The following is a 72,089-nucleotide window of genomic DNA, read 5'->3' on the forward strand; positions in this document are numbered from 1 at the left end:
TAAATTGAAAGCTCATTGGATAGCGATGGATACAATCTGAACGAAAGATTATGCAAGAATATATTTCAAATAAATAATACAATGTTATGATATATGATAAGAATGTTATATGCTGCGTGAAGAAGGTAATACTTATTGCTAGATACTTAAATGTTTGAGTTAAAGTCTGCTATTTATTGATAAAATTAATAAGAATATCAAGTTGGTTCTTTCCCTTGGATGATCTCACAGAAAACATGTAATCGTTAGTTCTTTAATTATAAATATCTTATTGTGTGCTATTTTTTTAGACTTAGCATTTATATCTAATCTAATTTAATGCAACAAGTAATGAATCTACAGTGTGCACTTTAGAATTATTCTATTCATGTAGCTCATTTAAAAACACATTTACACAGATATTTATGACGAGTAGAAATTTACAGCTAAGGAGTTTACCATCTTACGTATTCAATGCATGAATAACCTCTGTATTATATAGCAGAGATAGATTTAATAAGAAATTTGTTTACATATTTATATTCAAAATAAGGTGTATTTAATCAGGTTTGAATATATCCTTACAATTGCACAGCTACATTTGCATTATGGCAGGCGTACACTCTTTACTACTATGTATTAATTTATTTTTTCTCCAACAGGTTATAAAGAAAGTACTGACTTGATAGATGACATATTTATGGACATATTTTGAAATATATATATATACATATATATCTACACATATATTGAGCTTGGTTGATGACACTTTTAGTTAGCAGAATTCGACAGTCAACTTTCCAATGTATTAATTTAACTAAATCCTTGCACATGTAATTTCTCTACGTGTCTGTTATTTTATTGTTTGTTACCATCTTATTGTAATAACTGATACGAATAAGCTAGTGAAAACAGAATTCAGTCATTGTGGAGAAGCGGAAGGTATGCTGTATTAGTTTAAATGACTTAGTAAGTGCAATGTTAACAAATTCATTTACATTATTTATACAGCAATTTGTCTAATTTTCTACAAAAATTGTAATTAAACATTAACGCAACAAATATTTCATAATATACTCATTACTTTAGTGGCTTTTACTGGAAATATATGAAAATAATTCTATGAAACAATAGTCTATTTGTAAAATGCAAATAATATAATATTTGTGTCAATATGCACGTAGAATAAAGATTATATGCTTCTTACAATTATTGTGAACTTATGGTTATAACTGATTTTTTGTGTAATATATTTTTAAAATTCTAATTTATATAAGCTAACTATTGTTTTTGTCATACATTGGTAGATTTAATTTAAATCTCTAATATCATTTTTATACGTTTTACTCAACATGTTTTATTATTCTTGCAATTACTGTTAACTCTACACAATCAACATTTTGTACTTCAGATTTAAAGCATTGTGTAAGTATGATCGTTTCACAAAGCCATATTATAGGAAAAGGAAACTATAGAAAATCAATTATATTTAATATATAGTTATTGAAGGTAAAAAACTTAAAAAAAACATTAAAATTGATGTCAATTTTAATAATAATATTTTGTAGTAACCATGTAGGGGAACACGCACACCCGAATAGCGAATTGCTGGCTAGCTGCACATATTAAAAAAATATGATCTACAAATTTGTTTATTTACCAGTGTTATATTTATGTTAAATGTCTGTTATTAAAACTTATATTTAAAATATTGTTAAATATAAAGCAGAAATATAATATATATAAAGTTATATTTTATTATAAGACACTGTATTACTCTATATTATATTCTATTCTCTTTACGAAAAAAGTGGAACGACCAGATCACGTAAATTATAAGAATTTTTTATTCACTACTATTTTCAGTTAGAACACACGAAAATAACTTTTAGTCTACTATATTAGAGTAGAAAAGTCGAGTTTTTCTGGAATTATTATGCCTTCAAAAATGTCTCAGAAATCTTACAGGATTTAAAACAGAATTTTTTTACTATCATAAAATAAATGGAGCACCAAACTGTTTGAGAGAATCCTTTGCACTATAAGGATACCTACAACTACATTTTCATTTTTATACAGTAAATTCACAAACACTTGTTTCAAAGGTTTATTTATATGTAAATAAACTAAGACGAATTCACACACACACAATTCATGAATAACTCTTAATTAAAATAAAGATTGTATTTAATAAGTAAATAATTGTTTAATATAAATAAATTAACCCAATAAATTTCCTATTTTTACACATACCAACTGAATCCAAACATTAAAATCGTTAAAAATGGTAAGAAAGGAGTTATATATTAATGTTAATTTATAGAAATAAATGTCATTAAAATAATGAGTTATCATGAAGTATACAATTTTTATAGAAAATTATACAAATTGCTGTATAAATAATGTAAATGAATTTGTTAACATTGCACTTACTAAGTCATTTAAACTAATACAGCATACCTTCCGCTTCTCCACAATGACTGAATTCTGTTTTCACTAGCTTATTCGTATCAGTTATTACAATAAGATGTAACAAACAATAAAATAACAGACACGTAGAGAAATTACATGTGCAAGGATTTACTTAAATTAATACATTGGAAAGTTGACTGTCGAATTCTGCTAACTAAAAGTGTCATCAACCAAGCTCAATATATGTGTAGATATATATGTATGGGTTGTTTTCTACCAGCGAGACATAGGAGAATTCGTGTTATTTGACTGTAGCACTCGGTGGAATGGAATCTGAGCGCCCTGATTGGCGAATCTTTCTTAATGCCAACTTAAAATTGCTCGTTGCCAATAGAAAAATGACAACTGTAAGATCTTTCCGCCATTATCGACGCGTTTGACAGTTTACATGCTATTCGTAAACAGAAAGTGACAGTAAGAAAAGAAAGATGAAAAGGATATTGAGGTTAAAAGGGAGAATGACAACGTAATGAAAGAAAAGTGATGAAGATATTCAGTGAAAGATAAACCGAATATATAATTAAAATAATAATAATTTTTAATGTTCTAAATAATTATTCTCAGTATTATTAATGCTCAATTATACGTTTTAGCCTCTTTAAAAAGGATGGAAATTATCATGGTTACACGGTGGATACCAATGAAATAAGAAATTCTGGAAAATGACATTAACCTGTATAATATATTCAATATAAATGCAAAGCAACATATAGAATATATAGAATGAAACTGCAGAAATGATTTTTATCTTGTCCTATGAGAAGCGGTGAGCTGAATTTCATTTGAAGTTATTATAATTGTTATAAAATACTACATATTTTAATAACAAATAGGTAGTCCTTTAAATATTTTTCCAAATTTCATTTATCTACATCAAGAAAGGTTGATTATGATGAAAATGTACGAGAACATGGATTTACAATTCCTTCTGATATACTGCGCACCCATTTGCAGAAGGCAAAATATAAATGTTAGCATTATAGAGCTTTAATGAAGCAGTCAAAAATGTATGCATTTACTAGTACCAAACTGCGATGGAAATGTTGGTTGGGGTGTGTATATTATTCATCATGATGAAGCTTTACAAATAAATTTTGATAAATTTATATGCTTTATGAGACTTTTTTAATCTTTTAGGGAGGTGCTTATTTAGCCTGACAAACTCATCCAAAATGTAGTTTCTATTTGTTGATATATATTATGTTTTTCAGAGCCACATAAATGAAAATGAGTATACTGTTGATGGTTCAAGAGCCAAATGCCGTATGGTGATTCTGTGTGAAAGAAGTTTATACCCTAGATGTGCGAAGAGAAGATTCGTTAAGTTCTGAATGGTCCAGTTTGTGATCAGATAAGTATTGCATGAATGACAGTCCGATATGTGTTAGAATAATAAACACTTTTAAATCATTTTTACATGATTGGATTAATCTTTGTTTTTTATTTGCAGTCTCTTTGAAATGTTAGTAAATCTATTATGCATGAGGTAACTCACTTAATGTGTATACCTAACATAATACTACTATTGAAGTTTCAACACAATATTTGATCAAATATTAAATATACTCTATAATTACAAAATCTGAAGCATGAACAATCATAGAGGAACATTTTGGTACATTAATTATATTCATGCAAAATTGTTCAAATATTTGAATGCCTCATTTCAATTCACTGGAAAGAAATATTGTATGGAAAGTCTAAATGTTAACACAATTGCATTCCAAGCTGTTGGTTAATATGCGTTACGCACACAATTCAGCAGGATATTATTCAATGTTTCATAGTCATTAGTACCATTACTATAATTAACAGCAAACATGTCTGTATATACCTACTTCGAAGGTCTTCGATGCAAAATTTTCTTCTACAAGACAAAAATTTATGCTGCAGTATATCTCGAAAGTTAATAAAAGTGCTTTATAAAATAGCTTTGGTTTTTAAAATCTAGAAGACATGATTACCGTATACTTTTTCCGTCAAAATGATTCATGCCACGACCAACTCAACACAAAATTTCCTTTTTACTTTACGGATAGATTTACAAACGAAACCGCATGTACTTACTGCAATTACTTTAGAACTAGGAATGTCTTTAGAATTTGTATTATTCACTAAATGATTCGTTAATTGTGTATATATTGGTTTAAGAAATCTGACATGTAAATAGAAAAATTATATTTCCATTATAAAATATACTTTAATAAATCAACATTATTATAATAATATTAACAAATAATTCACAAATATATAATAGTTGCACTATTCCACTACAAATATTGCTCGAATAGACCACCAGCAACTGCAGAACAGTATTCTATTCTTTTTTCGAAACATTCTAATATGTTCTGCAGTATCTGGGATGTTATTATTGTTTCACATGCTACAATAATTTTTTCCTTCAATTCCTCGAGGCTCTCTATCTCAATTCCATTATAAACGGAATTTTTTAATATTCCCCAAACTCCAAAATCTAAGGGCGCGAGGTCGGGCGATCTTGGGGGCCATTCGATTGGACCGTGCTTCCCTATCCATCTTCCTGTATATTTGGCATTTAAATATTCCAAGATGATTTTTGCCGTATGGGCTGGAGCCCCATCTTGTTGGAATGTAACGTTCCTCTGTGCAAAAAGAAATTTAACATTAATTCTAAAGTTTGTATTATAGTAATTTGAATGTATACTCAAATATTTAATTAAATTTACATTTTGCACCACCCTTCGGACTCTTGGGTCCACCTCGTCTTTCAATAATTGCAGATACTTATCGGCATTTAGATTGCCATCGATAAATATCGGGCCAATGATGCTATCTCCTATTATACCAAGCCATACATTGAGCTTCTGTTGGTATTGAGTATGACATTCAAAATTCTCGTGCGAATTTTCTTGAGCCCAAACTCTTGTGTTCTGCTTATTGGGCGGGTGGACTAATACGAAAGTTGATTCGTCCGAAAACAGAATATCTTTTAATGAAATATCATTATTTTCTAGTTTATCTATCATAATCTTGCAAAAATTATGTCGTTTTACATAATCCGTTTCTTTTAACACTTGACAGTGAAAAAGTTTATAGGCTCGAAATTTGTTCGCTTTTAAAGTTTTCCGCACAGACAATACGGAAACTCCGACCTCCCTGCTAATTTTAATGAGCGATTGATGGGGATTATTTATAGCAGAAGTCCTAATATTCTCCTTTACTATTTCGGACAAAGCCCTTGAAGGTCGTCTTTCCTTATGATGGCTACGATCTAAACATCCTGTCTCTTCAAATTTTTTAATAATTCGCTCAACTGCATATCTACTTGGGGTCGGGCGATTATCAAATTCCCTTTGGAATAATCGTGATATAAACCTAACTAATATTTATTAATATGGATATTGCTGAATAGCAACCGATGCATGGTCCCCCCGACTTATAAAAGAAGTAGAAAAAGTAAAAGGATTTTTACGTGAGTATTGCGTTGCTTATTTATAAATAATTCCAATTTTAAAAAACGCTGCAGTAGCAAATTATTAATGTAATTTTTCAGGGTTAAAACATGATGAATTTAAAAGAAAAAATCCAAATTATAAAATGGTATTATGGCGGAATTTCCATAAGAGAAATATCACGATTATTCCAAAGGGAATTTGATAATCGCCCGACCCCAAGTAGATATGCAGTTGAGCGAATTATTAAAAAATTTGAAGAGACAGGATGTTTAGATCGTAGCCATCATAAGGAAAGACGACCTTCAAGGGCTTTGTCCGAAATAGTAAAGGAGAATATTAGGACTTCTGCTATAAATAATCCCCATCAATCGCTCATTAAAATTAGCAGGGAGGTCGGAGTTTCCGTATTGTCTGTGCGGAAAACTTTAAAAGCGAACAAATTTCGAGCCTATAAACTTTTTCACTGTCAAGTGTTAAAAGAAACGGATTATGTAAAACGACATAATTTTTGCAAGATTATGATAGATAAACTAGAAAATAATGATATTTCATTAAAAGATATTCTGTTTTCGGACGAATCAACTTTCGTATTAGTCCACCCGCCCAATAAGCAGAACACAAGAGTTTGGGCTCAAGAAAATTCGCACGAGAATTTTGAATGTCATACTCAATACCAACAGAAGCTCAATGTATGGCTTGGTATAATAGGAGATAGCATCATTGGCCCGATATTTATCGATGGCAATCTAAATGCCGATAAGTATCTGCAATTATTGAAAGACGAGGTGGACCCAAGAGTCCGAAGGGTGGTGCAAAATGTAAATTTAATTAAATATTTGAGTATACATTCAAATTACTATAATACAAACTTTAGAATTAATGTTAAATTTCTTTTTGCACAGAGGAACGTTACATTCCAACAAGATGGGGCTCCAGCCCATACGGCAAAAATCATCTTGGAATATTTAAATGCCAAATATACAGGAAGATGGATAGGGAAGCACGGTCCAATCGAATGGCCCCCAAGATCGCCCGACCTCGCGCCCTTAGATTTTGGAGTTTGGGGAATATTAAAAAATTCCGTTTATAATGGAATTGAGATAGAGAGCCTCGAGGAATTGAAGGAAAAAATTATTGTAGCATGTGAAACAATAATAACATCCCAGATACTGCAGAACATATTAGAATGTTTCGAAAAAAGAATAGAATACTGTTCTGCAGTTGCTGGTGGTCTATTCGAGCAATATTTGTAGTGGAATAGTGCAACTATTATATATTTGTGAATTATTTGTTAATATTATTATAATAATGTTGATTTATTAAAGTATATTTTATAATGGAAATATAATTTTTCTATTTACATGTCAGATTTCTTAAACCAATATATACACAATTAACGAATCATTTAGTGAATAATACAAATTCTAAAGACATTCCTAGTTCCAAAGTAATTGCAGTAAGTACATGCGGTTTCGTTTGTAAATCTATCCGTAAAGTAAAAAGGAAATTTTGTGTTGAGTTGGTCGTGGCATGAATCATTTTGACGGAAAAAGTATACGGTAATCATGTCTTCTAGATTTTAAAAACCAAAGCTATTTTATAAAGCACTTTTATTAACTTTCGAGATATACTGCAGCATAAATTTTTGTCTTGTAGAAGAAAATTTTGCATCGAAGACCTTCGAAGTAGGTATATACAGACATGTTTGCTGTTAATTATAGTAATGGTACTAATGACTGTGAAACATTGAATAATATCCTGCTGAATTGTGTGCGTAACGCATATTAACCAACAGCTTGGAATGCAATTGTGTTAACATTTAGACTTTCCATACAATATTTCTTTCCAGTGAATTGAAATGAGGCATTCAAATATTTGAACAATTTTGCATGAATATAATTAATGTACCAAAATGTTCCTCTATGATTGTTCATGCTGCAGATTTTGTAATTATAGAGTATATTTAATATTTGATCAAATATTGTGTTGAAACTTCAATAGTAGTATTATGTTAGGTATACACATTAAGTGAGTTACCTCATGCATAATAGATTTACTAACATTTCAAAGAGACTGCAAATAAAAAACAAAGATTAATCCAATCATGTAAAAATGATTTAAAAGTGTTTATTATTCTAACACATATCGGACTGTCAATCATGCAATACTTATCTGATCACAAACTGGACCATTCAGAACTTAACGAATCTTCTCTTCGCACATCTAGGGTATAAACTTCTTTCACACAGAATCACCATACGGCATTTGGCTCTTGAACCATCAACAGTATACTCATTTTCATTTATGTGGCTCTGAAAAACATAATATATATCAACAAATAGAAACTACATTTTGGATGAGTTTGTCAGGCTAAATAAGCACCTCCCTGAAAGATTAAAAAAGTCTCATAAAGCATATAAATTTATCAAAATTTATTTGTAAAGCTTCATCATGATGAATAATATACACACCCCAACCAACATTTCCATCGCAGTTTGGTACTAGTAAATGCATACATTTTTGACTGCTTCATTAAAGCTCTATAATGCTAACATTTATATTTTGCCTTCTGCAAATGGGTGCGCAGTATATCAGAAGGAATTGTAAATCCATGTTCTCGTACATTTTCATCATAATCAACCTTTCTTGATGTAGATAAATGAAATTTGGAAAAATATTTAAAGGACTACCTATTTGTTATTAAAATATGTAGTATTTTATAACAATTATAATAACTTCAAATGAAATTCAGCTCACCGCTTCTCATAGGACAAGATAAAAATCATTTCTGCAGTTTCATTCTATATATTCTATATGTTGCTTTGCATTTATATTGAATATATTATACCGGTTAATGTCATTTTCCAGAATTTCTTATTTCATTGGTATCCACCGTGTAACCATGATAATTTCTATCCTTTTTAAAGAGGCTAAAACGTATAATTGAGCATTAATAATACTGAGAATAATTATTTAGAACATTAAAAATTATTATTATTTTAATTATATATTCGGTTTATCTTTCACTGAATATCTTTATCACTTTTCTTTCATTACGTTGTCATTCTCCCTTTTAACCTCAATATCCTTTTCATCTTTCTTTTCTTACTGTCACTTTCTGTTTACGAATAGCATGTAAACTGTCAAACGCGTCGATAATGGCGGAAGGATCTTACAGTTGTCATTTTTCTATTGGCAACGAGCAATTTTAAGTTGGCATTAAGAAAGATTCGCCAATCAGGGCGCTCAGATTCCATTCCACCGAGTGCTACAGTCAAATAACACGAATTCTCCTATGTCTCGCTGGTAGAAAACAACCCTGTATATATATTTCAAAATATGTCCATAAATATGTCATCTATCAAGTCAGTACTTTCTTTATAACCTGTTGGAGAAAAAATAAATTAATACATAGTAGTAAAGAGTGTACGCCTGCCATAATGCAAATGTAGCTGTGCAATTGTAAGGATATATTCAAACCTGATTAAATACACCTTATTTTGAATATAAATATGTAAACAAATTTCTTATTAAATTTATCTCTGCTATATAATACAGAGGTTATTCATGCATTGAATACGTAAGATGGTAAACTCCTTAGCTGTAAATTTCTACTCGTCATAAATATCTGTGTAAATGTGTTTTTAAATGAGCTACATGAATAGAATAATTCTAAAGTGCACACTGTAGATTCATTACTTGTTGCATTAAATTAGATTAGATATAAATGCTAAGTCTAAAAAAATAGCACACAATAAGATATTTATAATTAAAGAACTAACGATTACATGTTTTCTGTGAGATCATCCAAGGGAAAGAACCAACTTGATATTCTTATTAATTTTATCAATAAATAGCAGACTTTAACTCAAACATTTAAGTATCTAGCAATAAGTATTACCTTCTTCACACAGCATATAACATTCTTATCATATATCATAACATTGTATTATTTATTTGAAATATATTCTTGCATAATCTTTCGTTCAGATTGTATCCATCGCTATCCAATGAGCTTTCAATTTATTGGACACTTTCTGTGTGAGTCATCTAAAGAGGAGCGTAAGGATCATGTTTCCTACAATTTCCTCAATCCTTAGCTGCTTTAAGAATGGAAAGCAATCTTAATATCCTGCAACAACAATTAGATTTTTCACAAAGTATACGTCATTATTACATCAAAATATAAGCTGTATTTTACTAAAATTGCACTTATCTGAAATTTTTCCTGCCAATTGTCTTTTCAATTTATATCCAAACTTTGTTTAAACATATAAAGTATGTAGAAGAAATGATTATTTAATATTTTCAAGTTTTGACAACTCCAACAAAACATAAACATAACCACAATCCGTGACATACATTTAATTATGGACTACATCTTATAGAGTATTAGCATCAGCAGTTGCTTCTTTATGCGCATGCGTAGATCTGGTAACTTATCTACTGTCAACTCCTCCAAAGTTCCACCTAAAAGTAACTAGAAAAATTTATGGAACTTTACCCCCTACCGAGGCTAAACCACCAGCCTAAACTAACTATAATGTCCTGGAGGACATTGAGCATATAATCAGTCTATTTAAGCTCTTAGTATAGAATTTTATAATTTAGACTCATGTATATTAGGCCTCTAGAGTAATTATATGAATGTTAAGGATCTATTAGTGATCCATAAAATGGGAAGTTGTAAGATGTTAAAATGTATATAATGATTATAATTAGTCTTATTAGTGTAAAGTAGTATGCTTGAGAGGGGACTGTAATTTGAATATAAAGGAACTGAATAATAGATAGTAAAAGTTGGAATTTAATATTTACTCTAATAGAATTGTACTTGTTAGATTCGTGGGCAGGACTCAAATCTAAGAGAACTCAAGCCGGGAAGGCCGCGGACTGGTCTATAATAAAATAGGCCTGGCGCCCAAAACTTTAAAAGTATTAAATCATAAAGTCCGTGTGCATTGTGCCTGTCTGGCGTTCACTCGCCTTTCCCTTACTGAATATCCGCGATAGGTTATAATATGTTTAACGTATGATAAAAAAATAAATTGCATTTATAATACTTGAAACGATAGTATAGACTTTGCTAATACTATGTGTCAAATAAAAAATTACCCACTTTATACATTTTAGTAATGATTTAAAATTTTTCATTATTTGGAAAGCTTATAATATTTCTTTCTGAAGTCATATTTGAGCAGTGTCTCCTCTTCACAAGTGCCTTATCAAGAATAAGCATAATTAGTGGAACCAATTGTTGAAGGCATATTACACATGTAAAGGACTACGCATGGGGTAAAACCTTTTACGAAGAGGTGATATGGCTATATGAGCTACCAGAAATAAGAAAATGTACTATTATGTCTTTGTAAAAGGTTTTACCTCAGGCGTATTCCCTTTACATGTATAATATGCCTTCAACAATTGATTCCACTAATTATACAGGGAGGTTCTCTAACGGTGGCATATAGGAGATTCGTGTTAGTTGACTATAGGGCTCAGGATGATGGTATCTGAGAGCGCTGATTGGTCAATATCATGTAGTGCCAACATGAAATGGTCCGTTACCAATAGATGAATACGAAAAATGAGACCCATCCGCCATTTTGGAGTAGAGAAGTGTTTACATGCTAGTTGTAGAAGAAAGAGGTGTGAAATGGAAAAATGTCAAATAGTGAGGTTACTAAAGTAAAAATGGAAAATAATGAATGGAAAGTTCGAATATTCTTACTTTCCATTCATTATTTTCCATTTTTACTTTAGTAACCTCACTATTTGACATTTTTCCATTTCACACCTCTTTCTTCTACAACTAGCATGTAAACACTTCTCTACTCCAAAATGGCGAATGGGTCTCATTTTTCGTATTCATCTATTGGTAACGGACCATTTCATGTTGGCACTACATGATATTGACCAATCAGCGCTCTCAGATACCATCATCCTGAGCCCTATAGTCAACTAACACGAATCTCCTATATGCCACCGTTAGAGAACCTCCCTATATATGCTTATTCTTGATAAGGCAATTGTGAAGAGGAGACACTGCTCAAATATGACTTCAGAAAGAAATTTTATAAGCTTTCCAAATAATAATAAATTTGTAATTATTACTAAAATGTATAAAGTGGGTAATTTTTTATTTGACACATAGTATTAGCAAAGCTTATACTGTCGTTTCAAGTATTATAAATGCTATTTACTTTTTTATCATACATTAAACATATATGTAGAATTAAGTTATTATTATAACAAGTAGAATCTACACTTTTACATGGATCTGGTATGTGTTACATATAAATAGCAATTAAAAAAACAAATATTTTCAGATATTATTTATTCTATATCATTAATATACCTATGCTATATTGTCAACTTCTATTCATTATTCTATTTCATAAATCTAAAGAAAAAAATCAATATTAATTCTATCACTTTGTACAATATCCATATCAAAGAATTTTCAAAAATATGCCGAAAGCTTATGTCATTTTAAATATAATTGCTTTCTATAATATTAGCTTATCTTTTTTATATATTTTTAAATTAAAATTATTTCGGATAATAGTTATTGTCACTTCAATTACACCAATGCCTTTCGCTGTTGGTACATCAGTGGTAGCATTCAGCAGAGGTAGCAGCTCAGTAACGTTACCAGATTTCTTTTTAAACTTCTACTTCTATTGGATAAAATTATAGGATCTAAGAGTAATAGCCAATAACATACACCCCTCCCTCAACATTTGTCTCTGCTGAATGCTACCAGTAATACCCCAATGCAGTAGCCAAATCTGTCTGATCAGTCTGATCACCAACCCTCTGAATTTCCTGATCGGATCGGATCGGCTCACGTGGAAGCCTCTGATCCATCTAGTAATTTTTTTTTCCGACGTTGCATTCCTGCGGCTAGGTTGGATCGTGATCTGGATCGGATCACGAACGTAAACGTCCTATAGACGGAAGTTACAAGTTGAGTTCGGAATTAAACTCTTTTCACTCCGACGGAGCTTTCCCTAGAATTCCCTATTCACTCCGTCTAGTAATTCTGTGTCTGGGAGCAAGTTAGAGAGTGAATAGGGAATATGGAAGAGCTGTGATAGCTAATTGCTATTCTATCCCCACTTCTAAAAGGAAAATAGGGGTAAGGATAAATAAGAAATATTGGCACTAATTGGGAGCTCCGTCTGACTAGTTTAAGCGGGAAAGAAGCAAAATTGACAAATGTTGGTTTCATTATTTTGGAATTAAATTTCAAACGTTTGTTTATATAAATCTAAGGGCCTGATAAAGTAAGTGAAGTAAAATTTAAAATAATACAATATCGTGTATAGTTAAAAAATTAATCTTTTATTTCTTTTTAACAGTTGTTATGAATAATGAATTTAGTTGTGTACACTCTACCAATTTTAATTTAATTTATTTTGATAAAATAAAAATGGATGTCCTACTGCAAGAAAAAAGTAGTGAGTAGTTTATAAAATTATATTAAAAATATATGGAGGGATAAAGTTGCTACTGGAATTTTTCATTTTTGCTGTACTACTAAATTATTGCAATTAATTGAAAGAAGACAGTTATCAAAATAAATTAAATTAAAATTGGTAGAGTCTACACGAACTATATTCATTATTCATAACAACTGTTAAAAAGAAATAAAAGATTAATTTTTTAACTATACACGATATTGTATTATTTTAAATTTTATTTCACTTACTTTATCAGGCCCTTAGATTTATATGAACAAACGTTTGAAATTTAATTCCAAAATAATGAAACCAACATTTGTCAATTTTGCTTCTTTCCCGCTTAAACTAGTCAGACGGAGCTCCCAATTAGTGCCAATATTTCTTATTTATCCTTACCCCTATTTTCCTTTTGGGCCATTCCACGTCAAAACAGACAGATTTCGGAGTACAACACCGATTTTTTTTTAAAAAATATGTGTTAATATATAAGAAAATACAAGTCTTTTGGCGCTAGTTTGAGTCAAAAATCTTTTTTCGTTTCGGAGATACGAGCTGTCAAAGTTTGCAGTTTTACTGTTTTTGGTAAAAACACGTAATCTTTGAAAATTTATATCTCCTAAACGAATAAAGATAGAAGACTCTGGCTGGAACGAGTGTACTCAGAAAGAATCATACTTTATTAGAAAAATATAAAAAAAGACAGTTTGTTTTAATTGGTTAAAACTATTAACAATTAAAATAAACATTTGAATTAACAAATGTGTTGTCATGCTCTGACAATTATAAAAAAATATCAGGAATGTTCCTTGGAATGTCCTCTACAAAGAAAAAAATTAAAACGCGTATACTCTCTTGGTGTTCATAGTGAAAAAAAATATTTTATCACGACGCGCTCGGCCAGAAGCGTCGTTCGAGCGGCGTAAACCGGTGAAGCGCATGCGTAACTGAGCGCGACTAGTCTCTACATGTCGGAATCCATCAATCTATGAATAATGCGAGCTAATAACATGTTTTAATTGTTTGTTTATGCTTTTATAAATATTATAAATTAACAATATATTTATTATTATTCTGCTTTATAAGCAGTCGTTATTTATTTACAAAATAATTAGCAATAAGACATTTGAACATGGCATTGAATATACAAATTATATACTAATTTATATTTACATATTTTATTAAATTAAGGCAGAAGAAAATATTAGGAATATGAAATTTCTGTACTGAAAATATTTAACAAACTTTAACATTTGTATAATTATCTGATTGAGGAAAAGCTTTAGTTTGTAATTGTGTCTTTGAATCTATCGTTAAAAATGCACGATAATTTCAAGTTCCTTTAACTATTTTCACTTTTCAAAAAATCTCGTACGAAGTGTTTTAATAAGCATTAAAATAATTTAAACGAGATTTTTTTGAAAAGTAAAAATAGTTAAAGGAACTAGAAATTATCGTGCATTTTTAACGATAGATTCAAAGACACAATTACAAACTAAAGCTTTTCCTCAATCAGATAATTATACAATTGTTAAAGTTTGTTAAATATTTTCAGTACAGAAATTTCATATTCATAATATTTTCTTCTGCCATAATTTAATAAAATATGTAAATATAAATTAGTATATAATTTGTATATTCAATGCCATGTTCAAATGTCTTATTGCTAATTATTTTGTAAATAAATAACGACTGCTTATAAAGCAGAATAATAATAAATATATTGTTAATTTATAATATTTATAAAAACATAAACAAACAATTAAAACATGTTATTAGCTCGCATTATTCATAGATTGATGGATTCCGACATGTAGAGACTAGTCGCTCTCAGTTACGCATGCGCTTCACCGGTTTACGCCGCTCGAACGACGCTTCTGGCCGAGCGCGTCGTGATAAAATATTTTTTTTCACTATGAACACCAAGAGAGTATACGCGTTTTAATTTTCTTCTTTGTAGAGGACATTCCAAGGAACATTCCTGATATTTTTTTATAATTGTCAGAGCATGACAACACATTTGTTAATTCAAATGTTTATTTTAATTGTTAATAGTTTTAACCAATTAAAACAAACTGTCTTTTTTTATATTTTTCTAATAAAGTATGATTCTTTCTGAGTACACTCGTTCCAGCCAGAGTCTTCTATCTTTATTCGTTTAGGAGATATAAATTTTCAAAGATTACGTGTTTTTACCAAAAACAGTAAAACTGCAAACTTTGACAGCTCGTATCTCCGAAACGAAAAAAGATTTTTGACTCAAACTAGCGCCAAAAGTCTTGTATTTTCTTATATATTAACACATATTTTAAAAAAAAAAATCGGTGTTGTACTCCGAAATCTGTCTGTTTTGACGTGGAATGGCCCCTCTCTAACTTGCTCCCGGACACAGAATTACTAGACGGAGTGAATAGGGAATTCTAGGGAAAGCTCCGTCGGAGTGAAAAGAGTTTAATTCCGAACTCAACTAGAATCGCTCTTTTCGTTACTTGCAAGCGACAACTATTGGTAGCAGCGTTGCCAAGTGTAGTATAATTATACTACCGTAGTATAATTTTCCTATAGCGTAGTATCCTTAGGATACTACGCTACAGTTTCTGTTCCCTGCGGGATCCTACGCTATAGTTTCTGTTCACTGCGGGATCCTACGCTACAGTTTCTGTCCTTGCGGGATACTACGTTTTGGCCATTAATCTTGAGTTTTGGCGAGGGGAAGTTAGAATCAGAGGGGCGAGGGGATTTCTAGGGAGTTTGTCCGTAGCTGTCAAATGGCGCGATTAACCCTCAATTTTATATCATCAACTAAAAAAATATTTTCGGAAAACGATTGTGGAAAAGAAGGAAGGATTTTAATAAATAACAGAGAAGACAAAATATATCAGATGAGTATAAATTAATAAAAAAAAATGAAAATTATTGTGAATTTTTAAGAAAATATACTTTGCGGTTGTTTTATTTTTGTTACAGTTGAAATTCGGTTATGATGACTTTCAATTAAGGAAAGAAGTAATTATAGACTAATAAATGAAAAAGTATTAAAACATGAAGCACTTCTCTGTATGGCCCAGTCATTTCAATAATTGTGACTTAATGTTATAATAGTGAATGTGTAAGCGATTAGTGCATATACAACAAACTCTTATTGTAAATTTAATAATCTTGTATGACAATGTTTTAATTGCTATTATTTTAAATTAAAGCTAGTTTAATTAACATATTTTTATTTCATCCCTTTCTCAAAATTCTAAACACACATGGTAATTACCTATTCTTGTAGTAGTCATATATTCGTTAAATTACATACAAAATTACAACTGTTTTATATTTGGAAAGCATAGCTGTTTGTTGCAATGATTTTTATTATTCAATGTGAGAAAAATCGCATTTTGGTTTAGGCAAATGTCTTATTTATCCGCCACATCCTTCTATATCTTATGCGACATTTATTTGGCTCCGTTGCACTATTTTCTTCCAGTCTATATCATATAACATTAATTTTCTAATCATTTATACATACACACAGATCTAATAATACTGCTGATCTGCAATTATTTTTGTAATTGTTGAAATGATTGTTAAACCATTATCTTGTTTAATTTGTAAAATGGACATTTGAATGATGCTATTAAAATTTGGCAACTTTTCTGCGAGATATGTTCTGATAATATTTGTGAAGATAAAGTTCTTTAAAAGGTATATGTATACTGCTGAGTTCATCTTGTTTTCAGCTTTAAATAGTTTTCCAACTACACGCATGGATATCTATTTTGAATATAGAATACATATTTCATTACATCTATTATGATATTGTTAAGATTGATAGAAAGATATCAATTCTTTGAAAATGATATATTATATATCTAGTAACTGGATTAATTAAGGTTTTAGAACAGATAAATTTCACAAACAAATAGGACTAACAAAATATGTATTATATATTGAGGAAGGATATCCAAATGTGAATTATTTGAAGCTAAAAGCAAGATAAATTCAGCAGTATCCTTAAATATATTGGAGAACAACATCCTCTCAAATTTAAAGAGAAGATATCCTATGGAAGAGATGCCAAACATTATAAGTAAAATAATTCAAGTGTCCATTCTTCAACTTTAATAGAACAATGGTTTACCAATCATCTTGACATTTATAAGATTAATTAGTCAATAGAATAGCTATATCTGAGTGTATATAAAAATAGCAAAAAATTAGTCGTATATTTTGAAAACTAAAAGAAAGAACAAGGCAAATAAATGTTACATAAGATATGGAAGGATGTGGCGGATAAATAAGACATTTGCCTAAACAAAATGCGATTTGTCTCACATTGAATAATAAAAATCATTGCAACAAACAGCTATGCTTTACAAATATAAAACAGTTGTAATTTTGTATGTAATTTAACGAATATATGACTACTACAAGAATAGGTAATTACCATGTGTGTTTAGAATTTTGAGAAAGGGATGAAATAAAAATATGTTAATTAAACTAGCTTTAATTTAAAATAATAGCAATTAAAACATTGTCATACAAGATTATTAAATTTACAATAAGAGTTTGTTGTATATGCACTAATCGCTTACACATTCACTATTATAACATTAAGTCACAATTATTGAAATGACTGGGCCGTACAGAAATGCTTAATGTATTAATACTTTTTCATTTATTGGTCTGTAATTACTTTTTTCCTTAATTGAAAGTCATCATAACCGGATTTAAACTGTAACAAAAAAAAAATAACCACAAAGTATATTTTCTTAAAAATTCACAATAATTTTCATTTTTTTTATTAATTTATACTCATCTGATATATTTTGTCTTCTCTGTTATTTATTAAAATCCTTCCTTCTTTTCCACAATCGTTTTCCGAAAATATTATTTTTGTTGATGATATAAAATTGAGGGTTAATCGCGCCATTTGACAGCTACGGACAAACTCCCTAGAAATTCCCTCGCCCCTCTGATTCTAACTACACAACTAACACAACACAACGCCCGACGCAAGATTAATGGCCAAAACCAGAGATGAAACGGGAGATTGCTCATGCGAGGTCCCGAGGCAATCCCTACCGGTAGGCGGCGCTGGTGTTGGCAAACGCGTGTCTCAGGTCCATCTAACCCCTAGCGCCATCTATCGGAAGAGACCACGAAGCACGAGCGTTAAGCTTAGAATAGGGTAAAACATATATGCATTGTTGCCAGAAAGCGGAATAAAGAGAGAGCGGAGATATTTTCTCGGACCTCTCTGTCTTTCTCGCTGTTAGCTTCTAGCAGAAGAGTCGAGGCAAAATCTTTCCGTTTCGCTTTGCCGAAAATCTACCAATATTCGATGTCATTTATATTTGCAGGCCAATGCCTTTATACATGATTTTTTCAGCATATTTATTTATCAGCATTGACTTATTTAAATCAATAATAAATTAAGGAAATGCGTATTTGATATATAATAATTATTTTAACTATAATTTCATCGTTATATTTCGCTTATTTCCGTAAAATCTGAATTTCTTTAGTTTATTATTGATTATTGTAAGTCAATGGCCATTAAAAAAAATTTAATCTTAAAAAAAAAAAGAAAAGTACCGTTCAGGAATCGAACCCGGACCCACAAATCGCCACGCTATTACCTTACCGCCTAGACCACGAGGCTTCTTCAGTGCACCGTAAACAGATAGTCTTTTTAGGGGCTTGAAATCTTCTTTTAAACCATATAAATAAACGAGCAACCGACAGCTTTATTCATTATTATTCTGTCATAATGGTACATAAATTAAGGAATAATTATATTTTGAATAGTTTTCAAAAGCTTTTCCAATAGCCAAAAACGAAGATAAATAATCAACGCTCGCAGTTTCCGTTCTTGGTTATTGGAAAAGCTTTTGAAAATCTACATTATATAATTATTCTTTAATTTGTGTACCATTATGATAGAATAATAATGAATAAAGATGTCGGTTCTTCGTTTATTTATATGGTTCAATAGAAGATTTCAAGCCCTTAAAAAGACTATCTGTTTACGGTGCACTGAAGAAGCCTCGTGGTCTAAGAGGTAAGGTAATCGCGTGGCGATTCGTGGGTCCGGGTTCGATTCCTGATCGGTACTTTTCTTTTTTTTTTAAGATTAAATTTTTTTAAATTGCCATTGACTTACAATAATCAATAATAAACTAAAGAAATGCAGATTTTACGGAAATAGGCGAAATATAACGATGAAATTATAGTTAAAATAATTATTATATATCAAATACGCATTTCCTTAATTTATTATTGATTTAAATAAGTCAATGCTGATAAATAAATATGCTGAAAAAATCATGTATAAAGGCATTGGCCTGCAAATATAAATGACATCGAATATTGGTAGATTTTCGGCAAAGCGAAACGGAAAGATTTTGCCTCGACTCTTCTGCTAGAAGCTAACAGCGAGAAAGACAGAGAGGTCCGAGAAAATATCTCCGCTCTCTCTTTATTCCGCTTTCTGGCAACAATGCATATATGTTTTACCCTATTCTAAGCTTAACGCTCGTGCTTCGTGGTCTCTTCCGATAGATGGCGTTAGGGGTTAGATGGACCTGAGACACGCGTTTGCCAACACCAGCGCCGCCTACCGGTAGGGATTGCCTCGGGACCTCGCATCAAGGTTGCCAAGTGTAGTACTTTCGGTACTACCGTAGTACCCAAAAGCGACATATCCTATAGCGTAGTACTATTTTGGGTACTACGCTATAGTCGCTGCTGATACTACTGGTTGGCGGAAATACGTCAGAGGGTAGAGACTGTAGAGGGACCGCAATATAGATATTTCTAATTACTAATTTCAAAATACATAATGCATGGTCCGTGATCCAAGACAAATGTTAGTATATACATACCACAAGTTATAAAGTAATATAAAGAAATAAAGTGGCAGTTTTAATCTTACTGACAGCTGATATACTGATGGTATAAGTGAATAAATAAAGTGACGAAATTTGTAAAATGTACATAAAAATAATTTTTAAAAATATATAAAGGACTGAACATTTTAGATAAGTATAACAATAAATTTTATAATATAAAATGTAAGATATAAACATTTTGTGGTACTTTGTGGGATTTTATTTCAGATTAAATTATAGTAATGTGTTTACAATGTCACTGTGCTGAGGATGGAGCTATGCGGATTTTCAAAATTAAAATAAAGGAATAGACTAAACATAATGTGGTTATTGTGTCATCGTTGAGATTCAAACTATGTTAATTGAGACGGATAATAAAATAAACGAGTGAAAAAACTGGGTAAATACAATAATAAATAAAGAAGCTGACAAATTAGATATATAATATAAAATGTAAGATATTTTATAGTACTTTCTGGGATTTTATTTCAGATTAAATTATAGTAATGTGTTTACTATGTCACTACTGAGGATGGAGCTATGTGGATTGAACATTAAAATGAAAGGAATAGATTCACCATATTATGGTTACTGTGTCATCGCTGAAGATCAAACTGTGTTAATTGAGATGAATATTAAAATAAACAAGTCAACACATTGGGTAAATACGATACAAATAAAGAAGCTGACAGATTACATTTGTAATTTCAAATGTAAGATTTTATATAGTACTTTTTGGGATTTTGTTTCAGATTAAATTATTGTAAAGTGTTTACTATGTCAATGCTGAGAATGGAGCTATGTGGATTGAACATTAAAACAAAAGGAATAGATTCACCATAATGTTGTTTCTGTGTCATCGCTGATGAGGATCAAACTGTGTTAATTGAGACAGACATTAAAATAAATGAGTCAGCATTTTGGGTAAATACAATAATAAATAAAGAAAATGACAGAATAGATATATAATATAAAATGTAAGATGTTTTATAGTACTTTGTGGGATTTTGTTTCAGATTAAATTATAGTAATGTACGTGTGTTTACTGTATCACTGCTGAGGATGAAGCTATGTGGATCGAACATTAAAAAAAAAGAATAGGTTCACCATAATGTGGTTACTGTGTCATCGCTGAGGATCAAACTGTGATAATTGAGATGAATATTAAAATAAAGAAGCTGACAGATTAGATATATAATATAACATGTTAGATATTTTACAGTACTTTGTGGGATTTTATTTAAAGTTAATATATGTAAAATAAAATTTTTGTTTTCTTTTTACAATTGTATCTATATTAATTACTATATGTTGCAATCTCTTAAAATTAAGCCTCTGCTTTTATTAGCAAACTAATAGTTCCACACGGCAGTGATGCCAGAATCAAGCTTTTAGCAACAAAAATGAAGATAAGCGCTAGCCAGCAGGAGTATAGAAAATTTAAAGGGAAGCGGTACAAACACAACTATGCCTGGAGAGCATAGGTGTGATTTGGACTTCAGGCAACATTGGCTTTAGAAGAAGAGCGACTACCGCTAACCGTGACATTTTTACGTGTTATCCGTGTGAAGTGGTGCTGCGTTTACCTAAAAACTCAAAGCAAATAAAAATGCTTTTCCTAAATTGATTTGTAATATTGATAAAATGGTCAAATGTAGCCATTAATTAATTAGATTTGGTAATAAATACAGAAAATGCGTTTTATTATAACAAATGAGTTGAGGTAAAATAAACTCAATGTTTTTATATTAATCTGTTAACAAATGCATTTTTTTATTTATTATTGAGTCCAATAAATTAATGGTTATTAAAAAAAAAATTCCTTGTAATGAAAAAAAAAATGAAAAAATTTTAAACTTCACCAAGACTCGAACACGAGCCCACCACATGACAAACGACAACCTTACCACCTGCGCTACAGCGCTCACTTGATGTACCAAGAGCAAAACAGCCTTTTAAAGACTGACTACAATTCTTTCACTAACTCGTCATAAACGATCAAGAATTAGCTGCAATAATAAATACATTTATCTCCACAGCATTATTGCACTAAATTTATTATGTTTTTAATTTGAAGCATACATTTTACATGAAGATACGATACTTTAAGGATGTTCATGCAATACTTTAAATACAAAACTATTCATATGCTGGTTTATCATAGTTATTCGACTACATATAACAAATATTATAATATTACTTAATTAATTTATGATAGTTGAGCATATGAATAGTTTTGTATATAGAGTACTGAATGGTTTTAAATTATCATATCTTCATGCAAAATGTATGCTTCAAATTAAAAACAATAAATTTAGTACAATAATGCTATGTAGATAAATGTATTTATTATTACAGCTAATTCTTAATCGTTTATGACGAGTTAGTGAAAGAATTGTAGTCAGTCTTTAAAAGGCTGTTTTGCTCTTGACATCAAGTGAGCGCTGTAGCGCAGGCGGTAAGGTTGCCGTTTGTCATGCGGTGGGCTCGTGTTCGAGTCTTGGTGAAGTTTAAAATTTTTTCATTTTTTTTTCATTACAAGGAATTTTTTTTTTAATAACCATTAATTTATTGGACTCCATAATAAATAAAAAAATGCATTTATTAACAGATTAATATAAAAACATTGAGTTTATTTTACCTCAACTCATTTGTTATAATAAAACGCATTTTTTGTATTTATTACCAAATCTAATTTATTAATGGCTACATTTGACCATTTTATCAAAATTAAAAATCAATTTAGGAAAAGCATTTTTATTTTATTTATTCACTTATACCATAAGTACATCAGCTGTCAGATAGATCAAATATTTCTTTATTACACTTTATTTTTCCGTATACTAACATTTGTCTTCGTTCACGCCGTTCACGGTGACAGGCTGTGAATATAATATATATAATTTTTGATATATTACGTTCTGCATTTAAGATGGCTACTGACGTATTTCCGCTGGCAGTACACTTTGTGCAGTCTGCATTCCTTATATCAAAATTCACTTACTATAGAGCGTAGTACTATTCAAGATGGCGGACTTGGCAACCTTGCCTCGCATGAGCAATCTCCCGTTTCATCTCTGCCAAAACACGTCCGAAAGCACTGAGAGCTTATTATACCTAAAACACTATACTTCGTTTCTTCTCTGTGAATCACACTTACTATACATTTTGCGTGGTATATTCAATTCTCGCCAACAAACTATACAGCGTAGTATCTTCCAACATGGCGGACTTGGCAACGCTGATTGGTAGTTAGCGATACCGACAATCATCGCTGGGAAGCTACAGAATCCCAACACTGTTCAACTGTTTCTGTTGCAAAAAAGCCCATTTTTGGCTACTCTGTTTCACCCCCCTGGTATCCGGTAAAGCAAAGTTTGTTTTATTTTAAACTGAAAATGGTATTTATTAACAGGCCTGTTCCTATAGCAAAAAAGAGTATGCACATTTTGAGCTTCAATAGAAATAGATGTCCTCAAACAAGTACGCTAAGGTTTTTTATGTATCAAAAATCGAATCACCTTGAATGTCTTTTAAATAAAAGTGTATTACGGTTAAGAGGTAAGGAAAGTGCAGAATTCTTACAAGGTCTTACAACTAACGACATGTCGATTTTTAAAAATGGTGCTACAAACATTTATTCTTTATTTTTGAATACCAAAGGGAAACTATTGTTTGATACATTTATTTATAAAACTCCAGAGACAAATACATTTTACATAGAATGTGACTCAAATATATCTGAGCAGTTGCAGGAACACTTAAAAATTTATAAAGTTAGAAGAAAAATAGATATTGAGCAAATTGATAATAAAGTAAAAATATGGACACTTTATGATATGTTTGAGGATACTGTTAATCACATAAGTCCAAGTGAACAAGTTGAGACTATTTCCAATGGATTAATTTTTCCTTGCAATATGTTAAATAGTGAAGCTAATAAACATATTGAAAATATAATATACACAGACCCAAGATTACCAGAATTAGGATTTAGAATTTTATGCAACTCTAAATTTCAAAAAAATGACATTCAAAAATTTTTAAATTGTAACCTTTATAATTTTACAACTCCATATGACTATAATGTATTTCGTTATAAGCTTGGTATTGGAGAAGGTATTAATGATTTTCCTCCTAAAGAAGCTTTTCCATTAGAAAGCAATTTTGATTATTTACATGGAATTAGCTTCCATAAAGGCTGTTACATTGGACAAGAACTTACTGCTCGCATATATCACACAGGAGTTGTACGGAAAAGGATAATGCCTATAATTTTTAATGAAATACCAAAGAAACCTATTTTACACAATGAAAGTATAGTTGATGAAACTGGTAAAATTGTAGGTAAATTTCGAGGAAGCAGTGATAGATATGGTATAGTATTAATGCGTATTTCTGAAACTTTAAATGCAACATCGCTTAGCATATTAGGAATGGTAATCAAAGTGATAAAGCCTTTTTGGTGGCCATAGGAATGTTAGGAGCAAAAAGGGGAAAAAATAAAATCAAGAAAATCATTAAATTCCTAATAAGCGTATAGTTGCTGCTTATTTTCATTTCCTTTTGTTTCTAGAATGGCTACTGTACCAAGTACATCGAAAACTAATGCTGACAATGTTGAAGATCTTAAGCCTAATGAAAATCTTGAAAAGAAGAAACATACTAGTGGAATGTTTAAATGTTTCTATTGTTGTCTAAAAGAATGCTATGTCTACAAGGGAATAAAGCCAACACTCGCAGGAAAAATTTACTTAGAGGAGTGTTATGCTATAGAAGATTCATTTAGTTCAATAAAGGAAAGAACAATTTTAATAATAGGAGCTCATTGCAGTATATGTGGTAAAACAGTATGTTTAGACTGCAGCACTTTTTATGGAAAGAGATTTTGCAAATACTGCTTATCAAAAAATATTATTTTACCAGCTCCATTAAAACATAAATTAAAGATAGATATTTAGAATTGTAATTTTACTTTAAATAAATATTTTTAGTAAATTATACCAGATAATATTTAGTGCTATGACATATTGAAAGCAGAAATTTGAAAGATTCAGTAAAGTCGAATTGTAGAGGTGATCATGGAAATTTGTAACTTCAATATAATATAAAATTGTTTACATAAATAAATCAAACGCTTTCACCAATTAAAAATTCCAATAATTACTATAGATAGAATTTACTGCTCTCAAAATATTTAAATTATAACTAATTAATTTTTAATCTTCAGGAATATAGTTTAAAAATGTCGAAGTATTAAAATATCACAGTTTGCCCCGACCTCCCCCAATCACCCCTAATTTTTAAGCCTGCGACAGTGCGGCACACACTGAAAATAAAAAGTGGTAACTTCTACTCGAGTGTCGAGCAATAAATATTTGATGAGCCTAGTAGAGGCGCTCAAGTTGCTTTTACTTTCAGACTCGAGTTGTTTTTACTATTAGGCTCGAGTGGTATCTAAAATTCTAAGCATTTAATTGGTCTCATTTGATGAGAATGGTATAATCTACTCTAGGGCCCGGTCTTACAGGTCTCAATTAAGTTAATTTCGACATTAAGTAGGGATACCAACCTGAAAAATAATACCTAACTATACTAATATTTTTTTTTTGAAGTTTTAAGCCTGGAAATGTGTAATGTGAAGTTTTGTGTACGTATATGTATAATTGAGCGGGTAGAGGAAGATGTTTTGAAATACGAATCATACGGTTTTCTGGTAAAAGTTATACTTATCTAATATTTTGTATGTAATAATGGATTTTGAGATGGCATTTTGTTGTATAAATGATCAGGAAGATGTTGATGAACAGTTAATTATTAGAAGAAGATCAAAAAAAATACGTCTACGAATGAATTGGTATGCTATTTACGATGATATTGACTTTCAAAGTAGATTTAGACTTCGCAAGGAGCATTTTGAATTGCTATTGAATACAATTGGCTGTTCATTAATTTGTAGAAGACAATGGTATGTTATTGTGATAATTAATAATTGGTTAAAGTGAAACAATAATTTAATTTATTATACTCATATTTTTTTAAAGGAATGATGCAATTTCACCAACTACACAATTACTAATAGCATTAAGATTTTATGCAACAGGATCGTTTTTGATAATTATCGGTGATTTTTCTGGGGTTAGCAAAAATTCTGCTACCAAAATAGTACATAGAGTCTCAAATGCTATAGCTAAACTAAGTAAAGAGTTTATCAAATTCCCAATGCAGCAAGATGATATCATACAAACTCAAGCAAGAAATTTCAAACAGGCTGGTTTTATAAGGGTACTAGGAGCAATTGATTGCATTCACATCAGAATACAATCCTATGGTAAATATAACATTAGGAGTTGTAGCAAGAAAATAATGTATTAGCTCTATATATGTATATTCTTATTATAATTTTTTGAAATGAAATAATTTCAATAAAATAATGTAAGAATTTTATATTATACAGGAGGGGAAAATGCAGAATTATTTCGTAATAGAAAAGGATTCTTTTCACTTAATGTGCAAGCAATTGTAAATTCAAAATTACAATTTATGGATATTGTAGCACGATGGCCAGGATCTTCTCATGATGCTACGATTTTTAATAATTCTGTCATTAAAGCCCGATTCGAGTCTGGCGAATTTGGCAATGGTCTGCTTTTGGGAGATTCTGGCTATCCAAATATGCCATATTTAATGACCCCATTAACAAATCCAAATACACCTGCCGAAATTTTATATAACGAGGCACAAATTCGAACAAGAACCATGGTGGAAAGAGCATTTGGTATTTGGACAAGAATGTTTCCTGCTTTGAGTAAAGGAACTCGCTTCAAAACTGCTAATAAGACTATGGACATTATTATGGCCTGTGCTGTTTTGTATAATATTATAAGAATGGATATTGAAGATAATGTAGATATTGCTGCATACAATAATTTATTGGTAAATTATAACGAAGATTTCCATCAGGATGAAAGGAAATTTTTAATAGAAAATTATTTCGAAGCGTAAGTCTAACTTTTCATATTATATTAATATGCATGTTAATAATAAAATATAACTTAAATTTATCTTGCAGTTGCCTCTAACAAGCAAATTTATTTAAACTTCAACAAGAATGAGAAATAGTATATATGTGGGAAATAACAAATTAAACAAGTATATATATTTTGTATAGCTGTAAATTTGTGTGAAAGAAGAATATTTTATTTTTTCTATAATAAAAACTTTATTTGGAAAGAGAGGTAAAGTGTTATTGGTCTACATAGTGTGTTTTGTAAGATAAAATTTATATTTGTAATGGATAACCACTTTTTATTGAATAAATATATATTTAATACTTTCTGCTCTTTTAATTTTAAATCATTAAATGTCAACTATGGTTCATTGAAAAACTACTTTAACATACCAAATAAAATAATTCTTGGTACCTATGATTTATGAATATTCTTTTTCAAACAAACCTGATATTTCGATCATTTGTACAAAAATTAAATGAAAATTTGTATCAACGCAATTGTCTAAAATATTATTATAATAAATTTTATTTAGAATAAAATTTAAAGTGAGCTAGGTTAAGAATCCTTGTACTGTATTTTAATATTAACATAAACTTAAAATTTTATAACCTTTGTACTTCAGTAAATAAAACATAACATTTAGAGAATTGAAAGAACTTAAGGACTTAGAAACTGATAAATGTCTCTCTCATATAGTAACGCAAATTATAACAAGGAGTTTCATTTAATTTAAATATCACAAGTTTCCTATAAAACTAACTTGTTATTCTGATATATCAGAAATATCAATATTTTCAACAACGTTGTTGTTATTTTCTTTATTACCTCTTATTGTAGATTCTAGCAATTTTATTTTTAAGGTATTTTCTGTCAACTTTTGTCTTAAAATTGCTTTTTCTAAACGGCTTTTTTCTTTTAATTCTTGAGTCATCAAATTAGTCAGCTCAATTTTACTTTTAATTAAAATATTGTCTAAGTTCTCATGTGTTGATTTTTTTTCAGGCATTGCTGCTTTTTGTTTTTTAATATTTGTGGAAAGAGGATCACTTAGGGGAGCTTTCAATGTCCTTGGGTTCCACTTCTTCCATGTATTAATTTGGTTAGTATCTTTTAAATACTGAGAAATAACCAAAAAAATTACATATATGAAGTGCAATATAATAATAATATTAATAAAATTTATAATAACCCTACCTGAAAGACATGTTCATCTTGTTGCAGATTTAGATCATCTTCTATTTCTTCATCTGATTCAATAACATTAGAAACAAACGTTGCAGTTTCACCCATGTATATGCTGCGATCACTATCATTGGAATTATATAATCCATCTACAGTAGGTTGAATAATTTGATAAACTTTATCATATAAAATATTCGGTTTGGTTTTATTTGATCCACCTCCTACAAAAATATATTTATAATTTTCGTTGTGAACAAAAATCATTTAGAACTTTCCAAGATTACCTGTTTTATATATTTCTGTTTTTAATTTAGAATAATACTTCCTTGTTTGTTGTTTTAAGTTATTCCAGCAATTTTTTAGTTTTTCGGGTTCCACATTTGATTTGCTTATGCAATTAAATTTATTAGCAATTTCAGCCCATGCTTGGGTTTTTGCATCCCACCCAACGGCATCCGTTAGTTTATTCTCCACTACTTTCGAAAATTCGGAGACAAGTTCAACCAACCTAATTTTTTCCTCTTCGGAAAAATTGTGATTTCGTGGTTTTTTATCCATGATACTTCTTCTTTATTTTATTGTGTTAATTGCATTTCTATATTGTGAAATATATTTGATCCTTCCCTGTTCAAATTTCGTTCACACTAAAACCTGAACTGAAGCTGGGCACAAAACTTCCATTTCCAGGCTTAAAACTTCAAAAAAAAAATATTAGTATAGTTAGGTATTATTTTTCAGGTTGGTATCCCTACTTAATGTCGAAATTAACTTAATTGAGACCTGTAAGACCGGGCCTAGGAATGGGCTTTTGATACCGATACCTAGGGATATCGATACTTTCCCCTAAAGTATCGAGTACTTTTGAATCGATACCGAAGTAAACGATACTTTCAAATATCGATACTCACTACCTCAGTATCGATATTCGATACATACTTTTTGACTATCAATTGAAATCGTAGCCCTTCGCATTTTAAATTAATATAATAATAAAAATTATATTAACATGTGGTTAACCCCTTCGCATGAACTATACTGTTTTAACCACAAGTATATAACTTTAACCGAACCGAAGGGTGAGAGTTGCTTGTAGCTTTAAAAATCTAAATTTTTTTAAAAAAGCGTGTGCTACTGCTACAACTGCTATGCCATCACAACATCATTTTAATAAGAGTTAAGAGCAGAGTTCACAAGCGCAGTTTCTGGATAGCTTAAAAAATCAGGTCAATTGAAATAAATGATTCAAAAGAGATTTTTTATGTTTTGCTGCCTTATATCAATTGGTGAGTGATTTTTCTATTTACCTCTCTTGCGTACTTTAATTATAATTATTAAATTTGTGTAAGAAAATATTAGACTTTGTTCCATTTAGTATTTTGGTTTAATATTCGTTATACATATTTTCTCATTAATTAGGAATATCCTCAAAATCCAATCCCTGTCCTAATAAAGTTAAGAAACAATAATCATAAGTAAGTAAAAGAAAGTACATTTGCTTAAATTATAATGTATTTCAAACTATAATTAACATTATTTTATTTTATTTTATTTTAAATACTATACACAATTTTATTTTTATTTTAGTGCCACCACAAAAAAGTGTTACGTGGAAATATTTTGTAAAGGTGGCAGGTGGAGCTAAATGTAATATGTGTCATTCTACTATTACTACTAGTGGTAATACGACTAATATGCTAAAACACTTGCAAAGAAAACACCCTAATTTAGAAAATGTAGAACCAGCTTCTAAAAAACTAAGAACAGAAGTAATGAAGTTCATATTTTCAAATACTTCTTTATATTTAATAGTTATTTTAAATTAGTCTTCACTCAGACTGCTATATTCTAAACTCCTTAACTAAAGTAACAATAAAATTTAACAGACGTGTGTAGAAGTAGATCCTGCAGAAGATGATCCGATAATGCCAACAAAGCAGAAATCAGTATCTTTACAAAATAAGCATTTAAAACAGCAGCCAACTATATTGCAATCATTATCGTCAATGAAGTCTTATGAAGGTAAATGATACTAATTCTAATTCTATCCAAAATTAATTATTTTGTAATACCATTTAAATTTTATTTGGTGGACAGAAATCCAATGAAATCACAAATGCAATTATGTTTATGATCGCTAAAGATAATTGTCCATTGAATATTGTAGAAAGAGAAGGCTTTAAGAAACTCATGAAAGTTATAGCTCCAATGTATCAAATACCTAGCAGAAAAAACATTACGAAACTAATTGAAGAAAAATATAATCTATTGTCTTCAATTATATCTGATAGACTTTCACAGGTTGAATGTATATCTTTAACTACAGACATTTGGACCGACACGCTTAACACAAAAAGTTTTTTAGGAATAACAGCACATTATATTGATAGTGAGAAATTGAAAAGTGCCACCTTAAGTGTTGTTGAGTTATCCGATAGACATACGTCCAATAACATTGGCGATTGGATCCTGGAAGTATTAGAACTATGGCGAATAAAAATTGAAAATATTGTGGCTATAGTTAGTGATAATGCTTCCAATATGACCAAGGCCATTAAATGTACTTTTGGAGAGCATAGATTCTTATCATGTTTCGCGCACTCTTTAAATTTAGTGGCAGTCCAAATAATCAGTGATGTGAAAATTAAAAACATTATAGATAAAGTCAAAACTATTGTTAAATATTTTAAACATTCAGTGGTTGCTAGTGATGAATTGAGAAAAAAGAGTGAACTAAAGTTGATACAGAGCGTTCCAACACGATGGAATTCTACATTCTACATGTTGCAACGTTTCACGGAACAGTCTCTAATAGTGGGATCTGTATTACTAAGCCTACCTGATTCGCTTTTAATGCTATCAGCATCTGAGATCCTAACTGTAAAAGAATTTGTGATAGTTCTACGCCCTTTTGAGCGTACCACTATAGAGTTATGTACTGAAAGACATACTAGTATTGGGAAAGTAATACCTATCATTAATTGTCTGCGAAAAAACCTAATTGGATTGAATTTAGAAACTGACAATGCTAAGCAGTTACGTGATTTGTCTATAACTGCTTTAGAAGAAAGATTTAAAAATATTGAGAATAATACTATGCTAGCTGTGGCAACTATATTAGACCCGAGATTCAAATGCCTTCATTTTAAGGATAATGTAAGTTTATCAAAAGCCATTTCATTCATTAAAAATGAATTGTATAATAATATACAGTTCGAATCTTCATTAGACAATCGTATAGTTAATATTCAAGAATCTTTGGAAGATTCCAATGACTTATGGTGTCATCACAAACAACTGATAGCCATTGAAAATAAATCTAATAATGAACATAGTTCCAATTCTGAAGATTTACCAAAGTCGTTGCAACATTACTTAAATATTGCTACTTCTAGTTTGGAATCAGATCCAATTACTTTTTGGATAAAAGATTTTGGAGGCTCCTACACAAATTTAAGAAATTTAGCATTGAAATATTTACCTATCACTGCTACATCTGTTCCTGCAGAACGACTGTTTTCTAAAGCAGGTAACATATTAACGGAATCAAGAAACAGGTTATCATCTAAACATCTTCACCAGTTACTATTTTTAAATTCTTTGTCAGAAGAATTGTTTTATTAAAGCAGTAATTTATATAATTATAAGATACATAATATGTATAATCATTTAAATCAGCATATCTATTTAACTTTTTTGTTAGAAATATTTTCCAAGTTAATTTAAACACTAATATTAGGTATGTAATTACAATAGAAATATATAGTACATTAAAAGTTTTATAGAAAAATTTATATATATTTAATTTGATCCAACATTCATTCAGAACTTAAATCAACTTTGATTTTAACATTAATTGTAAAAATAATAATTAATTGCTTTGTGCAGCCTGATTCTAAAGGTAAATGTCAAATTTCTAGGTAAACATATTATTTTATGACATTCTTAATTTGATCACTCAAAAGAACTACAAATTTGAGTTACTGTTATCTTTTATTACACTATTCAAAGCCTGCAGGCTGTAATCTTACAAAATCATTCAAATATTTTATTTCACTATTAAATCTTTGAAATATATTTATATTTGGCGCTTCTTTCCATCTTTTAAGACCTAACCTTACTTTCATTTTCTTTTTGAGATGAGATTGAGAATCGATACTTGCAGGTATCGATACTTGGTCTTCGATATTTTTGAGGTATCGATTCTAACGTTCCCGATACGGTATCGAATACAAGTATCGATACTTTTGCAAATATCGCCCATCCCTAACTACTCGAGTGTCCGGGTAAAGACTACCAAACTCATGAGTAGAAATAACTAATCTTCTAGAAGGTAGATTAAATTATCGGGACGGCGACATTTTACCACCCATTAGAGGAGAACTTTTCGTCTACAAGGTTGGCAGCACTGAGAGCACAAAGAGTTTTATTCAAGATAGGATCCCTCCCTATAGCCATTTTCTGCAACTACTAACACATACAAGGTACATACATACATGTGTTTTTGACAGGATGAGGTTAACTGAGAAATAATTCCAGTGAGAAAATAGGAGCAAGATATAGTATAGAATTGGAATACTTGGAAAAATATATAAAAAATATTAATAAATGAATTTAATTGGTTTTTGTATAAAATTAATGAAGAATACTTTATTGTCACATCACATTGAAGAATGGAGATACAATTAGATAAGTTATCATTTATTTGTATATATCTATCAAATTGATAAATTAACGGGATCCCTCACGCGTGCTTTACCGACAGTACAAGTCAATAAACAATTCGTTTAATAAAATTCAAATGCGAAGCAAATTGAACAATCGGGCGTTTGTTGGACAATGTACCAGTCCTAATAAGTCAAACGAACTTAAAAACACTCAAATTAGTTGAAAAATAACGCTGTACCATTGTGCCGCGTTCTTGAAGAGAGGTTACTTTTGGTTATTTCCACTTCAAGAACGCGGGACAGTGGTACAGCGTTATTCTTCATCCGATTTGAGTTTTTTTAAGCTCGATTGACTCGTTAGAATTGGCACCTTGTCATAAAGAAGTCCGTTTTTGCAATTTGCTTCGCATTTGGCTTTTATTAAACGATTTGTTTATTGACTTGTACTGTCGGTAAAGCACGCGTGAGGGATCCCGTTAATGTAAGGGCAAAATTCTTTGTTCAAATGTGGCTTTAATTTTACAGATTAACAAATTATAAACTGATGATTGACTTCGGTGAATAATCTATAGGAAATAATAAGCCAATTGAGGTTTTCCATTGATGTATGGATGGACTTAAATTTAGCGAAGACTGCATGCTCAAATCTACGTACCATTGTATCGAGCTGATTAAACTCATATTTACATAATTTAACAATGGCATTAATATGAGTCGCACTTTGCTAGAGCATAATATTGGATATGAGAATGAAATTGTTTGTATTGGGAACAGTTTAGTATTTTATATATGTATGTACAATGTAAACACACAAGTGAGTAATTCAAAATTATCATATTTATTATTATGAGTTTGTAAGTGTTAGGTTTGGTTAATTACTTATAGAATTATCAATCTATTTTATCCGATAAAATCTGTTATACACATATGTATAGGTAACATGAGTTAATGTATCTTGGAAATTTGTAGGTCTAACGTTGAAAAATATGAATTAACTTATTTGGTTTACTATGGTATATAGTAATTCACATTAATTCTATGTCTATATGAAAGGATCTGAAAATAATGACACATAATTGTATAAAGACTATATGGGCATAAATACTATTCGTTTATTTACTTTATAAAACACCTTCATTTATAATTACAAATTGGAGTTGTTCCTTCTTTTGTAAGTATTTATTTTTTATAACAATCAATTTATCTGCAATATTTGTTGAATTATCTATTACGATAACTGGAATTTCCTTGTTATTAATAGTTTGCACTTCTGATCCTCTGCTACCAATATTAAGTAATCTATTTACCATGCTCATTCTTGCTTGATTTATCAATTCCTTTATGTCCATAAACTCTTCCATCAAATTTAATATCTAGAATTCTGTATTTCCTGTATTATTTAGTGCTTTTAAGTTACTATAAAATTTATTTATTTCGTCGTTTAACATTGATATTTTCTTTCTTTTATCTCTTGGTTCATAAATGCCACTTTGTAATTGTTCAATTTCCTTATTGCTTTCTTTTAATAGCATCTTCAAAAGCCTAATAAAATATACAAATATTTGTTAATTGTATATATATTTAATTCTATTTCGCAGGAAACTCAGAGAGAAAGAGAGATTGAATCGACATTAATTTAAGAAATATGAAAACAATTATTTGGAATTAATAGGCAAAACATGGAATAGATATGAAAGCTTATTGCCCCTTTAAAGGAAAGACAATTTTCCAAGATAGATAAGAGTTAATCATTTCAAGGCACATTCTTGGCGCTTCTATAAGTGTGATATGTTTAATCCATATTTTATTCAAGTAAGAACGAGCATGGTAAATAGATGACTTAACGGGATCCCTCAAGCCCTCTGTAGCCAACATTACGGAACGAAAAACGAGGGAGAATTGTCCAGCGCTATTTTTCAACCGATTTCAATGTTTTTGGGCTTGTTGGCATCATTAGGACTCGCACTTTGTCATAACTAAAGCCGTATTTTCCAAAAAACGTATGTTCGAGATCGGGAGGAGGAAAAATGCTGAGAAGTAGATTCCACATTTTTGCTATATCTCCCTGTCTCTATTGCGTTCACAGGGGACGGCTAAACCAACAGCGTGTAGCCGCCCCATCTGTCTCTCTCTATCTCGTACCGCGGCGCCCTTGCGCGTCTACTGGCCCTGGCGCGTCGCGGCCACGGCACGGCTTGCGCGCCTGACCACTAGGTGGCCAGCGTCACGAGCAGCTCTCTCGCTGGCAAGTTTCGTGCCGCGGAATTATATAGATGGGTCCTTGATAAGGACCCATCTCACCCCAAACTTGCTCGACAGCCTGCGTAGCAGCAGCAACAGCAGCAGTTTTTGTCGCCTTCTCGGCCTTTCTTTTTGACGCCTCCTCGGCAGCGCCTCCACGGCCATCCAAGAACGCCTCCACCGGCGAACTCATCGGGTAAAATACTTGGTAAGTATCACCCAACCACCCACCGCCTTCCAAGAAGGGGTTTCCCTTCTGCGGCACTTTCCTCCCTCCTAAGGGAGATTTCTCCGGGGACTTCCCGGGAGAAATTCAACCCTCTCCTTCTCCTACCACACTGCCTCCGAGGACTCTTTCGGACCCAGTGTTCCCTACCCTTGAATCCAGGGCTCTCGCAAGAGTCGGGTAATGGGGAGGGGTAGATTCACCCTAGGGGTTTGAGTGGCTCGGAGCCACTAGAGCTCGTGGAGAAGGAGGCTGCGGGGTAAGGGGACTTCCCCTTCCCCAAACCACTTCTCCAACTTCGCTTCCTCCCGTGACTGGGGATTTTACTGGGGAATAACCCAGGGAAAATTGTCCAGTCCGGGAGTTTCTAAGTCCGCGTTCCTTTCTGGGGAATTCTAGTCTCTGGGGTTCTTGGGAATCTTCGTCTACCGAAATACTCTAGAATTTGACGAGAACAAATTCGCTAGGAAGTCGATAATTTTAGTCTAACGGTTCTTGTGTAAATATATATTGTAAATTTTGTACATTTTCATTTATTTAAATAAAAAACTCATTTTGCCTATTACCTTGGCTTTGAATATTTTATTCTAGAATAAAACCTTCCAATCTGACCACAGGTTCGGAGCCGACTTGGGACGCTGTTTCACACAAATTTATGGTCCTTCGAGCCGGATACCGGCAAAAAACGTTCGAAGTGCATCAGTGTTCCTGAGTGGGTGTTCCGGGCTGTGTTTAGGTTTTGGTTTTGTTCTAGAATAGGGTTTCAAAAATGGCTAGCTCAGGGGAATTATTAGAAGCAATCAATTACGTGCCCATGATTCGGGATGAAGTCGTTCGGTTGGTCGTTAACATTAAGAAGCGTGGAGTCCACAATTTCACCCTTCCCTTCTTGGAGGATAGGCTTGCCGCCGTAGAGAAGTGGCTTAAAGTGTTGCATAAAACTCACGTTAAGATCACTACTCACACTAAACCGGCCGAATTAGCTAAAATGGAGTACGTAACCGATAGCTGGTATCAAGCGGCCCTTGATGCCCATAGTGACGCGGAAGAATTCATCCTAGGACATCTAGATGAACTTCGATCCAATCAGGGAATGTCGGCATCAGGTCCCACAGCGCCTTCAGGCGAAATAAACCACATTAGGCTTCCAGTTATCGATTTACCGAAGTTTTCCGGGGATCACTTAGAATGGAACAACTTTCATGAAACGTTCAGTTCCATTGTTCACGACAAAGTGTATGTCTCCGGTCGGGACAAGTTCCATTACCTAAAATCCTGTCTGCAAGGAGAAGCAGCAACGGTCATTAAATTTTTAGCGATCACCTCCGAGAACTATGAGATTAGCATGGGACACTCTGGTAGCTCGGTACACTGACAAACGGATGATCACGGATACGTTCTTAGATCAGATCTCGCAAGTACCCACGCTTCGGGGTGACAATTTTAAGGTTCTGAAAGAAGTTAGGGACTCAGTGACGGTTGCTCTCAACGCCCTTAAAACTATGGGATACGGCGTTGACCAATGGGATCCCATAATTGTTCATTCGCTGAAGAACAAACTGGATGACACTCTTCGTTTGGCCTGGGAGATGTATCTGGGAAGCAGCAAGGATTATCCCACTTTCATTCAATTCTCTGAGTTTCTAACGCGTCATATTAACTCCTTGCAATCATTAGGTAACAAACCTAAGACTTCCAAAAAGGAATCGGGGAGATCCTTGAAGTCACACGCTACTAGCGTGAATAGTACCGTTTGCGCTCACTGTGGTAGTAACTATCTCTTGTATCAGTGCAAGGACTACCTTGCATTGACCCCTCAGGCCCGTTCAAAGTTCGCATTTTCACAGAATCTTTGCATCAACTGTCTGAGGCCCGGGCATAGTTGCTCCAATTGTTCTTCTTCGTCACGATGCAGGAAATGTAGTAAAATGCATCATACTTTATTGCATTTTGACAAATCTGGCACCGGGGGGAGCAAGGCACGGGGGACTACCCCCGCGGTCAACTCCTCTTCCGAGCCAGAACCCTCTAGCTCGAATACTACAACACATCTCAGTGTTTCCGACACACGATCAGTTCTATTGGCCACTTTCTCTGCCAGAATTGACGCTCATGACGGTTCTCGTATTATAGTCCGCGGTTTAGTTGACACGGGCTCAGAAACTTCCTTTATCTCGGAAAATCTAGCTCAGCAACTACGGGTATCACGAAAACGTGTCAACGCGACCATTCATGGCGTCTCTCTGAATTCGGCTCAAAACGTTAGCGCAGAGGTACAGATTACGCTTCATTCTCTATCACGACACGGTGTTTCGTTGGACATAACTGCATTGATCTTACCAAGGATTACTCAATATATGCCTTCGACTTATTCTCCGTCGTCGTTTCCAGCACTTAGCGAAATTGATCTGGCTGATAACTTCGCGTCAACCAGGGCTCCAATTGATGTGCTCATTGGTGCAGACTATCTTGCAGCATTGATGGAAGGCCCGTACATGCATTCTCCTGATCATACGTTGCTGGCTCAGCGGACTATTTTCGGGTGGATAGTAGCTGGGGTCGTACCCAAGACTGGTCGCTCTCATAGTGTCACGGTGCATCATTGCTTTGAGGTAGAAAAAACTCTTCGCGACTTCTGGGAACTTGAAGAAGTTCCGGAAGTCAAACCCATGTCCACAGAGGACTCCCTCTGTGAACAACATTTTGTGAATACGGTATCACGCACCTCCTCAGGTCGTTTTGTCGTTGCTTTACCTTTTCGATCCGACATCGAGAAGCACAGCTTAGGTTTTTCCTCTCGGGTAGCAGAGAAAACCTTAACACGAATACTTCGGCGATTGGAAACCTCTCCAGAACAAGCTGAAAGCTATTCTCAATTCTTACAGGAGTATCAATTGTTAGGACATATGTCTCCTGTTAATATGAACTCTGATTTTCGCGTCTTCCTGCCTCATTATGCAGTTTTAAGATCGAGAACGAGAAGACAAAGATTCGCGTTGTATTCAACGCATCTTCTAAAACATCTACGGGCGTATCGCTTAACGACACGTTATTCATTGGACCCAAGCTCCAGCAGGACATCACGCGGATCCTAATGAATTGGCGTGCCTTTCGATATGTTGGCGTGACGGACATTGTTAAAATGTTCCGACAGATTCTTGTGCGTTTTGAGGACCGCAAGTATCAGAACATTTTATGGAAGACTGATTCCGGTGAGCTTCAGGCTTTCGAACTCAACACGGTGACCTACGGTACGGGACCGGCACCTTTTTTATCCTCGCGAGTTTTGCGCGAATTAGCTTCCACGGACGGGGCTGACTTCCCTCTCGCGCAGGATGTTTTGTTAAATTCTACATACGTAGATGATATACTTTTCGGGGCTCATGACTTAAAACAACTCAGTTCGGTCAGGGAACAACTCATCGCTCTACTAGCGAAAGGGGGCTTCTCCTTGAGCAAATGGGCATTCAATCAACCGGGGACTTCCCCGCTTGAACCTACCGAGCCGCACTCTTTCTTTGAGGATCCTGCTGGGTCAAGTAAAGTCTTGGGCATATATTGGGATCACGGGGATGATAGCTTTCACTTCCGTGTTTCTCTTTCATCTATTGGTGTACTAACCAAACGCATCCTCCTATTAGAGAATGCTAAGATCTTTGATCCATTGGGATGGATCTCTCCCATAGTCATCACTTTAAAGCAGTTAATGCAATCCACCTGGTTACTCAAACTCTCTTGGGATGAAGAGATTCCTGAGCCTATTCAGTCCAAGTGGCTCAAGTGCTATGAGCAGCTCTGCGACTTACAGGCTTTGCGTATTCCACGGTGGACTGGACAATCACTTACTACTAGAAAACGCGAATTAATCGGATTCTGCGACGCCTCAGAGTTGGCCTACGGTGCAGTCGCTTACGAACGTCTCACGGATGAGAACGGTCATCTTTCGGTACATTTAGTAATGTCCAAAACAAAGGTCGCGCCGATTAAAACCATTTCAATACCTCGGTTGGAGTTGGTTGCAGCCGCACTTCTAGTCAAGTTATTGGTTCACGTCAAGGCAAGCTTGGTCGGGAATTGTGATGCGATTCGGTGTTACTCGGATTCGCAGGTCGCGTTAGCTTGGATAGCAAAGCAACCCGTACATTGGAAGACGTTTGTGGCCAATCGCGTTTCGTATGTTCAAACGCATTTACCCGAAGCCATCTGGCATTATTTACCCACTAAGTTGAATCCTGCAGACTTGTGCTCAAGAGGAACCAGTGTTCAACAGTTATCAGAGGACTCACTTTGGTGGCATGGGCCTGCTTTTCTCCGTGAGCACACCGCAAATCCTGTTCAGGTCTTTGAAACCGCGGAAGAAAGTCTGAAGGTAGCGTTAACCGCTCAACTAGACACAACTAAGTGTTGGTTTTTTTATAAGTTTTCGTCTTGGTCTAAACTGGTCCGAGTTATGGCCTATGTTCTTCGATTTGTCCAGCGGACCAGGAAAACCGGCCAATGGGAGGACTCCCTCCTGTCCGCATCAGAGATTCGCGTTTCTATAGTCGCTATAGTACAGGTTGTTCAACGGACACACTTCGCAGAAGTAGTGTGGTTATAGGGATTCTGGGACCGGGTGGCGAGGGGGTCGGGGTTTCGCGGGGGAAGGGGAGGTAGGGGAAATACCCCCACTTCTTAGCGGAGGGGGATTGCCCCCACTCCAGGGTGGTGGCGGAAGCCCGGTGGTGGGGGAAAATTAATCACGTGACAGTCCAATTGTTTAGCCTTTAACAAAAAGGTTTATTTATATCGTTAGATCTCTTAGTAATGATAACGTGGTATAATTTTATAAGAAGTATGCGAATCTAAATTCCATTTTATAAATTGTGTAGTACATCGCGCGCCTATCTGCCTATTTTGTTATTTCATCCATTGGTATGCCTAATTTCAAATGAAAAATTCCAGCCGATGTTCGCAACGGGTCCGCCAAACGTCCCAGCCCTTTACGCGAGAGTTATAAGAGAGAGAGAGAGAGAGAGAGAACACATATTGTAAAATTAATTTATTATTAAAGGAATTGAGGGAACGTATAAATACACGTAGATTTTGGTGAAACAGCCTTGCGGCATAAAAAAACACACTTTATTATTTAAAATATATATATTTTTCACAATCTTCATTTTTTTTTCTGATAATCTGCAGCGAGATAGCTGGGCTCTGCGTTTTGATTAGTTCTTCCATCTAAAATCAAAATGGTCCACTTTGCCTCGTCGAAGTAAGGTCTACCTCAGGCTCCATTTGCGCGCAGCTTGTGTTCCCGTGACGAAAGTCTCCGATTGCGTAGCCAATATTTCTCACCTTAGACATAATTGAAATCATGTTGTTACTTTTCGCATAGTAATAGCTCTATTTTTTAACAAAGCAAGTATACTTACAAAAATTCAGCACGTCTTTCATCGATGAAAAAGAAGTAGTAGGTACAGATGGATTTTCATCCTCCTCCTCCTTCCTTAGATTTTATCCTCACAATGCACCAAGTAAATCAGGAAAGTAACGAAAATTTAAATAAAGCAAACTTAAATGCTCCAGACAAAAAACAACGAAGTACTAAATCCATCAATTTCAACGATCGATTAATTTTCTATGATTTTTCAATGTGTACTGCATTGTTGAAGGCATGCACCAAGTAAATCAGGAAAGTAACGAAAATTTAAATAAAGCAAACTTAAATGCTTCTAGAAAAAAATAACGAAGTGCTAAATCCATCAAGGTCAACGATCGATTAAATTTCTATGATTTTTTAATGTGTACTGTTGAAGGTTTGAGGACTGAATGCTGCTCCACCGAGGATATCCCGTCGAGAGAAAGTCTTTATCGGTTTTTAAAATATAAAGTTACATGTGATAAGGAGTTAATTCTTTCTTAATCAAAATAAGAAGAACCATACCCTTCGAATAATCTCCGTATAGAGATATTTTTTTTCCAATTGTCTTTAACCTATAGGTTACAATCACAATGGAAATTCATCGCAAGTAAGAAAATCTTAGAAAATTACTCTTTCCAAGAAATACGATAATATCGTTTTTTTTCTATTGAGTTATACTGTGATAAGTCAATCACAATGGAAATTCATCGCAAGTAAAAAAAAAAAAAAAAAAATTTACCCCTTCCAAACATTGAAATTAAATACGCTTAATATACGATAATATCGTTCGTATAAAAAGTCAGCCTGTTAAACGAGAGCTGCATAGCAGTACCACGGATGCTTGACGTATTAAGAAAAAAATAAGTGTGTGATTAAACTCATTAAAAAGAAACTTGTTTGTTACATAAAAAAAAGGTAAGGATATTTTTTTTTTCATTCGATTAGTACATGCATTATTTAATTGAGTTTTTAACTTTAATGAGACTAATCATTTTGTTTCATAGAAATAAAAATGAATTTCAATAAAATCAATGAATTGGGAAGCGTCATTCCAAAAAATTTTGTGAAATTAAATAGCTTGACGGAAAATCAAGAGTACGATATTTCCGAAGTGGACAAAATTATGACAAAATATGGAATTAAAATCATTGTAAAGCTGTCAACAGCCGATTGGGTATTCTTGCCAGGGAGAATGGCAAAATTGGCGGAAGATACGGAGCAGTTGCAGCAGCTACAAAAGGTTGCAGCAGCCAATAATTTAATAATGTTATATAAAGGAGGAAAATATCACAACGTGGAATTTAAGTCTAAAGTTTGATAGGTATTTTGTATCAAAAAAAAAATAATGAATAAATTTGTTGTTTATTATATATTTATTTAATAAAAATTGTTTTCTTATTTTTAACTTACATTTCTAACAATATTCGTAAGAGGATTATATTGTACAATTTTATCGTGTATAATTAGACAATAGGCTGTAGTATTATCCGGAATGATTTCCATACACTCGATCTCGAGTTTGACGTCGACCGTGCCGGTTTTTATGGACTCGTTCTGATGCGAGCAGTCGATGACGAAGAGCGGCCCGTACGTCAAAAAGTCCGTATAGTCGAGCATGGGTCTCGCGAGTTTCTCACCAGCGTAATAGGAGGTGAAAAACTTTACATACATATCGTAGAGGACGGAGTAGCGGGATTTCGTGAAATCAGTGTCGAGACGATCGTACGGATAAGATTCGGAATTCAGATAAAGTTTAACATCGAGGACTTTGCAATGATTGAATTTCAGCACATCCTCGTGCTGACTACTCTTTTTGTTCGTTCTGAACGCCAGAATGACGTATCGCGGCTTCTCCAATTGCGTGGACGCTTTCACGGACCACGTGTGTCGCTGCGACTTGGGCAGAAGGGGATACTCGTAAAGTTCCCAGGCGCGAAAAGCGATTGACAGACTCTTGTCCTGCTCGACGATACTGAGAAATTGGAGTTTCGTAATTTCGTTCAGGGTCACATGGGGTATTCTCCATTGCACTCGTAGCAGCTTGATCGACGAATCGGTGATTTTCACCGATGAGTAAATGGCGTTTGTATCGTCGCGCGCGCGAATGAGAACGAGCTCGTGACGCGCGTTAACGACGACTCGCCGATAATCCTCGCAGAATCCCAGCAGCATTTTTAGGGGCACGCAAAAGCTAAAATTCTTAACAGCCGCCTCCTTTTTCAGCCGGTCTTTGGCCGTAGCGACGAACCATCCGGAATGACGTAGACTGGCGCTCTCCTCGGTGCTCAGGGAAACGAGATTCTTCAGAGTGCTGGTAATACCGACGTTTCTGCATCGGTCGATCTCGATACCGTTCAATTCGTAACGAATCTCGTCGAAGAGAAAGGCCGCTGAATTGCAGTCGAGCGTAACTATATCCTCGTTGTTGGCGCTCGCGTCACGCGTGCCCTCCACCAGCTGTCCCTCGACGTAGAGATAACTCTCGCACGGCAGGAGTATCAAATCTTGCTGCTGTATGGGAATGCGAATCTCGTCGATGTTCGCCAACGAGGCGTTCGCATACGGATTGTAGGCATGCATCTCCATTTTGGTGATGCGATTTTCGTAGGTCAGCGGTGCGGTGACGTTCAAGGGATCTGCCATTGTTCCACTATGTATTTTCGCCCAATCTCTTCACGGTGAATCCCAATGATTGTAAAAATTCTATATTTCTTCTCGTTAGCAAGAAGCTCCTCTTGTCGCGATTCCTGCTTTCACTCCGATTAACCGGTGTATTCGATTCCACGCAGGACGAACGACTAGCGAACGTTTCATCCAGTTTCACCGCTTTATAATCCTCGTTACTTTTGTAAATTAACATTTTTCTTAATGTGCAATCTTATGGTAATTTCTTCACGTCCAAAATCTACGAGACGATCGACCTGATCGAAGATACGTAACGTGAGACGGTCGATTACTCTGACGAGAACCGGTAGATAAATGACGGTTCTCGGTACCTCCGAGATTTTATAACCCGGTGGTACGCTGGGAAAGAACTCGTGAATAATGTGTCGTGGTCTACCGTTGGTGTACGCACCACCCGCAATGTTGCACTCGATGCGTAGAATATTTGTTTTCACAATGTTCACGGTTTCGTCGGATTCAGCCTGGGCGTTCGGTTCGATCACGCGATTCGACGAGAAGCCCAGTAGTGAGCCAATGTTATTCGGTTTTCCAAAGTCAATCGAATATTTGCAGAATATTTTACTCTTCAGTGTATTATTGTTCGCTCGTAGAAGAATAACGCTGTTAATGTCGTCTTTAATTTCGTGTCTCGCAGAAATTTGATACTGCAAATACTCATTTATCGCACTCAATTCGTAACAGCCTCTGGGTATCGTCAGTACCTTATCGTTATCGTAGTAAAACTTATTATTCGTCTCGTCCACATTGGCTATCGAGTTGTACGTTTGCATGTCCACGAGACCGATCTCGTACCGATCGTCTTGCAGATTGATCGGGGGAAAGAAATCTGAATTTAATACTGATTTACGATCCGATAATGTCACGGTGAAAGACATTTTTTTTTTTTCAAAGTATCTGTTCTCGCAGGAAGTTTACGCACAACTGACCGCAATTGCTTTTATCGTACGATTGATATCGATCATGATTGTAGTAGATTGTAACGTTAGGACCAAAGTAACGCACACATTCTTTCGGCGGTTTCAAATTTCCAAATGAATCGAAATATACGACGATGTCGTTACGCTTGATGTAGGCTATCCAGTGGGTACCAGGGCCGCATTGATCGTCGAGATTCACGATCGCGCACTCGTTGCACCGCGGCCCGTCGAGCGGCAGAGATGTGCGCATAAAGACTCCACGGAAATGTGGTATGCGTCGGCAGATGCATGCCAATTGTATGTTGTTAGTAGCACCAGAATCCGGAAGGAGAGCTTCTACATTGCGACGAAATTTCCCCTCATTCATTTTCTTCCCGCTCCTCTTCTCCGACCGTTTTTTTTTGTCGTTTTTTTTCCACCTCTACGGTTCCCCTCTCCGACGACTCGCTTGTACGGTTTCAGGTAAAGACCTCGACCTCTCTCGCGCGACGCTTCCATCGCGCGATTGTGACGTTGCATTTCCTGCAATCGTTCTCTCTTAGCTTTTGCACGGTTTATAGCCGTCGCTATACCCGATGCTCCACCTGCCAGTGCTCCGATTGCACCTAGCAGTGGGAGTATAGGTATTATACCGCCCCGTTTCCTCGGCACTCGAATTCTTCTCTTCCTCGTAGTAGTAGTACAAATTTTTTTCTTGTTGTTGTTCTTTTTTTTAGCCGCTACTGCTTTCTTCATCGCGACAATATTATGTAATCCCAAGCCAAGTTTACGCTTAGCATTCATCGATGCCCATACGGCTGTGGCGACCGCGCGTTCACCCAAGGTCGCATCTCTTGCGGTAATACGTTCACGCGCTCTCCTCGCTAGCACTTTATCGGCCTGATGACGCTCCGGTAGATCCTCGTTGTGCAAATATGCTAAGTCGTGATCGAGGCAGGCCTCGTCCAGCGGATTTATACCACGATCGCCGCGCTCCAATCTTTCGCGAAGTCGAGTGCCGGGCCCGCAATAATTGTAACTGGGCACGTGCAGCTCAATTGGCAATTTTTTTAAGACTTTATTGAGGAACGATCCAGACATTTATTGCAACTGCTTCTCTCTCCTCTTGCTGACAAACGTAACAGTCTTTGATCAGTCTCGGTGGTCCGTCGTGGTGAGTAGTATTAGGTAGATTGTAGTGTTGCAAGCAATATTGATATTGCTGCACATCCGAGTCCGCGCGAATGTGCCGAGGTAATCTTTCCCACACACTCGCGATACTATCTGGAAAGTACTCGAGCAATACGATCTTCGGTATGTGTTCGAGCTGATGATTCGTCAAGTTCTGCAGAGAATCGACGACGACTAGCATGAACGCCATCGTAATGGCAACTGACCGAATAATTCCGTAATTCGCGAAATATAAATGAACGATACAGCTATGTCAGAAAGTTAATAGCGAGGATGCATTTCGTGAAGCACGTGCCGACTATTCGCGTGACAAATTTGGATGCTCACGATGCTACCACGCAAATAAAAAAACGTCACGGATCGCTATTACCATCTACGATACGCTGCATAGTTTGCGGTCCGTCGAATTGCGGTAAGACAAACGTGCTGCTGAGCCTCATAGAGAGTCCGCACGGTGTGAGATTCGAGAACCTGTACGTCTACTCGAAATCGCTGCAGCAACCGAAGTATCGATATCTGGAGCAGCTTCTGCAGGACACGGAGGAAATTGGTTACTTTCAATTTTCAAACAATTGCGAGATTGTGAACGTCGCGGATGCAAAGCCGAATTCCATTTTCATGTTCGACGATAGTAGAGGAGCTATGCGGTTCCGATGACAGGGAGTGGGGGAAGCTGTTTTGTGGTGTGGAAGGGGGATGGGTGGGGATAAGACTCTCTTAGTATGGTAGTGGTGGGGATGAGGAAGGAAAGGGTCTTATAGTGGGATCGAGTTTGGTTAGGGAGGGTGGGGGTATTTTTCACCCTATGTCACAGTTGGAAGGTCTTATAGTGGGACCGAGTTTGGTTAGGTAGGGGGTATTTTTCACCCTATGTCACAGTTGGAAGGTCTTATAGTGGGACCGGGTTTTGTTAGGGAGGGGGTATTTTTCACCCTATGGTACCGTTGGTTAGTTATCCTACGGGGACCTAAGTTATCCTACGGGGCCCTAGTTGAGGGAAGGTTTTTTCACCCTTCGAATTCGATGGTTAGTTACCTTACGTAGCCTAACTATTTCCGACTCTGCTACACAGACTAAGTTTCCATCGAGGGTTAAACTCGGGTTAGAGTTGGGTTAGTGTCAGTAACTTGCTCTATTTCCATCGATAGTGGTAAACGCGGAGAGTTACAGAAATTATCTAGAATTAAAGTGGTACCAATCTACGAGCTGTTATCAGTCGAATAACAAATGAAACACACACCTATATGTTGGTAAACCTGAATATTTAAGTTTGAACTCTACTAAACCAACTGTTCGAGATTGGGAGGAGCAGAAAATGTTGCGAAGTAGATTCCGCATTTCTCTGTTATATCTTCCATCTCTATTGCGCTCACAATAGACGGCTAGACCGACAGCGTCTAGTCGCTCTATCTGTCTCTCTCTCCGCGGCGCGCTTGCGCGTCTTCTGGCCCTGGCGCGTCGCGGCCGCGAAGCGACACTACTTGCGCGCTTGGCCACTAGGTGGCCAGCGCCCGCGGCAGCTCTCTCGCTGGCAAGATTAGTGTCGCGTAATTATATAGATGGGTCCTTGATAAGGACCCATCGCACCCCAAACTAGCTCGACAGCTGTGTGACAGCAGCAACAGCAGCATACCTTGACGCCTCCACGGCTTGTGTTTGACGCCTCACCGGCATCTTGAAGAGCGCCTCCACCGGCGAACTCATTTGGGAGCATACTTTGGTAAGTATCACCCACCACCCACTGCCTACCAAGAAGGGACTACCCCTCTGCGGCACATTCCTCCCTCCTTAAGGGAGATTTCTCCGGGGACTGCCCGGGAGAAATTCAACCCTCTCCTTCCCCTCCACACTGCCTCCGAGGACTACCTCGGACCCAGTGTTCCGACCCCCAAGTCCAGGGCTCTCGACGAGTCGGGTAGTGGGAGGGGTAGAATTCACCCTAGGGGTTGGGGTGGCTCGGAACCACTAGAGCTCTTGGAGAAGGCGGCCGAAGGGCAAGGGGACTTCCCCTTCCCTAAAACCACTTCTCCAACTTCGCTTCCTCCCGGGGCTGGGGATTTTACTAGGGAATACCCTAGGGAAATTGTCCAGTCCGGGAGCTTATAAGTCCGCGCTCCTTTCTGGGGAATTCTAGTCTCTGGGGTTCTTGGGAAACTTCGTTTACCGAAATTCCCTAGAATTTGACGACGACAAATTCCCTAGGAAGTCGATTATTTTTAACTTAGCGGTTCTTTTGTAAAAATATTGTAAACTTTTGTATATATTTTATTTATTAAATAAAAACTCTTTTACCACATAACCTGGCTTTGAATACTTTATTTTAGAATAAGGCCTTCCTTTCTGACCACAGGTTCGGAGCCAACTTGAGGCACTGTTTCGCACACCAACTGTAATTAGCAGAAAAGAGAAAAAGAATTAAAAATGGAACCTGCAATAAGATTGAGACCAGAGATTTCGATACTCTTTAACAATTATAATCAAACTAAAAACAGTTTGTTTAGAATTATACAAAAAAGACGTGAAAAAGCAAAAAGAAGGATGTGGCATTTATTATCAACTATAATAGATGCACCCACCTATGGTGAATTTATTGCTTTAAATGGTCGAAGAAGATCACCAAGATTATGGAGTAAAATCAGAAGTCAACAATTTTGGAATACTATAGTGCTGGAAATATTTACAGACGAAGACTGGATAGAATGTTTTAAAATGAAAAAAAATAATTTTCACTATATATGCAGTGAATTGGAAGATACATTGCAAAATGCAGTGCCATTTTTAAAATCCAGAGAACCAATCTCTGTAGAAAAAGCAGTTGCTATTACCATATATTATTTGGCCAGTTGCTGCGAAATGAGAGTTATTGGAAATCTGTTTGGAGTTTCTAAGACATCTGTCTGGCGCAGCATTCATAATGTGACAACAGCAATAGGTACAATATTGGGACCCAAATGGATTAAAATGTATAATAATGAAGAAGAATGTACAATTATAGCTGAGGTGTACAAAGAACGGACACATATTCCTCAATTAATAGGAGCCATTGATGGAACTCACGTACCTATGACACCACCAACAGATGGATACAGGGATTACATAAACAGGAAGGGTTGGCCATCAATAGTGCTACAGGCTGTAGTTGATCATACTCTAAGGTAGGTTTACAACGAATATGAAATATATTAAAGCTACTGATTAATATCGCAAATAACACTTTGGAAATTTATACTTTACAGGTTCAGAAACATAAACTGCAAAGCTCCTGGATCTTCTCACGATGCTGCCGTATTTAGAGAGTCAAATTTATACAAATTCCACGAAAGCTTAATACCACAGGTGTGTATCCGATAAGTTAATCTATATTTTTAATGTAGGGAAAATAGATTTCATATGTAAATTCAATTTATTATTTTTTTTCTTTTAGAAAACTATCATGTTACATGGCCAAAAAGTTCCATTCATGATTGTGGGAGATCCAGCCTACCCCCTACTACCCTGGCTGTTGAAAGGCTACACAAAAACTCATAATTTAACGCCAGAGGAAGAATCATTTAATACTTACTTAAGCAGTTCCAGGGTTGACATTGAGCTTGCATTTGGGCGTTTGAAAGCACGTTGGCGTCGAATTACGAAAAAGCTTGATGTGGATTTTAAATTTGTCCCGCATGTTGTTCATACATGTTGCATTCTACATAATATAGTAGAAACTCACAAAGAAAGTTTTAAATATTTGTGGATGAGTACAGTGAATGATATGGAAATCCTTTATCCGCAACCAAGTCATGTAGGAGCACGTGAATTGGATGATTTGCAAGCAACAGATATAAGAAATTCATTAAAAAATTACTTATCGCAGTTCCCTTTAAGACAATCATTTTGTTAATAATCATTATTATTATATCATGGAATTTATAATAAATTTTAAACTGAATAATTAATTATTGGATTGCTAATAATCACATGACTTTACCTTATTAAATAAAAACTTTTCATTTACATAACCTCGTAATCTTTGCTTATAGTCTTTTAAAAAATTACATTCTTTTCGGCTTAATACATTTAAAAAGGATATTTTATAAGTAACATTATATATTTAAAAGAAAAATTAACCAATTTCATTATTGAATTTTTTTTATTTACGTAATATCACAATCTTTTACTTGCAGTCTTTTAAGAAATTACATTCTTTTAGGTGTTACAAACATTTAAGAAAATATCTTATAAGTAAAATAATAAATTTAAAAGATATATTATTTATCAGTTTTATATAGTATATCATTGCACAAGATTGATTTCATACTTCATGTTATTAATGGTAAAACAAAACATAAGAAAATCATATAACAAGTAATACAAACTGTTATTTATAAACCTTTTTAAGCTCTAACGATATACATAAAATGTGTTAGATATTTTTGTAATGCTTATAAAACACAACAAAACTATTATTCTTTCGAACTTCTTCCTACATCGTATTTTTGAATAGAAAATAATAGTAAAAACAAGCAATAAAATTTACATAAAGATTATGTTTAGAAACTAAATAATACTGTCTTTTAATGTAATAATAAATATTCTTTCACTTTTTTAAGAATACCACATCTGTATACGTGAGATCAGACTCATCAATTTCATTTTTATCCAGCTTTTCTTTTTGAACTACATCTTCCACTAACTCATGAGCAGTATCAAGGAATTGTGTTACACTTTCAGAAGCGTTTGATTGAAAGCTATTCCAATTTTTCTTTTTAGTATTTAGACGTCGGTATTGATTGAATTCTTGTTGACGTATATTCATATTTGTAAATGGTATATAGGAAGGTGCATTGCTAGGGTATGAATTTCTGATAAACGTTGGCACATTTAAATTATGCAAACCATTTAGCAACATATTTGTTTGCTCAGTATATATTTTGTTATATTCCACCATTAAGCTTTCATCTAATCTACGCTGTTCTACAATTAATTTTTCTATACAGTTCTCTTGTGATTGTACAATTTTGTCTGCAAACTCACACATTATATGCTTCAGACCTGCTTTAGGGTTATCACGTTTTTTAACGTAATGATTATTTTTACTTTTTTTAAATTTTTCTGTGCTACATTCTCCTGCAAGAGAATCGTTGAAAATATTGGACTCAGGATCATCTACAAGCTCCTCATTTAATTCAGTCAAGGGTGTAGGGGCACATAACCTTCTTTTTCTTTTTGCACTTGGTGTACTTTCAAATAAATTTTCATCTACAAATAAAATTTAACAATCATTTTATATCTACGATTACTATTACACTAATTACTAAACTTGTGAAATATGTCGCATATGATTTAAATAACGATATGAAGCAGATAAACAGAGGAAATACAATATCATTAACCATTAATATACTCATAAAGCTGTAATATTAATAAAAATAAAGAGTTTAGATTATAACCAAATCATTTTAACACATTATTGCTTTACAGAATGTTAAGTTGTAAATTAAATAATACATACTTTCTTCGATCGATGATCTTGAATAGCACTCAGAGGATAATGCAGCTACTGATTCAGAATGAATTTCAATATTTGACGGTGATATAGCAGAATCAATTCCAAGTTGATTCATTATTGGTCGCTCATTAAAAATTTCGTCCAGGTCTTCATAAAATAAACATTTTTTTTTCTCTTGTGTTCCTACTCCACTTTTTGAGCTGATAAATCGCGTTGCCATGTATTGTTCTGAAGAAATAATTATATTTATTAGAATTACGTAAGAAATCAACTTTAAAATTAATAATCTTACTTTTTAGAGATTTGAATTTTTCAATAAGCTGTTGCACGTTCCTGTCGAAGCCTTTATCTCTAAAAGCCTCTTCCACTTTTTTAAAAATTTCAGCTACGCGAAATCGTTTTCCATCCATTAAACGTACAACATTTACCTCTTTAATTAAATTTAAGAAACATTGAGTTTCTTCAAACGACCACTTTTCACGTTTTCTTTTTTCAACAAAATCCATTTTTCTGAATATTCAAACAGTTTAGGGTGAGTCCGACCAAAACCTACAAGGTAAAATTTTACCATGTACGACTGCCAATTTGCTGTGAATTAGTCAATCAGCATACGTAAACTAGAAGATGTCAGAACTATCTCAACTATCTAGAATCAAACAAAATTTCCCTAATAACTTAGACAAAGATAGTATCAAAGCTGGCAATAGTGGCTTAAACTCTACTTCAATCGTTTCCACCAGAGTTTATTACACTCAACTCAGTTAATAAAATAGGGTTGAGTTATGGATAGCTTCAGTTAACTAAAACCATTTCCACCGAAGTTAACCTGCCTTTAACCCAACCCTAACCCGATTTTAAGCTCCGATGGAAACTTAGTCACAGATAAACTAGGTTAAGTTAATTTCTAGTTCCAGTAGTCACCGCTAGGTGACTGCCTTCCTTAATCTTCTTTCGCGCTAATGGTATTTTAATATTACGTAATTACACACACGGGTGAACTAGTTCAATTTAATTGATAGTACCAGTAATTGCCGCTAGGTGGCTGCCGCAATCTCCCCTTTTCTAGTTAGTTAAATTGTAGATAGCTATTGTGATAAGTTGCTGATATCATGCAAGGTATTAACTTTCCATCCAGCATGGAATTATAACTTTGCATGGTTTTTAACTAAACCTATGCACCGGATAACAAAATATCCTCTAAATGAAAGGATACAATTTTAATAGTCTCCCCTATTGGGGAGAATAATAAATTAAAATCAATTTCAGGAATATTAATATTTTGATAGGGCAACTTATTAAGTCCTAGCTGTTACTATACCCAGGTCAGGTTCACCAATTTATTAGGCCTTACAGCTCCTCACTTATAGTATGTCCTTAGAGGGTACTATTTGACCATTAAGAACCAATCCTACACCCTCCCACTATTCTCTCCTTCTATGGACCCTCTCTAGACTTTCATTCAAGAAATCATTTACCTTTCTACGAGCGAATTAGTTAAAGTGATAAAAAGATGTTTGACTAAAATTATACATTCGCGGTTCCACGGGATACGGCTATAGAGAAGCTAGCCTTCAAGAGTAGGATGTGGATGAAAAAGGAGGAGGAGGAGGAGGAGGAGGAGGATGAGACATGGAGACTGGATGAGTAACTGATAGTAAAACTTTAGTTATTGAATAAAAAAACAGTTTTAAGAATTTTTATAGCCTTCCCTGACTTATCTTTTAGCCATTTTTAGCTTTTCAGGTAAGCATATCATACGATCCATCTAACAAGCAGGCTAGGTATTAGAAAGGGAAAGAGTTGTCAGTGCACGTCATTTTTTTGAAGGGTAAAGCAAAATATAACTTTTACCTAGACATTAAGAAGCTGTATTGGCACCATTCTAGCGATTGGAGAACTGATTGCTGAGTGTGCTGATATCTTCTAGAACGGATATGCTCGAGTACCTGACGCCTGAGATCATGTCATGTCATGACTTGTTACTTGATTTATGACCTTTTAAATCCTCGATTTTTTCATATTCTCTCAATTTTTTATATGCCTAGCTATCGAGAGGAATGTGCTCGTAAATTTTACCGTTTCACTTAAGAAAAGTCTGCAACAAGTTTATGCAATTAAAAGAATTCTGGAGAAACCACTGGTAACGTGTTATGACCTGTTTGACGCAAATTTTCCCCAGTTCACTTTAGAAAAGTCTACAACATGATTATGCAATTAAAAGAATTCAGGAGAAACCGCTTGTAACGTGTTACGACTTGTTTGACGCAAATTTCGTAGGCGGGCAAGAATACCCAACCACCCAAATATTAACTTCCAATAAGAATGCATCTCATCCCTTTCCATGAATGCATCTCATCCCTTCCACCATTTTTAAAACCCTTGTTGTTAGCAATCGGGAAATTTCAGTCAGTCAGTTTTCATTAGAAGCTTCAAGGAGGTGAAAGATCCAGTGCAAAGCTATATTCTGAATATTTTCCTTGCTGTACCACAGAAACTCTTTTGGGTGGTAAGAATTATTCTTTTATTATTATTCTCTTTTCTTGCTATTCTATTTCAATATTTTTCTTTTCTCAATTTCTATGTTTTTTCACAGAAAAATGGATTTAACCAAGATCAATGCACTTGCAAGTGTAACTTACGAACCTAAGACTTTCGTAAAGCTGAATACTTTTGAGGAGAATAAGGAGTATCAAATCACTGAATTAGTGAAAATTAAGACCAAATATGGAGAGAAATTAATAGCGAAGCTGGCTACCGACGAATGGTTCTTCCTACCCTCAAGGATGATGAAATCACTGGAGTCGCCTGAACTAATCAAAGAACTTCAAAATGCTGCATCAGCGAATACATTAAAAATCTTATATGTTGGAGGACGATACAATAATTTAGAATTTAAAGTTACCCAATGATAATCATAAGATAAATTTTGGAAATGTTTGTAAGGAATGTTTTTAAGGAATGACATCAATAAATGTTTATTATATCTTATTTATTTATTTCTTCTTTATCCCTCACTACATTAGTAAGATACATATAAATCTAGTCTATTAACTTACATTTCTAACAATACTAGTAAGCGGATTATATTCAACGATTTTATCATGTATAATTAAACAAAACGCAGTAGTATTACTTGGAATATTTCTAGTACAATCAATCTCAATTTTAATATCAACAGTGCCTGACTTTATAGATTCATTTTGATGCGAACAATCGATGACGAAGAGAGGACCGTATTCCACAAAGTTTTTGTAATTAAGTATTGGTTTCGACTGTTTTTCTCCTGCATAATATGAATGGATAAATTTAACATACATATCATATAGTACAGAATAACGGTTTTTTCGTTATCTCTATCAATTCGGTCATATGGATAAAATTCTGAATTCAGATAGACTTTAACATCACGAACAGAACTGTCATTGAATCTAAGCACCTCCATATGCTGCGTACTCTTCTTATTTTGTCTAAATGCTAGTATAACATATCGAGGTTTCTCCAATTGTGTTGCAGCTTTTACGGCCAATGTATGCCTCTGTGTTTCAGGTAGAAGTGGATATTCGTAGAGTTCCCAGGAACGAAAAGCCATGGTTAAACTTTTGTTTTGTTCAATCAAACGTAGAAATTTAAGTTTTGTATAATGATTCAGTGATACATGAGGAATCCTCCATTGCACTTTTTGCAAATAAATTTTGGAGTTGATGATTTTTCTCGAAGAATGTAGTGAATTTATATCATCACGTGCTCGAATAAGAACGAGTTCATGACGTGCATTTATTATAACTCTTCTGTAGTCTTCACAAAAACCCAACAGCATTTGCAATGGTACACAAAAGTTGAAATGATTCGTAGACCTGTGATCTGTTAGAAACCATCCTGAATGACGTAGACTTGCACTTTCCTCAGCAGTTAAGGAGATGAGATTCTTCATGGAGCTAGTAATACCCACATTCTTGCAGCGATCAATCTCAACACCATTCAATTCATAACGAATTTCATCAAACAAGAATGCCATGGAATTACAGTCAAGTCCTACGGCATCTTGGGTTGCTGCATCCGGAGCACGGGTTCCAACGATTATCTTTCCCTCAATGTAGAGATAACTTTCATAGGGTAGAAGAATTAAATCTTGCTGTTGTATAGGAATTCGAATTTCATCACTATTTCCCAATGAGGCATTTGCATAAGGATTGTATGCATGCATTTCCATTTTAGTGATGCGATTGTCGAACACCGGTTGAGCCGTTACATCTAATGGATCCATTTTTATTTCTAACGTTGAAACCCAGTGATTGTAGAAAGGTGATATTTCTTCTTGTTAATGATGCTCCAATGTTACCTTCGCTCAATGTATTTTGTCCTCCAGCGTTACCTTCACTCAATGTATTCTGTCCTGCTGCAGCAGTTGGACTGATAGGCTCATCGAGTATCGGTGATTTATAAGTATTCTTGTAAATCAACATTTTCTAATATGTAAACGAATTGTGATTTCTTCACCTCCGAAATTTACTATACGATCTTCCTGATCGAGAATACGCAAGGTGAGACGGTCAATTACTTTCGGAATGACTGGCAAGTAAATGACGTTCTTCGGTGTTTCTGCGATTTTATAACCTGGCGGAACACTCGGAAAAAATTCATGTATAACATGTCGAGGTCTACCGTTTATGTACGCACCAGCTGTAATGTTGCATTCAATTCGTAGAATAATTACTCTTATAATGTTTACGGGCTCGTCTGATTCAGCTAGTGTGTTCGGTGGAATAACACGATTTGATGAAAAACCCAACAAAGAGCCTATATTGTTAGGTTGTGTAAAATCAATCTGATATTTACACTTTATTTCACTTTTTAATGTATTATTATTGGCACGTAGAACAATTACTTCTTCTTCATCACCTTCGAACATCTGAGCACGTAAAAAGTCATTTATAGCATTGAGCTCATAACAACCTGTACGTATAGTTAGCTCCTGATCATCAACGTAAAATATATTGTTTGTCTCATCAACATTAGAGATTGAATTGAAACTCTGAAAGTCTATGAGACCGAGTTCATAATGTCCATCTCGAAGATCGATCGGGGGGAAAAAATCTGACCCCAATACCGAGTCACGGCCAGAGAGTGTAACTGTTAAAGACATTGCTCACGTAGAAACTTGACACACAACTGACCGCATATGCTTGAATTATACGATTGATATTGGTCGTGGTTGTAGTAGATTATAGCAGAAGGTCCAAAATATTCCACAAGTTCAATTGGTGGTTTTAAATTTCCGAAGGAATCGAAATACTTAACGTGCTTATTACGTTTAACGTAAGCGACCCAATGTGTTCCAGGACCTTGTTCGTCATCAAGATTCACAATTGCGCACTCATTGCGTTGCGCATTTTGAGGTAGAGATGTTCGCATAAAGACTCCCCGAAAATGCGGTATTTTACGGCAGACGTTTGATAATTGCATATTACTAGTAGGTCCAGATTTAGGAAGTCCATTTATTTTCTTTTCCTTTTCACTCCCTCTCCTATTCGACTGTATGGTGCGAGGTATAAACCTTGTCCCCGTCTCGCTTCCATTAAGCGATTGTGTCGATGCATTTCTTCCAATTGTATTTTGGCTGCTTTGGTGTCGTTTACAGCCTTTGCTATACCTGCTGCACCGCCAGCTAATGCGCCCACCGCACTCAGCAGCGGAAGCAATGGTAATAAACCCCCCCGTTTTGTTTTAGTAAGTGACTTTTTCCTCAATAAACCACCTCGTTTTTTCGGTACACGAATTTTTCTTTTCTTCGTACTTTTTCTAGGCACTCGCAGTCCTAAGCCGAGTTTCCGTTTTGCATTCATTGATGCCCAGACAGCAGTCGCTGTCGCTCGTTCACCTACGGATGAGTCACTAGCTATGATACGTTGTCGTGCACGGCGTGCAAGTACTTTACCAGCATGATGACGCGAGGGTAGGTCCTTATATACTGAATATGCGATATCATGCTCACGGCAAGCATCATCCAGAGGGTTTATTCCTCGATCACCACGTGCTAACCGTTCATGAAGGCGAGTACCTGGACCGCAATAATTGTAGCCAGGTACATGCAGCTCGAAGGGTAGTTTATTTAGCAGCTTATTGAAAAAAGATCCACAACCATATCTCATCATGTCATGCTTTCCTAACGGGTTCGTTGGCACATCCAGCAATTTTTTATTGAAGGCGGTATTCCATCAAAATGATCTTGATTAGGTAAATTATAATGTTCCGTACAGGCACGATATTGTTGCACTTCAGGATCTGCACGAATGTGCTCAGGTAATTTACGCCAAACAAGTCGAATACTGTTTGGAAAGCGCTTCAATAGTAAAATTTTTGGAATGTATTCAAGCTGCTCAATAGTTAAATCCTCCAAACGTAGCACATCTAACATTAACAACGACATAATGAGAACTGATGAGATAATCTGCTTCGAGCCTATAAATAGCTTGCATGATCATAGAGTTTTACAGTTATGGATTTCGTAAAGCAACCACTGCACATTCTTGTCTCCAACGCCGATCGTTTTATTGTCGGTGGGGGTTGTGGAGGAAGGAGTAAACGTCATGGATCCCTACTTCCATCTACAATTCGTAGTATAATTTGCGGACCCTCGAATTGCGGTAAAACAAACGTACTGCTTAGTCTCGTAGAAAGTCCTAACGGTGTGAGATTTGAAAATATTTATGTATACTCAAAGTCGCTTCAACAACCCAAGTATCAATACCTTGAACGGTTATTAAAAGGACTAAAAGGTATTGGATATTTAAAATTTTCAAACAATAGCGACGATGTAAAGGTAACTGAGGCGTTACCCAATTCTATTTTCATATTTGATGATGTTGTTAACGATAAGCAGGATAATATCAGAGACTATTTCTCCATGGATAGACATTCAAATATTGACTGCTTCTACCTCTGCCAGACTTATGCTAAAATTCCTAAACACATGATTCGTGATAATGCAAACCTTCTCATAATCTTTAAGCAAGATGGTACTAATTTAAAACATATTTATAACGATCATGTAAACACGGATATGTCATTTGAAAAATTCAATGAATTGTGTTCAAAGTGCTGGCACCATGATTATGGATTTTTAGTGATCGACAAGGATAGTACAATTCAAAATGGTAGATATCGGAAAGGTTTCGATGAGTATGCTAAGATTAAATAGTATACCGTTTGCTTAAGATTGTTCAGTTTAGAGCTAAGTGTCCATCAAAACACACACATCAAATGAGCATGGAATAAACCTAGTATAAACGTGGAAATAAAAACGTGGACTGAATCTAGATTGAACGTGGATTGAACGTGGATTGAACGTGGAAAGCAGGAAAATGGAAGAAAAGATGCTGCTAAAGAAGATTGCCGCGAAAAGTAAAGTAATTCGTGAAAAATATCGTGCACTCAAATCAGGAAGAGAAATGATGGAAACCAATTTAAATGAAACTTTTAAACCAATTGTTGAGCCATTGAAGAAGCTCACTGAACATAATGAGATGACCTTCGTGTCCCCGAAATATGAGTATAAACAGGAACCGCTACAGAAGACTACTGTAAGCGATAATTCTTTAATTATTCCATCGGAACGTAAAAGAACTTATTTCTCATCGACTCCACAACGTAAATATTTCGCAGACAACTCTAGAATTAAAATTTCAACCCCTCCATCTGATGATGATGATGATGAGCAAGGAAATTCACGACCTAATGAAACATTATACCTTTCTCTGGAAGAGGATGGGGATGAGGAGGAGGAGGAGGAGGAGGAGGGAGTGAAAGTGGAAAAGGATGTTAATGATTTAGCAATACCATCACCAATGCAAGCAGAAACTCCATCATCACCATTGCAAAGATCCTTATATTTAAATAGTTCTTTGTCAGAATATGCACCAATTGGACGTAAATATATAGAGATGTTTCTGCGTAAAAATAAGGATTTAATTGATGATAATTTTGGAATTGAACGAGATGCTAGACTTAACAAAATGAGACTTGGAAAATGTTCTTTTAAAGTAAATCGTAAAGATTTTATTATTATTGATGATGAGTATTATCAGGGTACTATTGGTCTATTTGAATTGATCTTCATGAAAGAGCCACATGATTATACTGAAGATGATTTAAAAACATATAAGAATATTCTTTCTCAAACTAATGTACACAGAGCAGATTACAGTAGCGAGGGAAAGCTTCGTGGGAATAAGGGTCATAAATGGAAGAAAATAATTAGCCCATTATTTCCTCCAAAGAATCTTGTAAAAGGTAGCGGTTATATGTGTATTAATAATAAACCAGTGAACTATGTACATTGAAATGATCCGAACGAATTAGTTGAACGTTTGAGACTATTGATAGCATCATCTGCTGCAGGACATACGAATCATCATAATGAGATACAATCAATAATTGAGGAGCTTCATGAAGAACGTATTATCCTATAAAAGAGATTACACTTTCCATAATTTCCCAGTTGATTGTGTTACTTCACAATGTCGATAAATAAATTTGGAGGTATTTCCACTGCCAGTAATGTGAGAAAATATTTCCGCAAAACTGAAGATAAAACATTAAAATTTGATAAACGTATGAATGCATTTAATGCTAAGGGGAATATTATTTCAAATTTAGGATTTGATGCTACTGATGAGAAATGTGCTGTGAATATGCGTGTTCTGCTGGATAATATGAATGCTGTACGTGAGAACCTTAAAAATGAAATGCAAGAAACCAGTGATATTTTACGAAGTATTGCGTTAAGACTGGATGAAATCGAGTTAAGGCTGAATGATTTTCAAGTGAAATTGAGTAATTTCATGCAGAAACATGCTGAAGATAATGCAGATTTAAAGAAATATGCATCAATTCTCATGGAGAATCAGACTAAAGAGGATGCTGAATCAAAGAAACATATAATGAAGATAATGCGGAATTAAAAAAAAAAAAAAAAAAAAAAAAAGTGCAATTTTTCATGGGGAGAATCATGCTAAGGAGAATTCTTCTTGAAATAATTCGACAAAGAGTTTTTTTAGGAAAAAGAAACTTTTACTACCATCAGTGCTCGTTGTACCCTTGTAAACCCCACCAGAGCTGCCAGATCAGCCTATTTGGCGCATGCGTATTGCCTACTTTAACTATCCCTCAGGCCGGCTCAGGCTAGACTCATCGTGCAGTAGGGCCCCCTCCAGCGACTACCGCTAACCAACACATTTTTACGTGTCATCTGTGTTATGTGACGTAGAATGAGGGAGCGAGAAGGAACGATGTTGATTTTCGAACCTCTCTGTCTCTCGTAAATGCTGCGTTTACCCAAAAACTCGTAGTACAAATCAAAAGTCTATTTCTAAGTTAGTTTTTAATATTTATAAAATGCTTATATGTATAGACATTAATTAATTATATTTGATAATAAATACAAAAAATGCATTGTTATTATAACAAATAATACGTTGATGTATAATAAATTCAATGTTTTTATATTAATCTGCTAACAAATGCATTTTTTTATTTATTATTGAGTGCAATAAGTTAATGGCTATTAAAAAAAAAATTCCTTGTAATGAAAAAAAATGAAAAAATTTTAAAGTCCGTCAAGACTTGAACTCGAGCCCGCCGCATGACAAAACGGCAACCTTACCGTCTACGCTACAGCGCTCAACTGGTGTATCAAGCAAAACAGTCTTTTTAAAGACTGATTACGATTCTTCCATTAACTTGTCATAATCGATCAAGAATTAGCTGCATTAATAAATACATTTATTTACACAGCATTATTCTACTGAATATATTATGCTTTTAATTCGAAGCATACATTTTGCATGAGGATAAGATAGTTTAAAGGTATCCATGCAGTACTCTAAATACAAAACTATTCATATGCTCCATTGTCATAACTTAATTAAGTAATATTATAATATATGTTACGCGTGTAATCGAATAATTTATAATAGCTGAGCATATGAATAGTTTTATATTAAGAGTACTGCTGATTACCTTTAAAATATCTTATCCTCATGCAAAATGGATGCTTCAAATTAAAAATATAATAAATTTAGTGCAATAATGCTGTGTTAATAAATGTATTTATTATTACAGCTAATTGTTGATCGTTTATGACGAGTTAATGAAAGAATTGTAGTTAGTCTTCAAAAGGCTGTTTTGCTCCTAGTATATCAAATGAGCTCTGTAGCGCAGATGGTAAGGTTACCGTTTGTCATGCGGCGGACTAGGGTTCGAGTCTTGGCCAAGTTAAAATTTTTTTCTTTTTGTCTTCACTAAAAGGATTTTCAAAATTATATTATAAAGTATATATGTGTATAATTATATAACTACATAATAGTGTATTAAAGATATAAGGAAAATAAATTAAGAGAATTATTATTGAAATTATTTCTTTATTCAAAACAAATTTAAAAGTGAAAATATTATCATTATGTATACAGATAATTCTTTCATTTAAAATTAACATAAGTTATATAAAAAGTAGAATAATTTACCAGCTTATAAATTGCGTAATTTTCATTCATTCCTGCAAAAAGTATAAATATTATTAATTACCATAAAATAGAATTTGATTTGCACAATAAACTTATTTTTCTACCAAATGTTCTAATTTAAAGCAGTGTGCAAGAGTTTAAGTTTATAGTGAGAGTCATAAAATCAAATAAAAGCATTTAAATAACAGCATAGATTGCTTCTTGGTTCAACCCAAAAACTCTTCCTTGCCTAGCAATAATGTTTAAATAATAATAAAAGCTCAACAAACTGTTGTACAGGGTTGTTTCTTATGGTTATACTTTTCCATAAATACCAAATATTCGCTTGGGGAAGGATAAAAGGTTTTAAGGATTATAAGCTCTCCCACCATCGACAAGGTGTTGCAATCCTTAGGGAGAGAAAGAAAAAATATATATATCTTATACATACTGAAGCAAATTGTAAATTATTAAATAATTAAATCTTCTAGTCAAAAATTAAATGAAAGTAATTGGTATATTTTTTCTTCGCATGCTGTTATTAAAAAATAATTGAAATTGTGAAAACAGGAAAAGAGCAACAAAAATAGAGCGAAATAAAATAAATTCAGAAAGAGTTGAAGGATGCATATTGTAAGATTTATAAAAAAAATTTACTGGAAAAGGATGAAAGGAAGAATTAAGCATGCATTAGAGAAACAAGAATAATTAAAATGCAAGAAAAGTAGTATTAGAAAGATACTAAAGTTATAAGAATATAAAAGAACCATGCAGTTAGAGAGATGTAGGGCTATCTGAATGTAAAAATTTGTTTCGATTTGAGAATTTCAATGAGTTACGTTATAATGTTAATATAAGTTTTTACTATTATGTAATTCTAAATGACGAGAATCTACTTTAAATGTTGAACAATTATTATTATTAGCCTAAAAAGAAGAACGAATCTTACATATAGCATTTAATAAATCGGGTGACATCGCGTTTCTTTTATTGTTACGTATGTCAGTTACAATGGAAAAAATTTGTTCCGCCTCCGCGTTTGAATGTGGCAATGACAAAAACATATAAGCTACTATTTTCAAATTAGGAAACATCGCGGAATTATCAAAATCTTTAATTAAAGTAATTTCGTGCCAAAAATCAACTACATTTAATTTAAACAATTTTTCTTTAACGTTTATATCCAATAAAGGTAATTTGCGCCATTCTAAATCTACTTCCGCTCGGTTAAAAACATTAGGCAAACGATTCAAAACTGGATTTAAGTCGGGAATCTTATTAATTCTAATTTGTTGGTCCAGTGCCACATCTGGATTGAGAAAATTTAATTTTGAAAAGAAGCTATCTTGAAGTGGTAACCGTTGTTGCATCTCCCGTAGTGCAACTTTGTAAAATTTATAACAATTGCTTTGAATATTCTCTGATCTATCTTTTGGTAACATTTGAAACAAATTCTTACATTCAGAACCAAAAAATACGTCACTTATAGGCAGATAAATTTCAGGATCTACAAAATTTACGTTAGAAATATTATTCAAATATTCAGGCTTAATGCAGTTTTGAGCAAACTGCCGCATGAAGCTTTCGCTTATTACAGAAAATTTGCTGATTAAGGAATCCCTACTTTGAAAAAGAGCATTAAATTTATTAAAAATTGTCAAAACGTAATTTAAGAAAAAGAAATACGATATTATTTCATCATTAAAACAAGATAAAATTTTTTCCGCAGACTCTACTTTTACATTAAGCCAAGCATCTTGAAAAAATAATTTTAAGGGCTGCCAATTTTCTAGTAGCCTAGAAACACATTTTTGCGTTACAAGCCACCGCGTTGAAGAAAATTTAATTAGTTTTCGCGTTTCTACATTACAAAATTCTTGGAACTCTTGTAAGATAGCAGAGTGTTTTGGGCTTGAAGACACAAAAGTTGAAATGCTTCTAATTAAAAATTCACATTCAAAAGGTAATTCTTTACTACATTACTTTGCAATTATTGCTGATGTATGACAAATGCAATTTAAAAGTACTACCCGCGGTACATCAGCTTTTAAGCGAGTTAAAAATGAATCACGTGATCCGATCATAACAGAGGCGTTATCTGAAGCAAACCCGATGATATTTTCTAACGGAATTTGAAATGAATTTAGACAATTTTTGAAATATTTATATAAATTTTCTGCTGAACTATCTTTAGCATCTATTTCTATTAATTTTAATAATTCAGTTATTAATTTACCGGTTTGTGGTGAAACGTATTGTACTAAAACGCAAAGGGACTTAGAATTTGTTTTATCTGTACTTTCGTCAATTAAAATGGAAAAATATTGATTTTTTATTATTTCTACCGTTTTTTCTGTTTCTCGCGCCGCTAAACTATTTTTTATCATTTCTGTACATTTTGTACGACCTAATGTAAAACGCTCTACTATCCTTGGTTCCTTAAAAATATCTTTTAAAATTGGAATTAAATGGTCAACCGTTTGAATAGCAATATTATGCTCCGCGTAAAACGCTGCTAATTTAATTTCCGAGACTTTAATTTTTTCGTTTAAATCTAATTTATTACATTCCGCGACCAAATCTACTATATTTTCCGATTTATCTACTTGTAATCGAGACGTATTTTTTACGTGCATTTGGGTTTTAGCATGCTGTTTCATATAATATACCCCACATCGTAAATGAACATTACAAAATTTACAAAAAACATGCGTTAAATCTTCGGGTACCGGTTGAAGCCAATCTTTAAAAAGACTGTCATTCAACCAAATACTCCGAAATTTTAGAACAAACTTTTTGTACTTACCTTACCGGTGCCTGTTGAACTGCTGGAAACTTCACTGGGTCCTGCTTGGCTGGCTGACTGCTCCATTTTCCGAGTATTTTATAATTTAAGAAGCACTACGATTTAAAGTCGGCTATGACAATAGCACGACCGAAAGAGTTAAACAATTGAACGTCTCTTCTTGCTAGTCAAATGCATTGTACGAGGGAATAAAAAAAATATGTATTTGTTATTGATCATTTGCATATTTATTTATATATTTTAAAATTGTTTTAATGCGTCTATTTTTTATATACGTATTTATATAATACAATATATATACACTAAATTGTTATATCGGAAAAATCGTGGGATAAAAAATATATAATAACAACATATAATCTCAAGAATTTCTTTATTTTATTATCATTTTGTAAAATTTTTACAATTAAATATTATTATTTAAATATAATTTGTCGCGCTACGTGGCCTTTGTCTCCTGTGCTACAGACCTGTGAATGACGTTACTAAGAACCGTATTGCGCATGCGCCAAATAGGCTGATCTGGCAGCTCTGAACCCAACACATACCTGAAGAGTTATGGATAGTGAAGAAAAGAAAAAATTGGTCGAAGAACTGCATGTACCTGCAAGACGGAATTTTCAACGTAGAAGAGTTATAATACGAGGCTTCGATGACCTCTGGCAAGCAGATCTGGTTGATATGAAGAATTATACTGACGGAGGTTACCACTATATTCTCACAGTTATTGATGCATTGTCGAAATTTGGATGGGCAGTAGCACTAAAAACCAAGACTGGGAAGGAAATGACAGACGCATTTACGAAGATTCTGAAAAGTGGGAGATGTCCCAAAAATTTGCAGACAGATGAATGCAAGGAGTTTTATAATAGTGATTTCAAATCGCTTATAAAAAAACGTAGAATAAATCATTGCTCAACATACAGCGTATTAAAAGCTACGATAGTTGAGCGCTGGAATCGCACGCTGAAGACTGAAATGTGGAAACGATTTACGTTGAATGGAAATTATAAGTGGCGAGGCATACTGCAGCGACTAGTTGAAGACTACAACGCAAGAAAACATCGTACTATAGGAATGCGACCAGTTGATGTGACGCCAGATCATGCTAATATGCTCCTGACTACAGTATACAATAATATAAAGATTGTTGGCCGTACCAAGTTCAAAGTAGGTGATTTTGTACGAATCAGTAAATACAAGAATGTATTCGCAAAGGGATACACACCAAATTGGACAACTGAAATATTTGAAATTATAAAAGTGCAGAAAACAAATCCTGTTACATATTTACTTAGAGACTCTAGTGGTACTGATATATACGGAGGATTCTACGACTATGAACTTTTAAAAACTGCTAATCCTAATGTATATCTAGTGGAGAAGGTATTACGTAAAAAGGGTGATAAGGTCTTTGTGAAGTGGATAGGATTCGATAATAAATATAATTCATGGATAAATAAAGATAATATTTTGTAAAAACAATATTTATTAATAAAATTATTCAATTTAAATATAATTAATTTATTCTATAATGACCCCATGGTAGAGTCGATACAGTTCCGTGCACGATATAACGCTTATCATCGTATGGGCTGAGAGCTACTTTCCTTTGCGTAATCGAATAAACATTATGCAATTTTGAGCGAATTAAATTTCGATTGCGGACTTGTACAGTAAAATTTGTTAAACAGTCATTATAGTCCTCGAAGGTTATGTTTCTAGCAACAACGTAAGTCTTAATACCTTTAGCTTTTTTGATCATTTTATTTTGTACTTTAAATGTGTACATTTTTGATCTCAGTCCAATAAACTCTGTCATTATTTGCCCATTATTCTCATCTTTCATCAGCCCACGGACTTTTTTATTTACTAGAGGTAAATTGTACTGATTGTTGGGAGAATAATCGCTTGTATCGAATCTAGCAAGATTCTCCCTCATAATAGTGTAAATATCATCACACTCAATGCTGTATATTAGACTATCCGTATCGGTATATAACGCTTTACATCTGCTACCGAACGTAGGAAGCATATAATCATAATGAAAATCATACAAACATGTTTTCGAAATATCAAGAATGCTCATACCTACGTATATAGGCTTATCGAATTTAGCTGCTAATTTTGTTAATTCAATCGTGACCAAATTCTCACTGAATATAGTACGACTGTGAAAATTAGGCTTAGCAATCATTGCTTCAGCACCATATTTTCCCTCCCACCTACTCACGAGTCTCACATCAACTCTATTTCTACCATTCTCCATAGTCTTACCGAACACCGCATTGTTCATTAATTTGAAACGAATTTTCTCAAACTCATTTTTAGATGCTGCACGCAAACTAGTGTTCAGATCGATATATTTACGTAACCAGGTGGACTGCTGAAATCCGAAAACGCAATGAATGTGTTTTAAGACAACACCATTACGCATACATTGCTGTAAAGCACAATAGTGTATAACATAGCGCTTCTTATTTTCTAAAGTTGCAAGCAGCTTCTTCTGACGTGTACCCGGTGGTGCATCACGTACGGGACAAAATGGAAGGTCGGAATGTTTATCGTGAAGCATGCTTGGATACTCTAAGTCAACCTCTAAAATATAACCCTCGAGCGAATCTATCGGTATATTAGAGATAACCAAATTATTAACATTTTCAATCCAGCGAAGTCCGTGAGTAGGTAGCGGTTGAGACATTGCTCACCCATACAAATTATTTACATCGTAGTACATTAAATACTTAAAAGGTTCCTCGGGATTGTAGTTTTGCATGTACCGATTGTTAGCCTTTTCATAGCGGTGCGAGCATTGGCTTAAACCACCACGTATGCCCCGTTCTACGAAAAGCAGCATTTCTACGTCAGTGAAAAGTTCTAATCTTATTCCTGTATGTCTGAGGATTGCATCCCAAGTGAAGCCTGGGAGTGTATAATAATGAGCAGGATCCAAATTATAAGTTTGCATGCAGCTATCACGAAAATTTTCGAAAACGTCAGCCAACAATAGTACATCAGTTTTCAAATAGAGATCGCTATACTCCCCAAGTGTTCGTATTTGAAATTTGGTCCATACCTCCTTAGCGTGATTATACGCACCCTCACTAATATCACTATCGGATAATCTATTATAGAATATCTCGCGTGGAGGTAAAGCAGTTTCTTCCAGACGGTTCAGACTATCTATGTAATCGTAAGGAAAAATACCTTTCCTTGTCAGAAGGTTAAATTGTTCTATGTTTAAATATGAGAATTCTGACTCTAAATTTTTTAACTGTGATCTCGTTAAATATGAACTCAATTTGTCTAAACTAGATGCCATAAATTTGAAAGAATCGATAAACCTTAGTTGTATATTATATTTACGGATGAATTTAGTGAATGAAATATACTTCTCCTTATGTACAGGTAACAGGTTTACTGAACCTTCATACAAGTTAGCGATTGTACCGAAAATAAAATGTGCATCATAACCTGATAAATTATGAAAAATTACTGGTATTACATGTGAATCTTTAAAGTTTAAATTACAATTATTATGAGTAGGTCCCCTATATTTACCAGTTAAATGATCATGATCGCGAACACGTATTTGATCTGGAAGAAACGGCTTTTTACATATATGACAGTTGGGCTCAGTATAATGCCTTGAATTTTCACTAATACTTAGCGTTCTCATAGGCACTACAGTCTTTAGTTTTTCGCTCGCTATGCTAGCAATTTTATCGAGTTCTCGCACAAACCATTCTATACACTCGAGTCCACGATATGATTTGTAAATTGAGAGCGATGAATCACGAACGCTTTTAAAATAATAACCTATACTAAAAGGTATGTGTTTTTGATAAATACCAATATCGTCATCCGTTTGCTCAACTTTTTCAAGCAAGCATTCAATGTCAGCGTATATGACAAATGGCACCCTCTCACTGTTCTTCATGTTATTGAAGGAAACCCAACGGTCCTTGTCAGGTAGCACAATTCTGATGTTTTTATTGAGTTGCGCACAATCACGTTCATGCGATTTTAGTTTCTCATCATTGTGGAAATAGTGTAAGCAACTATAGGAGGGAAAAAGTAATATTAGAATATAGAAGCAGTAATTATATATATATATATATATATATAGTAAAACATACCGATCACAAATAAGATGAGAGCGTTTTCCTCTAGTAAGCTGTCCATTTAGCAGTCTGGAAAGGTTCCTGATGCATATAAAATGTGCTGCTGCTCCTTGATGCTCGAGAAGAAGAAGAAGATTAGAGTGTCTGGTCCTCTTGCATTTTGTTAATTGTAGAGGTGCTATGATTGTATTCTCATTCGTCTCAGTCTCTTCCACCATAGTAAAAATATTAATAGAGACATCATTATCTTCCTCAAATTTCGGAATCTGTTTTAATGTAGTCGGAAACGTTATACTTCTAACATCGAAAACAGTTTTAAAATGAGGATATGAAGATTTTTGTTGTGGATGAGTATTCGGTTTTGCCGGATAGAGTGCAGCCGTTACAGCCCATGCAAAACATGTATTATCATCACTGTGTATGTTTATCACAGCCTGTTTATTCTTAATAGATTCTGGAAGCTGGATGGCACTACCTATATGCAGCGGGTTATAATAATTTATATTTATAATTAAATTTAGAATTTTTTCCAACGCCCATCCACTATCACGCTCTTGAAACTCACTCAATTCTTTTAGAATTTTGTTTATTATATTTGTATTGTACCATTAACTAAAACTATCATTTTTGTATAAAACTGCATTGCGGGTTGAGATATGTTTAATATCACTTATCTCTTTACAAATAAATTGTCCGTTAAAGATGCAATTTATCTTAACTGCGTTCACGTTATTAAACACTTTTTCTGTGTAGGTCTGTACTAAGTCTTTTGCACCTGTTAGAAAATCACGTGGTTCTATATAATTATAATTTACAACCATTCCGCTACATATTCGAGATTTAAATGAAGACTCGAGATCTTTCCAAATAAGCTTTCTCACTCCAATTGATTTCTTATTTTTTGGCACATGCAGAAGTAGACGCTGGATAGTTGTTATTTCAGTCAGATTTTTGTGTACTGTATCGGGAGCTGCAGATCTATTAGCATCTCTTAAACTTCGAATATAATCACGACACTTGCGTACCCACTCATGATAATTATGCTGATTTCCTAAATCAGGATTCTTGAGAGCATGATTCAAACAATAACTCTTATCCTTAGCTGCTCTAAGTAGAAGACACTGTATTTGTGCAATTTCTGCAACATTTTTCTGCAGCGTGCCTATAGGTGCGTTGCGATTAGAGATTCTGAGTTTATGAATATATTCACGACACTCGCGTACCCACTCGCGATATTCTTTTTGCGTTTTCAAAACTCTATTTCGTAGAGACATCTTTTGTTCTTTTCTTCGAGAGGACTAATCAGGAACTGAGGAAAAGTGGGTGGGAAACTGAGCTCTCTTTAGATAAAGGATCTCTGAAACACTTCAGGGGGTAAGAGAACATTGAGGACAGGTAACGACATGTTAGAAAATAGATGCAAGCGTTTTTCAGTTATACATATATTCCAGATTTTTGCTCATACATATATTTCATATAATAGACATTTTTTAAGGCACATACACCTTCATGTTTCAAACATGCTGGAAGATGTGAATTATGCAAGCTATCTTCTAAATCAAAATCCCCCCACATAAAATTATCTACATTAGTTATTTCTAAATTACAAATATCTCTTAACCAATTTGTATTTTCAATTCCTTTCACAAAAATCTCATCCTCATCATCATAAATATATTTCCTTATAATATCTTTATATTTATAGTAGGGTGAGTAGCCATCCGCCCAATTTAAGCCGTGATAATTTAGAAAGAACCAGCTAAAAAGAAACATTATATTAAACAAAAATAAAATTTCTTTTTTCTTTTTCATATACTTACTCTGTCCGCTTTCGCTCCTCTTCACTTAGCCACGAATATGAATAGGGCGGTGAAAATAAAATATGGAACACTTTTTGTTCTTGTATAACAGCAAATTCTTTGATTATAAATGACTTATCCGTCAAACGGAATCCTTGAAAATCAACGAACGATGGTGCCATTATGCCTACGTTTTTTATACTAAAATAATTCTATTTAAATATGAATGTTTCATAAAAATTTCTCCCTCTCTTCAAGCTAATTGTTCTTCATCCCTCCTACTATCCTCACCATAGGTCAAAACTATCTCCCACTATACGTAGCATAGGTCATAAATATTTTCTTGAGGACCAATGACGTTTCCGTTCTTCCAAGAGTGGCAGGTCAGTCATTTCCCCACCGTAGGACAAAAGTTTTGTCAACCCTTAAAGCATCTTAGAATTACCGCCCACTACATGCAGCATAGGGCAGAAAATATTCTCTCTTAGAGCCAATGACGTTTCCGTTTTTCTAAGAGTAGTATAGGTATCTTCCTAACGTAGATTAAAAAAATTGTTGACACCTCCCTAACAGTGCTTAAAAGCTCGAAGAAATCGTAGGACAGGCATCAGTATTGCTTTAACGTGTACTCCGTTGAAAACAATTCAGTATAACTTTATTTTTCACTTTTACAAGTATACGACTTAAAATGGATAATCTTCTATATATCACCCATATTATTGATATTGATGGGTTTATGGTGAATAAGAAATTTATTTATAAGGAAATTGCAATTAAAAATTTAATTTCTTGGAAAACATATTATGCAGCATTTCGCATCCGTGATTCATTTAGAAGTCTGAGTATTTCAGACAGAAAAAGTGTCAGTTATGTTTTCAAAAATGTGCATGGAATTAGATATGGCAACACGGGATATGAGAAGTTTACCCAGGAGGATGTACACAAATTTGTTAATAATAGTGTATATGAATGTGAATATCTAGTCGTTGCGTATAAAGGCGGGCACATAGAACGGGATTTATTGAATTATCTGGATATCCCAAATGCTAACTTAGAAAATTTCGGCTGTCCGAAATTCGACAATTTAATACGTCACATTCAACCTGATCAGACTCCATGTAAATTACATGAAAAATTGTATACCGATCGTGAAAAGAAGCCGATACATTGTGTGTATCAAGAAGTTAACGTTTTCGCACGATGGGTACAGCAACAAATAGATGTAAGTATTATGAGTTAAGCTTGCAATTTGTAAAATATTAACTGAATTTCTCTGTTTCAGATGATTGAATAAAATATATATAAGTTTCTCTATCATTTATATATAAATTTTATGAATATATGTTTAATTATAAGTTTAATTGTAAAAAAAAAAATCATTTTATATATTTGTATAAATTTATGTATATATATAAATAAATTCCATCTGGCAGGCACATGCAACTCTTCTACCAATTGTTTCTTCTCCTCACTTCCCATGACTATTCCACTACGTATCATGTTTACACTAGCTCATCAATCACTGGCGGTAGTATAAGTTTCTTTAGAGCATAATTCCAATCATTTTCTCTTTTCTTCTCATTGGCAGTCGTGATTTCCTCTTTTTGATGCTCATTAGAGATATAATTTGCAACAATTT

The 72,089-nt window shown here is 34.0% G+C and overlaps 5 protein-coding genes and 3 long non-coding RNA genes across 11 annotated transcripts; 6 read left to right on the forward strand and 2 right to left on the reverse strand.

The window, feature by feature from the left end:
* The first annotated feature begins 2,558 nt into the window (after nucleotides 1-2,558).
* Nucleotides 2,559-4,621, forward strand: LOC136774808 (uncharacterized). Its single transcript, XR_010822856.1, has 3 exons — nucleotides 2,559-3,217; nucleotides 3,285-3,503; nucleotides 3,663-4,621. It is a non-coding gene; the product is annotated as an uncharacterized lncRNA (long non-coding RNA).
* Nucleotides 4,622-7,196: 2,575 nt separating this feature from the next.
* LOC136774815 (uncharacterized) lies at nucleotides 7,197-9,198 on the reverse strand. The gene is made up of 3 exons (XR_010822860.1): nucleotides 8,643-9,198; nucleotides 8,357-8,575; nucleotides 7,197-8,197 (listed from the first exon to the last, which is right to left on the reverse strand). It is a non-coding gene; the product is annotated as an uncharacterized lncRNA (long non-coding RNA).
* An 11,042-nt stretch (nucleotides 9,199-20,240) lies between these two features.
* LOC136775123 (uncharacterized) lies at nucleotides 20,241-21,787 on the forward strand. The gene is made up of 4 exons (XR_010822891.1): nucleotides 20,241-20,629; nucleotides 20,722-20,890; nucleotides 20,982-21,153; nucleotides 21,246-21,787. It is a non-coding gene; the product is annotated as an uncharacterized lncRNA (long non-coding RNA).
* A 1,595-nt stretch (nucleotides 21,788-23,382) lies between these two features.
* On the forward strand, nucleotides 23,383-25,065 carry LOC136774782 (putative transferase CAF17 homolog, mitochondrial). Of its 4 annotated transcripts, none has more exons than XM_066729246.1 (3): nucleotides 23,383-23,790; nucleotides 23,893-24,606; nucleotides 24,806-25,065. In XM_066729246.1, exons 1-3 carry the CDS (start codon nucleotides 23,628-23,630, stop codon nucleotides 24,928-24,930), a joined length of 1,002 nt encoding a protein of 333 aa, XP_066585343.1. In that variant the 5' UTR covers nucleotides 23,383-23,627; the 3' UTR covers nucleotides 24,931-25,065. The 4 variants fall into 4 exon arrangements, with proteins under 4 accessions (XP_066585343.1, XP_066585342.1, XP_066585341.1 ...); XM_066729245.1 differs by having other exon boundaries at nucleotides 23,389-23,594; nucleotides 23,659-24,606; XM_066729244.1 differs by having other exon boundaries at nucleotides 23,389-24,576.
* Nucleotides 25,066-25,192: 127 nt separating this feature from the next.
* On the forward strand, nucleotides 25,193-27,540 carry LOC136774783 (putative nuclease HARBI1). The gene is made up of 4 exons (XM_066729247.1): nucleotides 25,193-26,197; nucleotides 26,274-26,560; nucleotides 26,687-27,230; nucleotides 27,302-27,540. The coding sequence occupies exons 1-4, from the start codon at nucleotides 25,983-25,985 to the stop codon at nucleotides 27,309-27,311; spliced, it is 1,056 nt and encodes a 351-aa protein (XP_066585344.1). The 5' UTR covers nucleotides 25,193-25,982; the 3' UTR covers nucleotides 27,312-27,540.
* Nucleotides 27,541-27,922: 382 nt separating this feature from the next.
* LOC136775093 (myb/SANT-like DNA-binding domain-containing protein 3) lies at nucleotides 27,923-29,055 on the reverse strand. The gene is made up of 3 exons (XM_066729567.1): nucleotides 28,709-29,055; nucleotides 28,437-28,645; nucleotides 27,923-28,359 (listed from the first exon to the last, which is right to left on the reverse strand). The coding sequence occupies exons 1-3, from the start codon at nucleotides 28,980-28,982 to the stop codon at nucleotides 28,006-28,008; spliced, it is 837 nt and encodes a 278-aa protein (XP_066585664.1). The 5' UTR covers nucleotides 28,983-29,055; the 3' UTR covers nucleotides 27,923-28,005.
* Nucleotides 29,056-30,073: 1,018 nt separating this feature from the next.
* Nucleotides 30,074-32,045, forward strand: LOC136774937 (E3 SUMO-protein ligase ZBED1-like). The gene is made up of 4 exons (XM_066729410.1): nucleotides 30,074-30,190; nucleotides 30,308-30,443; nucleotides 30,589-31,577; nucleotides 31,635-32,045. Exons 1-4 carry the CDS (start codon nucleotides 30,074-30,076, stop codon nucleotides 32,043-32,045), a joined length of 1,653 nt encoding a protein of 550 aa, XP_066585507.1.
* Nucleotides 32,046-36,324: 4,279 nt separating this feature from the next.
* Nucleotides 36,325-36,930, forward strand: LOC136774938 (uncharacterized). Its single transcript, XM_066729411.1, has one exon. It carries the CDS (start codon nucleotides 36,325-36,327, stop codon nucleotides 36,928-36,930), a length of 606 nt encoding a protein of 201 aa, XP_066585508.1.
* The last annotated feature ends 35,159 nt before the right edge of the window (nucleotides 36,931-72,089 follow it).

Source organism: Prorops nasuta, unplaced genomic scaffold, assembly GCF_024137725.1.
Source record: "Prorops nasuta isolate Cenicafe-Biocafe unplaced genomic scaffold, Cenicafe_Pnas_1.2 PNAS00007, whole genome shotgun sequence".
Classification (NCBI taxonomy): domain Eukaryota; kingdom Metazoa; phylum Arthropoda; class Insecta; order Hymenoptera; family Bethylidae; genus Prorops; species Prorops nasuta.

Coding starts and splice junctions, on each gene's coding strand:
- LOC136775093 (XM_066729567.1), bottom strand. CDS start 28,982: ATGGATAAAAAACCACGAAATCACAATTTTTCCGAAGAGGAAAAAATT. Junction 28,646..28,708: donor AACAGAAATATATAAAACAG/GTAATCTTGGAA, acceptor ATATTTTTGTAG/GAGGTGGATCAAATAAAACC. Junction 28,360..28,436: donor AAGATGAACATGTCTTTCAG/GTAGGGTTATTA, acceptor GTTATTTCTCAG/TATTTAAAAGATACTAACCA.
- LOC136774783 (XM_066729247.1), top strand. CDS start 25,983: ATGGATTTTGAGATGGCATTTTGTTGTATAAATGATCAGGAAGATGTT. Junction 26,198..26,273: donor TTAATTTGTAGAAGACAATG/GTATGTTATTGT, acceptor ATTTTTTTAAAG/GAATGATGCAATTTCACCAA. Junction 26,561..26,686: donor CATCAGAATACAATCCTATG/GTAAATATAACA, acceptor TATATTATACAG/GAGGGGAAAATGCAGAATTA.
- LOC136774782 (XM_066729242.1), top strand. CDS start 23,628: ATGGTATTTATTAACAGGCCTGTTCCTATAGCAAAAAAGAGTATGCAC. Junction 24,607..24,805: donor AGGAAGCAGTGATAGATATG/GTATAGTATTAA, acceptor TTTTGTTTCTAG/AATGGCTACTGTACCAAGTA.
- LOC136774937 (XM_066729410.1), top strand. CDS start 30,074: ATGTGTCATTCTACTATTACTACTAGTGGTAATACGACTAATATGCTA. Junction 30,191..30,307: donor CTAAAAAACTAAGAACAGAA/GTAATGAAGTTC, acceptor AAAATTTAACAG/ACGTGTGTAGAAGTAGATCC. Junction 30,444..30,588: donor GTCAATGAAGTCTTATGAAG/GTAAATGATACT, acceptor TGAATATTGTAG/AAAGAGAAGGCTTTAAGAAA.
- LOC136774938 (XM_066729411.1), top strand. CDS start 36,325: ATGGCTAGCTCAGGGGAATTATTAGAAGCAATCAATTACGTGCCCATG.